The sequence below is a fragment of the Trichoplusia ni genome, chromosome 18 (genome assembly GCF_003590095.1).
Source record: "Trichoplusia ni isolate ovarian cell line Hi5 chromosome 18, tn1, whole genome shotgun sequence".
Lineage (NCBI taxonomy): Eukaryota > Metazoa > Arthropoda > Insecta > Lepidoptera > Noctuidae > Trichoplusia > Trichoplusia ni.
This window is the reverse complement of record NC_039495.1, coordinates 3,056,405-3,128,493: the sequence shown is the minus strand read 5'-3', so window position 1 is coordinate 3,128,493 and position 72,089 is coordinate 3,056,405. Positions and strand designations below refer to the sequence as shown.

General features: G+C 34.2%; 2 protein-coding genes and 1 non-coding gene across 3 annotated transcripts; 1 reads left to right on the top strand and 2 right to left on the bottom strand.

The window, feature by feature from the left end:
• Window positions 1-23,506: 23,506 nt before the first annotated feature.
• Window positions 23,507-61,411, bottom strand: LOC113503120 (facilitated trehalose transporter Tret1-like). Its single transcript, XM_026884938.1, has 5 exons — window positions 61,358-61,411; window positions 60,557-60,695; window positions 59,575-60,140; window positions 54,233-54,373; window positions 23,507-23,584 (listed from the first exon to the last, which is right to left on the bottom strand). The coding sequence occupies exons 1-5, from the start codon at window positions 61,409-61,411 to the stop codon at window positions 23,507-23,509; spliced, it is 978 nt and encodes a 325-aa protein (XP_026740739.1).
• Window positions 54,897-54,969, top strand: Trnam-cau. The gene has a single exon. It is a non-coding gene; the product is annotated as a tRNA-Met (tRNA).
• A 3,051-nt stretch (window positions 61,412-64,462) lies between the features above and the next one.
• LOC113502917 (facilitated trehalose transporter Tret1-like) lies at window positions 64,463-70,054 on the bottom strand. The gene is made up of 3 exons (XM_026884672.1): window positions 69,805-70,054; window positions 66,436-66,574; window positions 64,463-65,891 (listed from the first exon to the last, which is right to left on the bottom strand). Exons 1-3 carry the CDS (start codon window positions 69,874-69,876, stop codon window positions 64,609-64,611), a joined length of 1,494 nt encoding a protein of 497 aa, XP_026740473.1. The 5' UTR covers window positions 69,877-70,054; the 3' UTR covers window positions 64,463-64,608.
• Between the last annotated feature and the right edge of the window lie 2,035 nt (window positions 70,055-72,089).

Below are 72,089 nucleotides of genomic sequence, written 5' to 3'. Positions count from 1 at the left end.
ATAAACCATCACGCTGCGACTAATAGAAGCTAAGATACAATGGAAAATGTGAAAAAAACCGGGCAGGTATACCTAAATCATAACTTATATCTTCTACCCACGGGGACGAAGTCGCGGGCAACAGCTAGTACTAAATAATTTTGAACTAGTTTTAGTTTTATGGAAAAATACTTTAATATACTTAAAATTAAATGGTTTTACAGTACAGCAAATTGTAACTAAAGATTCAATTGTTTTATGAAACTGGCATTTTACTTAAAAGAAAACTGCACACAAACTTCAGAATCATTACAATTCGGCAAAAAAACACGTGCGAAATACTTTGAATACCCCTTACTCCCCTAAGAGGCATTACATCTTCAGGTACAGTTATTGTAAACATATTTCAAATATTACAGCTTCATATAGCCGTATTTGAAGGCATTTATATTCATTTCCCATATTTCAAGACGTAAGACTTTGGATTTTCGATTTTTATACTGCCATCTTTTCCCCTTTAAAGCGAGCAAATGTTGATATTCTAGTGAACTATTTTTCATAAGTGAAGTGACAGATGAGGAAAATGTTGACTGTTTTGGATTCTGATGTATCATTTGAATATGTGGTGACGTTTATAGAGAATTAGTGAATAGGTGTGTATGATGATACAGTTTATGCTGCTTAATATAACTAATGATGCTAACTTTTTCTGCATTAATGCTCCAATAACACGTACTTCATTATTTTTCTGAAAAAAAAGTCATAAAAACGTAACAAGGTATCCATAATTTAAATGAATACTTGTTGCAGAGATGTTGTCTTGAGATGTTCTCTATAGAGAACATTTCTATAGATCTCAATTTGTCCTATTTCCTCATTTAGACTTTCAGTCTAAGATCTTATTTATTTTTCTTCTGACTTCCATCCATAGTTTCTCCTCTCTCTCAATCTTTCTATTCTCCATGTAAATATACATGCAGCCGTCAAGTGGACTGCAATCCTTCACACCAGTTTCTTTGTGGCGCCCTCTTTGATATCAGGCGGGCAACTTGACAAATGGAACGACAGAGACATCGGCCCCGCTGCAATATCCGTTTCCGCGCCGGATAAAATATTCCAGACTTTGGAATGGAGCCTTCTAGGGTTGGTAGCGGTACTTGTCGAGAAATTTATGAAAAATTATAATTTTTCATTATAGGTGTCTTATCTTAGAATAATGTGTACTGAGGTCCTGGTAACGTATCTAAAAAACAATCCTTAATACAATATTAAAACGATAGATTTTTTTAAATAAATTAAATTCAGCTGGATACATCAAGCTCAAAATTTTATAAGCTGAACTAATATCTTATCTCAGTACCCATCATATGATAATACAAATCAATTAGCAATGATTGATTGATTCAAAACCTCCTAGTTATCACACCAATTGCCATCTCTACTTTAAATTTACTAACATTTAAAACAATCTCCCTTCCTACCCTATCCTCTCATTCACAATACAACGACTCAGTATGAACACGTACAGAGATACCTCGCATTTCATATCGACAACGCATTCAGCTCTTTATGAATATATTTTATTACTTTTACGACTTTTCCCATATTTCCCAACCGGTAATGGTGGGGTAGAATTTAAATTCGCCGATTTATATTATAATCGATGGTGTAAATGAGATTATGGGAGTTTTTGGAGTATGCGATATTATCATTTTTGAGGAGTACTGTTTGGTAAATGTTTGAATTGAAAAGAGGTGTATGGGAGATGAAAATTGAAATAAAGAATTACCGAGTTTCTACTACCACTTGCCACCATCTGAGCTTTTTTTTATTACTCCTGAATGAAAAAATGATGTGTTTTAAACATTATGTAATTTTAGCTAATCTTCATTACATTTTACAATTTTGACCGTTTGTTTTAAAGGACCTCCACTGTACTGCATTCAAAATTTCCAACTCTTCTGAAGGAAGAACCGAAGTGATCGAAGTTAAAATTGATTAAGCGTTGACCAAAGTAATAAGTACCATATTCAGTTGTAAAATGCTAAAAGTTAATTATATTGCAATATCAGGCATATCCTCAAGGCATAACTAGTATCAAACACTGTTCATACTTTCATAGTATTCACACGACAGACCCTTGGTACATACTTGACTTGAAATAGGGTTGTCACTTATCCCATACTTGTTCTCGAATACATTTTTTCCATAACATGAAAATATTTCTACCAAGTATGGTAGGTAATACTGTCCGCCGAGCAGAATTATTTGGACAAAGCAAAGATTTTCTTGTCAGGATACATAACAAAACGGCATTACAAATTTAACCGCTAGTCAATACGGTTCCACTGCCTCTAGCGTGTAGGTACTTTGCAAGTAATGTAATCGTTTAAAAGCAAAAATTCCTTTAACAAAATATATGTACATATGTATACCTCAAGGTTAATTTAATAGCTGCATTTTACCATCTTATTGTATTTTAAAAAAACAAAGTTATTTTACAGTGTGATAGTATGGAAAAAATACTTTACTGTCGATCACTCACCCTTTCTTGACAACCCTAGTCAAAGTAAAGTCAGGCGCGCACAATTACAAATTCATAAGTCATGAATACACATATCGGTGATTGAATACGACTGCCACTGATCGTCATTAGTAATCAGGAGATCAAAGGGTTCCCGTTAATTACGCGTATTGTCATCCAATAGAGTGTGGTGTGAGGCACGGAATGTTTTTGTACGAATTGTATTAAGGTGAAATTAAATTTAGGAGATAGTCTTTTGTTTACGAAAGCGCTACGAAATTAAATTGCAAAGAGGATTTATTGGAAAGATAGGTGATTGTATGATATGAAAATCGCGTATATCTAGTCCTAAAAAGTTCAGATAATAGCGAAAAAGGGGTAACGTCTCTACATCCAGCAGTTAACCTTGATTGCATTCTATAACTTATCGTAACCCTATAGTAAAAAAAAAAACCAATTGACTAAAACTGAGCCAAAAATCAATAACGATCAAAAAACATACTTAACTTGACAAAATGCATAGTGAAACTTGTTAATCATATTGAAAAATAATCACTAGTGGTTTCTTAGGTTTACGCGAATGTTAGACATTGAAATGAAACGACTTTTACGGATTTTATCGCGGTTTAATTTTTGGTTTTAGTTCCCGACGTTTCGACACCTTTGCAGGTATCATGGTCACGGGCAGTCTGCCCGTGACCATGAATTAAACCGCGATAAAATCCGTAAAAGTCGTTTCATTTCAAATAATCACTAATTTATTTGGATTATTTTTGACGCAATATATGACATTCAATTTTACAAACAACGAAATTCTTATATCAAAAATATAACAGCAATAACTAGGTATAAAGCTATGCTAGAATTGCGATGCGAGCCCGTCCCTCATTCATATTCCATGGGATGCAGCATGCATAAGCATGCATGCATCGTTGTCGGCTTCACCAATATTATTCTTTGATCTTCAAAATAGCTTTGAGTGGTACTATTGTGTATTGTTTGGTACCCTTTGATACATGATTAAAAAAGGGATGTTTGCTTAATTTTTGTAAGGGCTGTTGACAGTTTTTATGGCAAGTATAGGCAGTTATAGATGTATTTATGTAGTAAGGCAATCGGGGATTGAAGTTTAGATAATAATTGGTTATTTTAATAGTTATTTTGTTAGAATATCTTTGAGATATTTTTTTTTTTCGGTTGTGTATTTTGGACAAAAAAGTATCAGGCTATATTTTGGAGGATTAGTAGCCTAAGTCATTCCTTTTTGATTGGCCTACAGTGGCCGATTCAGTCAATCGGCCACTGTAGCCTCTAGTCAAAGGCAAAGGCTTCTTTCAAACTTCTTGATATTTTGTCAAAGACGTCCCTTAAATAGTTCGTGTGACGATCTTTTCGGATATTTGGGCCCACGTGGCCAGAAATAAGAAAAGATGCAATATCAGACAACAGTTTTAGTCCTATATCTGTACACTAAACTACTTGCTTCGGTCTAACGATGAATTCTAATATTACAAAAAATAAATAAACATAAATTAACAAAAAACAAACCATCAATTGGTCCTCGAAAAATATGAAAAAACCTCTTTAACAGACAACGCCGATATTTGTTACAATTTTAATTTAAAACTTTGTTAATCTAAGTACAAAGAGTAGACCGCAAAAGAGCGGATCAAAACGATGAAAAATTATTGAAAGGGGGTCCACAGAAGGAGGGGGTGGGGGCATCGAATGTTTGAAAAATACATCGATAAATTTACTGTCGGCACATAAAAAATAACCCTTAACACCCACAATTAAGGTTCGAAATCGTTTGATTCATCAATTTCTGTGTCAAAAGTACGTTTGAAATTCCGCGATGGGGTGGTCGTGTAATAATCGTGATTTTTTAATCAAATTTCATCTGTACAAGGGAAGTGGGGGCTATATTTTTTCATTATTTAATTTTCGGTAGGTCGCGGTTTTTTTTGTAAAGGATCCTATAAGCGACAGCGATGTTTGAACGCGGTTTCTGATGTTAGGATTTGGGATGATGTTACACCGTAATCGTGTGATTGAAGACGTTACACAATACTGGAATGATTCTTCTGCTAGGAATTTTCTAGAATAGTCGACGTCAGCTTCCAGTCTAACCGAATTCTGTAGAGTATTTTTTTCTTTTATTTCAGAACAATTTCTGCTCTAAGGTATTTAAGACATGACGCGGAGACTTTATAGTAAGATTTCTTATTATGATTAAATTTCACCTCATTAAACGTTCAGGATTTGTCTGTATATGGTACGACAGGTGTGAATGACAACGCGGACCTAATTCCGAACATTATAATTTTAATCATCATTTTAATATTACTTTTAGACATGCACGTAAGCAGCCAGATATTAGTAGTTTAGAATAAGAATCAAACAATATAAAAGTAGACAATGTATACATTTTTATCTCTTACCGATTTATCAATATGTATTTTTTATTAAATGATGTAACGGTTTACTCACGCGTATTTATCGGGGTAGCCCGACTAGTTTCGGACCCAACCGGAGTCCTTAGTCATGAGCAGACGCGGCGGGGTCTGCCGCGTCTGCTCAGGACTAGTCGGGCTACCCCGATAAATATGCGTGAGTAAACCGTGTAACGGCTTACTCACGCATTTAATAATGAATCAGTCTCACGATAGTTATTATAAAAATATGTATTTTCTTTATCTTCCCTTGCCTATTTTAAAAAAAGAAATCAGTTGCCTTAGCCTAACAGATGTATAACATTATTTTACGTATTAAAAAATTATAATTACAATCGTTATGTTACGCCACGGTGTGACAGGTCCCCAGCATTATTTCATCGTTCATTGGGATCGCTAAACATTATTAATATCGGTTTATTGTACTTGTGCTACAAAAGTAATTCCTGTTTTAATATAGGTGAGTGATTTCACAATATTTACAATGTTTTTGCAATGTTTAAAAAATGTACTTAGTTAAACGAGCTAATGTTATAACTATATATTTCAATAAGGCTCAAAGAGAATTTTCTAGGCTTTGCGATTAACCGAATATACCTAGATATTTGTATGCACTAGATTGTAGTTTCCTTACTTATGCAGGTATTAAATTTAAACTACTTTCTTCATTATTAAAAAACGACTCACGTACTAAACATTTTTAAGTTACAAAGACACCCAGACTCAGGACAAGTATCCGTGAATCACACGAACGCTTGTCCTCTGCGTTGATCGAAGACACAACACATCGCACTCGGTGGGTTTGCCTTCAACCACTCACCTGTGCGTGCAGTGAAAAGTCAGTCAGCAATATCTAAAAAGTGACAAATAATTGGTGAAGATTAAATTCCGAAAATTGCCTTCCAGAATATATTCTGAGATAGCTGAATCTATATGAGCAAGCAAAGTGATTTACTCACTCCTTGTCCATGCGTGAATTGCGAAAATTCCATTACAATAATTACAGGCCGGTGTCATGCAAAAAACAATATACAATACGTTGTCCATAAAATAATAAAACGTAAACTCTTTCCACCTAATTTCAATAAAAGCAAAATTTCAATCAGCGACGCATAGCGAAAACACCGACTCAATAACGAAATTCCACATCCTCTCAACCAAAACTCCATTTAAGTCAATAAAAGCTTAAACTAGCAGCCTTCCAATGAACCTGAAAAACCTTGCACAAAGCAATCAACTGAAATTGCAGCAAAAATCCTGCAAAGCGATTAAACCAAGTTCAAATGAACGGTGGTTAAAAATCATCTCAATTTAAAAGTAAAATCCCCAATATCAATTACCAGGCACCGAAGAGAATTTAAAATCACTTGTCGATATGCAAATGCGATCCCGGTGTTCAATGAAGTCCCGCGCGGGACATCCCTAGTCCCCGGACATCGATAGCTTCCGGGACGACCGAGGTATTCTTTTTTGCCGTTTTTTACAGGAATTTTCCGATGATGTAGTGATTGGGATGTTGCTCTACTTGAATTTAGGTAAATGCTGTGAAGTTAAGGAATGGAGTGACTGCGGCCTCTCTTACATCGGTCGAACTAAACGAAGCATAGGGACCCGCGTAAAAGAACACATAGCTGACGTCAAACACCGCCGCTCAACGAAGTCTGCAGTCGCCGAACATGCTGAAGGCTCCAGCCATTATATTAGATTTGATCAACCACAGATCCTCGCTAAAGAATCCAAATTCCTACCAAGGATGTTTCGCGAGGCTATTGAGATTAAAAAACACCCTAATTTCAATAGAGAAGATGGCTGGAAGATATCACCTACTTGGGACCCAATAATACAAAAACTCAAGGCTAAACCCAAGAGCAGCGCTGCAAGACATCACGACACAGTGAGCTCATACTGCGTAGGTCGGACCATAAATAATTAATTAAAAATATGAAGGTAGAACGAGCAACATCTTCTGTCAAGACGAACACCATCTCAGTCTGCCCGTGACCATGATACCTGCAAAGGTGTCGAAACGTCGGGAACTAAAACCAAAAATTAAACCGCGATAAAATCCGTAAAAGTCGTTTCATTTCAATGGAGTATTCATTTAAAGATAGATGCAATATTTTGTTACTCGAATGGAATAATAAGGATACTAAATATATGGAAATTTCATATGGAACAATTGCAGGTATGACTTCCATCAGTTACTTATTGGTAAATAATCTAGTTTTTAAATACTTAGTTTTTAGTTCTTAGCTGTCGTATTAGGAAAAGAGATCCTGTAAAGGTAGTTTAAGGTGTTTTTTTAAATAAATAAATAAATACAATTCGTCGGTAATAATCTGTTTTATTTTTGTGTTATGTTTTCCCTATACCAATAGTATATTACGTAGATCAGGCCTTAACTACCCTAGATCTAACCTAGATCTTATCGGTTTAGGCTGAATACCCAATCTATGTGACCTCTATATGAGCTGTATATTATTAGTCAGTATCAGAATGCCATAGAAATATCAATTGTCAAAATATTTGTAACTTAAGTTGAGTGGAGCATCTTTCCGTCCGTCACATCGACACCAAAGTTCGAACATATATTTATAGGTCCGCTGAAACCATCGGAACGTGTGGGCTCAAGTGGGCCCCTCACACTTGTGTCCCGTCTTGCTTGCACACGGGTCCGGTTGTATAGCTGCATCTCGTTTTTGCATCCCATTGAAGGGTATCGAATGTTCGGCGCAACAGGTTGATCGGCTTCAGGAATAGGGTTGCTAGTTTGATTGGTTTCAATAGATTTTAATTTTTTGGTTAGAAATTTTACTACTGGACCCTTTAATTCTTCAGTACATCTATTTAAGCTTGATTTATTGCGTTTAGTTTGTTTTTCACAGCATCTATTCTTTCTATTTTTTTTAAGCAAGCATATTAGAATTTATGCCAGCTTTGGTAGATAGATGTGACTAGCTTATTAGCTTATTCTAGATTTAAAAAATAAGACAACATTTTTGTATATTGTTTATATCTTTGTAATAGGTGTCTCAACCGCTTTCTCCAATAAGAAAGTATTCCTTTCTTATTAGATCCCAATATACTACATCCCAATCTTTAAGCATCTTTGAACCTCAAACCAAGAACATAATACGACATTGAAATTTCATTTTCTTTCTAATAGTAATAACGTGCCTTAAATTGTTCCTATACATATGAATATCCTGCACCACTAGCATTAAAGCGAATTCAACCTCACAACGTCCCATCCAAGCTTTCAGTAATTTTCAGTTCAGTGGCAGCCCTACACCGCCTTATCGTTTTTCAGCAGCATGACGGGGCGTTCGACGTCCCGTACCGGGATATCTGTTATTGATACGTTAACAGGTGCGAGCCGGGATCCGGGATCGGAGGCTTTGCGGGATATGAGGTGTTCGGGCTTTTATGGAGTTTTATACGTAAATTGAATCGACTTATTGGTGTTTTGTGGTGACCGATGGGTTTTGGTGATGGATATTTGTTGTGATGATAGGTAAACGGGTCCGAGCCAAGATTTGGGATGTGAAGGCTATTTGGGAGATGAGGTGGTCGGGTTGCTTTCAGACTTAGAAATTTTAGAGGTAAGATTTAGTGATGTTTTGTGTTTACCGATGGGTTTGTGAGCTTAGGTAGTGTGGTTATGTTGTAGATATTTTAGGTGGAGGCATGTAGGTGGACTTTGATAAATAATGTGAGGGCTGGTTTGTGGCAGCGCCAAATACATTGGCATGGGAAAAAATAGTGAAGGTCTTTGTCTTAGCTGTAGAATAGTATAAGCTGGGTAAATGGTTTTATAATACTTGTAAAATTGATTTGAAGATCTTTCTTGTTATTAATTTTTTTTCATAATACTTTGATTCGATTAACTGTTGCTACACCTCAATATTTTAGCTCTACAATTAGAGCAATAAGTCAGGTTTTGAAGAGTCATTTCGCACAAAAAACAAACCAGAATAAAGGATGGACACTATAACAAACGGCAAAGAGCATGAAAGTTCAGCTATCGATAACACGACACTAAAAATGCCATTACAAGTTTACCCACATATCCCAAACTACCATAAAACGCCTCTCACCAGTCCATCAGCACCTTCAATCCCCATCAAACATTTAACCCTTGAACCGATAAATTTACTTTCTCAACCCAAACTCGTCGATCACGCCCATCCCTTCAACCTTGACCTTACAGGTCGATCAGACCGCAACCGCTTCGATAAGTGACCTTTAAGTTGTAGTGAACTTTGGAGGGTTAGTTTTGTGAGTAGGTTAAGTGTGGTGTGTCGAGAAGGGTTATGTCGAGTGATCTTAGTATGTTAGGTACAATTAAGATTGATTTTATGAATAAAATTGGTTTGATGACGTAATTGGAGCCTTGCTATGACTTAGTGGTACTTCTATCCAAAAGATCGTAGGTTTAGGCTGAGTGAGAACAAATTTTGTATCTTTAATCACTCTTGGATGATCGGCAGGCAATATGACCTTCGCACAAAGAAAAAGTCGTAGAAATTTTGACAACAATTTCAGAACCAACTTAATAAAGTATAGGACTACTTCCGCATTTATTTATTGAAAATTTTTATCCCATGCTCTCCTCATAAACCTGACTAAAAATGACACTTGAACCAACTTTTGACGCAGGTTCACTACACGTCGTATAAGGCCTTAGGCCTTAGATTTGCCATGGTAATAACCCTATAATACATATATCGTGATTACAGGGTCCAGTACCATACCTGTGCCATCATCGATTGGCTATAGCGTATCAATTTTACAGTTATTTAATAAAATTGTTACTTGTACTTCATTTTCTTTGAAATCTATGGGATTAATATTATACACCTGATATTGCTTGAGGCGTCGAGAAATCAGTGGAGTATCTATTGGACTATTACCTGGTCGATGACACTAAGAGTGGTACGTTTTTAAGACTCTACCGAGATGATAAGCGAACATTGTGTTTGAGAAATTACGTGTTTATTAGAGCAGTTTGAAGATTCAACCCAAATATTTATTCCAGTGCAAAATGAGGAAAAACTATAAAAAAATCGGAAAACAAAAACCATGTGTTCAATTGCGCATTTATAATCAATTATCTTGAGAACCCTGGGATTGGTCACCATCTGACTCTACCTGGTACCATTCGTATATAAGTCCATATAAAAAAATTACAACATTATAAACATTTAAAAAATACACCAACTTCACACAGCATATCCACCATACAACTTATCAAAACTTAAAAAGCCGAACCCTTCAGCATCACTCGTACAGAAATCAAAATACACTTTGATCTCACACGTTAGAGATCTCAACTCGACTCGTATTAGTTGTAATAGACTGGCTATTGTTAAACTAAGCGCGAATAGATAACTTTCAGCGATGGTGCTGCCACGTATCGCCTTTGAGCAGACCTTTGCAGAGAAATATAGCCTCGGGGTGGGAATCGTAGAGCTGAGAAGAGTGTAGAGGTGGATGGGTTTTTTAAACTACCGATGTACCGTCACTGGGTATTTGTATACGTCTACGTTTAAATCTTAACTGTCTAAGTGCAACAATTCATAACCTTAGAAGTAACTGTAGAGATTATCATTTGCTAAGTGTAGAGTGTTTTGATTGATGAAAATAAAGGTAATTTTAAGCTTAGGTGTAGAGGTGAAGGCAGGATTCAAAAGCTGAAAAATAATATTTATTTTAAAACTTAAATCCATAAAAACAGTTCAAATAAACAACCTCAAAAACACAAAATTAAAATTATTGTAACTTATAGAGGTAAGGTCACGTACAGTTCCATTTTAAAAAGTCGTGTCCTATCTAAATGTTCTAAGGTCTATACTCGTTTGATCTCAGTATTATGCTAAGTGATGTGTGGCTAACTTCTTTGTGAGCGCGGACATTGGACGATAGCATAACTTTAACTATTACTGAAGTAATGATGCTGCATTAGACGCTCCTTCAATAATTACGAAGTGTTTGTAAGAAGATACATTCAATAATTTTAGGATCATTTTTGTTTTCTCTTGTAGGTTGTAAAATAGGTTAAAGAAAAGCAAATTGGTCGGGGAATAAAATTACCGAAGCAACTGTTTTCAAGCTCGAACTTTATTACTGTCTATTGCCTCTATAACAAAAAATGAAGTTGCGTCATCTCTGTGTAAATGGCAAATGTGTAGCTACTACAGTTTATGAGATGACGGTTGGACGAGGTACAGACAAACAGCGCGCCCTAAGTTTCAGAGAACATTTTTTAACCATTGGTTATTGAACAATAATATCAACGATTCCTGCAAAAAAAATTAATCCTTTAAATCAATAGAGAGTGGTTGTGGATCGAACTCTACGTTAATATATTTAGTATCAAATACAGTACCCGTAACTGTAATATACTAAAGTAACCTCTATTATCAAATACCTGGAAAGATTAGGTACCCCGCAGCGCATGTGTAAAACAAAGGTTAACTTCGTCAAAGGAATACTTGACCCAAACATGTGTCATTGTGTGAGGAATCAATGTTATATATAGGTTGATAGGTATGGTATGACTAGGTGTTGATTTTGGAAGCTTTGATGAATTTTGTTTAGAAGAAAAATAATTTTGAAAATTTTGACTTGTTTTTTTCAGTCGCTGTTAGTTAAATATTTTTTTTTATTTAACTTAAATCTGTACTCAGCTGATTTGAAATCGTTGAACTCGTTTGTGAAATTTTATCAAAATCAAAATTAATTCATTGAAATAAGGCTACTAAGTAGCACTTTTTGAAAGTCAGGTTACATTTGACAGCACCCAGTTTCGCCCACCCATCATTATACTCACCATATATTTTTGTCATATAACTCATTTTGAATACAAAATGAGTTATATGACAAAAATCAATAGATTTTGAAAGTAGTTTAGATATACCTCTAGATGAGTTTGATAAACTTAAACAACTTGTTTAGATTTTTGTAGGTACCTCTAAACGAGCCTGAGAAACACAAAAATGGGTACAAACATATTTGATTGACGCAGTGATCCTTAATGTTTTTAGAGATACCTTAATCATCGGCCTACCAATTAACCAGACACCTTTCTCCACTCCATTTATTCCCATCTTCATTTAATTTACAATCACACCAAAATACCCAAGGTACCGCACAGCATCACATAAAACCATGGACCCTGGTTAAGACAGGCGAATTTATCGATCTCTTGTAAGCCAGGGTAGAAATTAACGCGGCCAGGACCGCATTGCAGTTGCAGGGTACACGTGCAATTAGAGCTCTTTGTCCAATATTCAATAGTGAACGTCGAGTGCCAACCTGTAATAACCGCTCTGGTGTTTTGAATGCGACGGTAGGAGTAACGAGGATATGACAAGACTTTTGTGGATTATTTTAGCAATACATTTTAGTAATTTACCATTTTTACTATAAGATTTTTAATTTGCCTTGTATTTATGATCTATCAGAAGGTTTTCAATAACTTTGTATTTTGTATTATTGGTTCGACTGATTTGATTTTTGATAGTGTGTCTATGCTTAAACTTAACTTAACTTAATTAATAAATTATTTATTATTTGTAATTAATTAGCAGCTTCTTAGTACCTACGGAATAAAATTCAGTTAATAATTAACTGCACAGCTGGCAATTTTACCAGCCTTCTGGACGCGTTTCCGGACTTCGACTGAGTCGGAGTCTTTCTTCTGAAGGCTTTTTGAGAGTTTGTAAATAATAATATTATTTTGTATTAATATACGTATAACAATTATTTATAAACGCAGTCTTATACAGTTCTAAAATGTTTAATTATATAATTATTATTTTTTATCTTGTTTTATTTACGGGGTTTTTTCTTTATACAAAATGTCACCCCGATGATTTATACAAATATTTTTTGAAAATTAACACTTACATAATACTGGCCTGCCGGTAATATTATGGCCAGTTATAAGATTTCATAGATAAAAAAATATTTCCTGTCTTATCCACTCAACTCCAACGCCCGACAGCCCCAGATGGGCAGTGCCCACGGCTGCGAATCTAAGCTCTCGCACAATTTCCTATCGCACTGCACCTTTCTCGCAGCGCCGGGTGGCCTGTCGAACTACCTACCTACCTACCTACCCGGGTACCTACTACCTACCGTAGGATGTAGGATAATTGTAACAGCGTTACTGTTTAAGCCTCGAGGGTGTAATTGTTTTTAATAATAGTGTTTTATTGTGATGGGAAAGGACAGGGCTTAGTTGTGGTTTTAGTGTGAGATTTTGGTCTGAAAATGTACGTTAGGTAATGTTTTCTCGAAATATTTCTAGGAGCAGACATGTGTGATAATATATAAAATTATTAAAAATAAAAACAATATTGTTTCTTTCCTAGTCCTAGGCAGTGCCTATTTATCTCCTTTGATTGTTCTACTTATATATGTATGTTACTTTCATTTTACTTATTTTTATGATCTGCGCACAAGATCTTTATCCTTCAGATACTAAAAGATATTTTAACAAAAGTCACAGCAGGTAATTTGGTCATACTCAAAACTTTCATTAATTTCAAGTACTACCATGTTCTAACATTAAAAACTCTCTCACAATACGTAACTAAACAAACAGTATACATTTCGAACTCAAATCATCTTGAAAATGATATCAAAATAAGCGCGAACATAAAATATACACACATCGTGTGTGGCCATTAAAACCGCGTATCTGAGGCTCTTGGTGCGACGTAGCGATTTATTTTAACACATTTTGTTTATAAATGATATAATGCGATACTCGCGCGTTACGCCACAGAAAACCGTCTTTGTAACGGCGTTCGGTATTTGGGATTCGTTTGGAGTTGTTAATACCCCTTTTAGGATCTTTAATACTTACATTTTCTATTAGTATGGAATTATATATGGCGTTATTCTGGCTATGGTACGTAGATTTGAAAGCACGCTTATATGCTTTGAGGTAGATGCTATATGTAGCAACTATATGTAACACAGTCTGTGTTACAGTAAGTATCTTAAAGCAATTCAAACTACTCTTCGTACTTTACAATTATGGTTTGTCAATTATCAATTAACTATCAGTTTCAAAAAGAATAACAATGAATTACTTAATGGATTGGCCAGGAACATTGTATTGTGTTGTAGTGTAACACTTAACGAAACGGAAGAAGATAAATTATTTCTTTCCTTTTAGCATAATATGACGCGAACGTCCCATTTTGAAATGTAGAGATGGTCCCCACATAGTTTCTCAGTCCCACCAAAGTACAGATAAGAGTTCAGTTTTAAATAAAACAACCACGAACACGCAACCATTTCGCTCAAACATATTTTCCAGAAATCAAAACGTTGGTATCACCAGCTCTACAAACATCCCCGCACATGGTGTACTAAGAACGCTCACGTACATTTTCTAGCACTCCGGTTTATGTAGGGCATTTATTCTTAGAGCACCCCTGTCCCCGAGGGTGGAGGTGTTTTGTGTACTTTATCATCGTGTATTGATGTTTTATTTGCTATGTTTTTGCTTGTAATTGTGGTATTGTTCAGTAAGAGTTAGGTGAGTAGGTAGGTATGAAGGTTTGCAATGCATTGCCATACAACGATGCAAAAACGCGCATGACGAAGCACGGCGGTTTAGATTTTAGTCAGAATCTAAAACTAGTCTAGTCTGACACACAGAAGAAAAAGGTGGTGTCCATGGGGATAGAGAAAAAAATGAGGTATGACATGGTTGATTATTTTGAAGTTTTCAGGAGTCCATTTTTTATACCTTTCATTAATTTAATTAATTATTAAGTACAATTGTAATTTGGGGTAAGCTTAATTTTGTCAGAAATGAAAATTAAAATGATTTGTCTTGTGGTTTGTTTATATTGTTTAGTTGTATGTATATCTTGTGTCAAACACACGACGCAAAAAAGTACCTCTTTGATAGGATAAAGATTAAGAAAAATGGCCACTGCCCTGCGATACTTCACAACAGCATGTAATATTAAAATCTAACGCTGTCAACTGTTAGATTTTTCAAAATCGAAATGAAAAAATAATAATACAAAATTTCTTACACAATGTTTTGTAAGAAATATATTTCGTTATTATTATGGACCTGTCTGACTCTCAACCTTACAGATTCTAATAAATATTAAGAAATGAATGACGAAAATATCGAAGTCCTAGTTTCCACCACCACTAATTATTCTTAAAATACCACAATCTCCTAGCCTCCAAAACAAATGCTTAAATACACAATAACACACAAGCCTGTGCGTCAAAGATAAGAATTATGAAAGACGACAATTTTCTTCAATCATATCTATCTAATACTACAATATATTCCATACACACGCTTCCAGGGCAATTTTAACCCTTATAATGCGATGGGGGTACATTTGTACCCCTCGCGAGGTGGTGATTTATCAAAGTATTTCTCACCTAATAAATAACACACATATTCCTTTATATTTGTATGAAACAAGTAATATTTTAACTGGAGGCTTTGCTGTGATCGAGACTGTTTTGTTTGGGAATTGAATTTTTTATTTAGTTTAGGACTCGGTATTTTAAGATTAAATTAGAGAAATGTATTTGGCGCTACTAGAGTAGACCATGATTTGTCAAAATCAGAAAAAATCATTTTATAATGCAAAACTTAGATGAGATTCGAAGATTGTTCGAGAAGGAGATGTAGAACCAAAAAAATGGTTTCAAATTAGTTGTAAAGTACGAGTAAGGTATTAATAATTTATTTCGTATTTACACAATTTATGTTTGTAATGGGTATTTTTTGCGGCATTATTACAATCCCGTGAATCAAATTCATATTGGTTCATGATTCTGAAATGTTATTAAAAAAAATGTATTTCTCTGTCTCAAATTTCTATCTATCTTTCACAATCCAGCTGTCGTTAGGTCATCTTAGGTGCGGAGTTTCGATACGTTCCAAAGTTAGGATTTTAATAAATAGGAAAACTTAAGACATTATTTTGGACCTAAACTGTGATCTGAATTTTCTTGCACAACTTTTAGCGCTTGTAACCACTATACCAATGAAACAGTCAATTTAATACAACACTTATCCATGAACTAAAATAAACCAGTCTTTATAGAGCCATAAAACGAAACATTTCATTCTTTTACCCTTTTTTTTACACAAAAACCCAATAGCACTCCAGTGTATTAAGTCTATTGAAGATTTATATGAACAAAAACTGCTTCCCGCTATTTTAGTATTATAACGGAAGCGTATCTTTGCGACATTTTTGCATACCTTGGGGGAGAAAAATATTTATCTTGATATAAACCAGACAAAACAGACTCTAGAATTCATACTCCTGTACGTAAGACAGGGGTCTTTGTAAAATGGTCGCTGCAAATAGTCACATGCCATTCGGCATTATGTCATAAATCATAATATTGGAATTTTTTCGTGAGCTATATGAAGTTGGTACATTGTACCCTTATTGAAAGTTACTGTGACAAATGATGCGGCGTTTTAGGGTTTGTGCTTTTGGTTATTACATTTTTTTTTTAATATTGGATTTAATATTGGAAAGGTATAGGTTGGATGTGAAAATGATTGGAAAAGTCGCATGGTATTGTAATCTTGTTACAATTTACGGTGATTTAAAAAGCCCCTATAAAAGATATATTCAGTATAAAGAATGTAAGCCGCATTCCGCTTTGCAAAATATTATAAACTTTTCGATTTGTTAACAGTAACACATCAATTATTAAAGGATACATGTAATTAAGTGTAGATACAATAAGTAGGTGTCAAAAGGCAGAATTAAACTACATGATAAACTACAATAGATTTCGTTGAAAATCATAAGTATTTACCATTATTTTCATCCACAGTGTGACCTTATTATATTGTTTCAGACAAATACCTGATTATAATCACTACTTGTAAACCTAAACTCATGTCTTCCTCATCCAAACCACTTAGCATTGATTAAACAATCAATTCTACAATTGACCAGTCTTCAAACACCGCTAAATACTTAATCAGACAATTTAAAAAAGTCCAACCTCCCCTTAAGATAACAGACAAGCCAACAAGTTAACCATCGGTAAAAACATGAACCATTGTTAGAAAGACAAACGCTTGTAAATTCTGTGCGAGTGTTAAATCAGGCGTATAATTAACTCAAATATTTGGAAAACTGTTCGAACAAAGAAAACATTGGTAAGACCCGCGATTGTCTGCAAATCGGAGCGGTAAGATGGCGCTTTTTGTTGTCGGCCATTTTATTGAATGTTTGCTAAGATTGAGTAGAACTTGCTGAAGTGCGAGTCATAGTTATTTTCGACAGAATCTATTCATAATATATTATGTTACATTTATACGCTTTTCGAAAACCTGTCGTTAGTTGAGAGTACACAGAGCTCTTGCTCCTCTCTCCCACTTTTGTTACATGCTGTGCTCGACAGGGTCCATAATTGTTACTAAATTATATTTATACATAAAAACCTGCATACATTATGGTACGGAATAAAGAATTGAGAATTGCGTATTTAGGAGGAGGCACTACGTTAATCACTTGTTATTTTACGCTCTTGTGTAAAAAGTCCATTCGGGCATCGTTCTTTCCTTATTATCAAATAAAATAATCGCTTTTTGTAATCTCTTCGCCTAAAAACACTGAAAAAAATTTCAGTTCAAAGCGAGATAAACTTCAACATCATTATAAAAGCGCGATCTTAGCGGCCCAAACTAGAGGGGTGAACCGAAGATACCCCATGTTTGGCTCCCCGCTTGATCCCACCTTTAACAAGACGCCGTAATGTTTGACTAATCATTTGAAACTTAATACATGTGTCTACAAGATTTTTGTTTAAATTGACTAAGGAAGAAAACCGAATTGTAATTTACTTGTGGTTTTGAAAGTCTTATGTCTGCGTTTTAACTTATTTTTTAAAGACTGGCTTTGAGGCTTTGAGGAAGTTAGTTCTTGAGTTTTCTTAAATATTAAAGTCACATGCACAAGATACCCAGACTCAAGACAAGTATTCGTGGTTTACACAAATGCTTGTATTTTCGTTCTCAGGGGGTTTGGCGTGGTGATCTTAGACAGAGAGTCGTTTCTTATTATATAATACCGTGTGTTAACTTGGCTGATTCATTGAAAGCCTATCTTATTACAATTGTGTTCCTTGGTATAGATTTAATACACATTATTGAATTGAATAATCATTTGACTTATTCCATCATTTCATCTGTAGCTAAAATTTCATTATCTGCCTTTGAGCCCAAAGAAAAAGTCCGCAGCTGGACAAAAACCTAGTCAAAATTTATTTTAAAACTATAGCTAACATAACAAGAAAATCCTAGATCTAAAACCTATGAAGTGAATCAATCTCCCTGTTTATAAATCGACACGAAACAGTCAACAACAAAAACCTCAAAGACCGAAAATTTAGTTTCGAACAACAATCTAGTTTTGCATACAATTTCCACACGTAGTGATGTAGACAAACAGTCGATAGTTAATGCATAATATATGTGTTGTTGCTTCGTCGTCAAGGGCCCCGAGTAGCTCCGAAAGATTAAACATTTCGCGGGAGCACTATTAATCAGATCGCCGATTGCACTGACTAAACATCAGCTTAGAGATGTGTTGGTGTCGATATCGATAAATTTTTCGATAAGTTTCAATCAAAATACTATTGTTTAGATAGTAAAGTTGTAGTTTTGTGAAAATTACAATATGTAGTTTGTCAGTCTATCGGCTATAATAAAAATAATATAATAAATAATGATAAGTCAAAATTGCAGGTCATTGTTTATATAAGCAAGATAATCTACTAAATTTATATAGCGCAACTATAATTTAAAAAATATTAAAATCTACGTTTTTTTTACGTATTCCTTTCTCATAATTATCAACTACAAAATTAATAACGATGATAGTGACAACGGTATCAATAAATCACACGTATTAATCGACTGTTCAATAACATCGATATCAACACGTACATCCCTAGACCAACACCCAAAGGGATCACGAGAGCCGCCCGGTTAGTGTGAACTAAATGAATCATTAATAATGCAAAGTTAACGCGATCCTGACCGCAGACATCGATGCTATCCCCACACTAGCGTTTAGTGTTGTTCATAATTTATATACGTATCGGTTTGATGGGTGGTGTTAAAGCAACGTGTTAACGGTTAATGCAAAGTTAATGAGTTAAAGTAAATATTGTGTTTTCAAGGTAATGAAACTGGTAAGTTAAGCAACTGTTTAATGAGGTCGTTAAATTGATTGGTGTAAGAGTTAGTTCATTGAGATGTTGTTTGTTGATTTAAAATTGGGCTACACGAAACTCTTCTATGAATTAATGAAAATTAAGAGATTTTGCTTTTGTTTCACGCAGGACTCGAACTGGCACCACTTCACATCCTGAGTGAATATTATTTCATTCCGAAATCTATTAATCATCAGTGCTAGCAAACGAAGTTTATTCCAAAATTTGCTTGAAGTCTCATATCCAATAAGGATAGTCGACCCTCCATATCTTCCGGTCTTGTTCTAAGACTTGTTCTTTGTCATGAAAACAATCAAACATCTCAAAGACAAAATTCTAATCGAACAAAACAATCGAAACTCTACCTTTTTATCTTCAACACAAAGTTCAAATCACATAACCATACCAATCGTGAAGCAAGAAGCTCCTACAATTGCTAGTAAACACATAAGCATAATTAGTCACAAGACAAAATAAAAACAATGAAAACTTAACCTTTACCAGTCACCTTAAAGCTTAAATTCCAATATCACTCAATCAGTAGTAAGTAGCTACCCTACAATTTCTACTAAACACATAAGCATATCAATAAATAATATAATAACAAAGATACAATCCGTTACAGTGACCGCTACAGTGACAGCGACCATTTTGAAAAGGGCTCGGACATGACGCGCCGACATTCCAGGGCTGCCACTAAACGACAAATATTTATCGAGTAATTCGAAACGTTTTTTCGGGAAGGGAAAACGAATGGTTTTTTAAACTGTTTTCGGGTTGAGCGATTAGGTTGGTTTTTTGGATCGGTTGTTTTGGGTGGTGTGGGTTTGGGGAAGCTTGTGGTTTTGCTGAAAGGAGTAGAGTTTTATATAATCAATAATAGATAATTTAAATGAATCAGTTGGTTGCTGTACAGTATAATTAGATAAATTAATGAATTTACTAAATTAGTTAACTATTGAACTCATTATTTTATTAACTGCTTCTGAAACCCTGACAATTATAATGATTCAGTATTTAAAAAAAAATAACTTCGAATTTCATTTATAAAATTTGCTTTTTCTAATGTGTCTATCACAGGCAGTTATTACGTTTGCTCAGGTATTCAGCATTATTCTTGGATGGTGACACACATTAACATCAAAAATCATCATCTCCTCAAACGCACAACCCTACCAGTCATCAACAACTGACAATCGTTCAAAAACCGGACGTCTCCTCCTGTCGTGACGGCGTCCAATATCCAGCATCCCATTACAAGAGTGACATCTTATCTGATCACTGAATACATCGACAACCCCTCCTTGTAATGTACATATGACGAGGTTTTTCCCAAGAGGTTGTATAGTCTGAAGGTATGAAGCTAATTTGGGGTAAGTCAATGTCTAAATGTATGTGTAAGATTTGAGAAACCACTAGGAGCCTGAAAGATTTTGATCTGAAGGCCATTGATCAAATAAACAAGATTAGGTTGAGGAAAATCTACCTTGGTGGTAAAAATTATAAGTCTACAGAAAGGACCTATCTTTAGATCCTTAATACCACGTGTTCTTTAAGTAGGTTTAATCACATTCCTGTTCGGGGAGAGTGAAAATATCTCATTAAAGAAGCTTTCTACTTTTAAGACTGTTAAAAAATAAAGTAGTAACCCACTACAGAATACCTAGACCCAAAAATCCTAACAGATCATTCTCAACCCAAGAATTTCCCAAGACTATCCAACAACATCCTACCTACCATCCTTAAACAACACCAATATCTAAGGGCTCGCACATATCCAAAAAGCTTTGTCAATGACAAATAGTTTTCGTTTCATCCCGGTTGGCATTTTGACAATAAATAAGAGATATCTAGGAAGGAGTCGGGTGCGGATTTTCGAATAATAAATGACATGCGATGGCCAGTAGAAGGGGTAGGGGATTATATGTATGCGGTTGCTTTGATTGATAGTTGTTTGTATTTTTCGTTCGCCTAATTCTGTTGTGTTTTGTTTCTTCAAGTCGCCATGTTGTGATGAGTTTAATTTTCGGAGTTGTTAGGGTTGAGGGTAAATGAGGGGACGCCTCTGTCCAACAACGTAGGCTGAGTTGATTGATAGATTGATTGATGGCTGATTTAACGAATCAAATCACATATAATTCTTTCTCACATTAAATTATCGTATACTGCCTTCTGCAGAGTCTCACCCTATCGTATCTTTACCTATTTGACCCCATACGTCCGATTTATTTCTTTCCAAATTTTCGGAAAGAACGCACTAGTCTTTAAATTTATACATAACCTTTTTTGGGTCTTAGTAGATCCTTCCCAAATACATCCTAAATAAACCTCACTCAAATAATACAAGCCACATCTATCATAAACAAGGCGACACTTGAATCGACATGAATTCTGAATTCTCTAAAACATCATTGAAAATAGGGAATCCTCTGTAATAGGCAAAATTTCCTTTGACCATTATTCATATGTGACCCATTAAAGTATGGGGTGTTAATACTGGCTGACTTATTGGATCCATTGCTCATCTACACCCTACGTCCTTAATGCGGCCCTTTAGTGAGGAAAATGGCTGAATTTCTAACATTTTGTATCGGGACTTTAAGGGATTTGGGACATCTATTGACTGTTAAAATACTAAACGATTGTAGTAATTGTAAGTGCCTTTTGTGCTCTTGAATATTGATCTTTTAGAGGAATGACCGAAAGCGGAGAATAAGATCATGATATTCTCATGAGGTGTTGTTTTTATAAAATATTGTTGCATCGTAGAAATTTCAGGCCACTGGGCAGGAACTTTGATTTAAAATTATATTTCATGTGATCAATAACGAAATAAAAATACTTAAATGACAAAAGCTGAGTTAGTAACAGCCAGTCAGTAGTAGTATAGTAGATAGGCGAATTTCATATCAACCCACTGATATAAACAGACGATAAGCAGCGTTTAATATAATTATAACTAACGTAACACGTTTTAAATACGATTTTTTTATGAAAATCTCTGTCTCTTATCTCTCCAATCTCTTAAACATATTTTTACATCACAATAACAAAATAAACGCCTCCTTATTGACTGCCAACCAATCCTAACCCTATTTCACTCAATCTTCAAAGTATTTACCAATTGACGTTCATTTTTCTTCCTGGATCCCAAAAGTGACGGTGAAGCAAGGGTTGGTAATCGGGGGTGATAAATGACTAGCCGACTGGTGGACTTAAGGATGACCGGGTCACTACAGGTTGGAGATAGACCCGGATTGATGGTAGGTTCCGGGGGAGGTTGTTTTACTTTTTCCCGGTTATGTTTAAGAGTTTATGGTTAATTGTGTTTAAGAGTGTAGGGTTTGGGGGCTGGTTGGGATAAATGGAAAGTTAGTATTTTTTTGTGAAAATGGATAATTGTAAAGATGAAAGTCATCGTTGTTTGTAAGTTGATTTTCAATATAAGTTTTTGATACTTATTTGATTTGCCTAAACTATGTTTTCTCTGGCTTCTTTATAGTCAAGGTATTAAATAATTTTCTATTGGTATGGTATTCAAAGGTCATAAGACAAAGGAGTATCTATTTGTCTGTATTTTTGATGCTTGTTAAAAACCGATTTTGTTGATCAGTTTTTTTGTTTCGCCACGTGAAATAGCTGACATTAAAATTTGATCCAATAAAATTGCATCAAGTTTTTGCACCATCACCAACAGTTTTCCTTTTGTTTTGAAACTCGATTTAAATAATTTCAGTCAGAGAAGTTCAACTAATAATACTCAATCTTCTTCGATAGAACTCTCTCTTTTCTGAGTCCAACATCTTATTCTTCCTGCATTTTCTGACTCTCAGCTCATTTTCCTGACATCCTCTTGACTACCTGTACTCAACAGAATATTTCCACAAAATCCATAAATAACCCGCTTCGAAAGACGTGGGGTCACCCCAATTTGCATGTCCTTAGGGTTGTCACGCTAACAATAATTTATTTGCGTCAAATATCGGGGGATGGAATTACTATGTCGCATCCTTCGTATGTATGAGTGATGGACAACCCTTGTGCGATGGTCATTTGTTATGTGATTATGGAGTTGTGAGGGTGTGTTCTTTTTAATATTATTTAGTTTGAATTTATATTTTTGTGTAGTGAATGCATATAATCTAACAGATTTGTATTAGATTTTTTTAATCTCAAACCTTTGTAAGACTTATTTTAGGATGTATTATTCAGCTTTTAATTAATTGAACGACATTCCTATGAATATAGAAAATTCTAGACGATTGAACAAATATTAAGCTTAGGATAGGCGTATTTGACTAAATCACTTGCCGCGGGCGACCTCGGCGTTCTGGTCATGTGGCGCGAAGCAGCCTGCCTGGTGGGCAAAAATCGTCGCCCACTGGGAACCAGAGGATTTAAAAAATTCTGTTATAGAACAAAAAAAACTACGACTATACTTCAGTAAAAACCCAAAAAATCTTATAATTCAACTATGTAAGTACCTATAATTTGCTATAACTTCGCATATGGCTTGCACATATGGCCGACCCCATAAACCGTGTATCAGTATCGGTATGCCCAATAATACGCACGGCACATGCCGGATCCGGTCCGACGCGGAGTGCCGGACATCGGACGCCGGTCGACCGGACGATTGGCACTGCTGTAAAGGGCCTTACAGATGAATTGAGAAAATAGTTTTGTTTCTAATTTTGGTTCAGGAGGTATGTAAGATGATTCGGATATTTATCGGTATATGTGTTGCGAAAAATTTACTTCTTGTAATTGATTGTGTTTTTAACTTATTTGCTCCTATCGGTTTTTTTAAAGAAAGTGTAAGAATCAAGTAATGTTTATCGTGTTGCCCAAATAACTAGGTTGAGGTGGTCAGATAAGCAGTGGACTCGTTATAAAACACTTGTACTTAGTAGCTCCGGTTAGACTGGAATCCGAACCCAAAGCAGTTGTGAATGAATAATGATGATGTAAACCTGAAAATCAAATAAATTCGATGAAGTTTGTTTCAGGGCATATAATGTTAGCATGAAGGGTAATAATCAGGAAAAAGAAGGCTTTCAATGGAATTTCACTTTGTAGAAAAATACTGAAAAAGCAAAAAAAATCTCTCAGACATAAACATAACTTATGGAGTAACGGTTACGGTATTGAGTAGCAATATCAACAATATTTTTAAACACCTTTGATCAATATATTTTATTCATTTATTTCATAGTTTATGGACGCTCCAAGTAGTGAAAGAAAACCACATAAAAAGGATGTATGAGGATATAATACTATTTAGTTACCATCAAAACACAAGCATGTAAACCTCTTTACATTATTCGAAATTCGAATTCAAACCAATGAACGAGCAATGCAAGCTATCCAAATCTGTTCCTACTCCCATTTACACGAATAACGACCTTATGTGGTCGCTATAAGAGTGTTATAGAGTGCAAAATGTTTGGTTTTTGAGTACAGGATTGATATTGTGAGGTATTGGGCCGTGACGTCACATGTTGTTCGCATTAAACTACGATTGAGTGGCGTTGAGTTATTTGTGTGTATTGGAAGCCATTTTGTCTTTAAATTGTTTAATTATTGTTGAAATAACCTTATTGTAATTTCAGAGAGTTGTGAATGCAGTTATTTCTCCAATAATTCAGTCATAGCTATATTCAGGCTGCCTGCATAGCACTGTTATGATAAAACGAATTTCAAGAACAGATTTACATGTTTTTTTTCTTATTGTTTCTTTAGATTTATTACAAAGTAATCATTTAGGTCTATATAATTCTGCCGAAATTAATATTCTACTAAGAAATAAAATAGCTTTGAAATAGGAACTACTGAAATTGACTGAACACCAAGATCTTAAATTCTTTTCACTTACGTAATTATACTAATTTTCAATAACTTAAGAGTTCAAAAGAAAAATTTAACACTTCAGGTATTCAGTCAAGGAGTCATTAACTCCCATAACACTTACCAAACTAACAAAAATATAACCAAATACAACATGCCAACCAATTTCAATATCAAAACAAAATTGGCACTCAAACTCAAAAACTTTAAGTTAATTCCGTAATAAGAACAAAGAAACAGAACTACTGGAAGTGGTATAACTAGCGGAGTAATAGCTTGGCACGGCCGGAGCGCAGTCGATACGAAAGCAATAAATAATACGACTAAATACGTACAAAGAATTTGGCTGCTGTGTCCGGTGGCGTAGATGTGGGGGTACTGGATGTGGCTTTGCAGATTTTTTTGTATGGTTTTTGGTAGACATAATCAGGCGACGTTATTATGGAGACATATCACAAATTGTCATATGTCTCCGTTTAACAACATATGTAGATTAAAACAAAAAGCCCAGAATTTTTCCATAAAGATAATATTATAAGATAATGCAAGTTAGTTGCTGTCCTTCATCTTTGCACAGACTCACTCAATTTCATTTTAGAAAACTTTAATTACTTTTAATATTAATTAATCGCGCACAAAAACTTATCAACGTTTATAAAAACAATACATTAAGCATTCAATGACAGCTACCTAACTTCCTAAAAATCTGCTACGAACAAAAACCTTTATTTTCCACAAACCCCCTATTCACAACCACGCTCAGCTCTCCCCAACAAACATCCATACCGCTTCCATTCCCACTACATCCACGACAGTCCAGTTAGGACAAAACTTGTACAATAATCGCTAATGGACCGTTGCAGTGGTCACAACTCACGCGCCGTGCCCGTTGCCACATTTATTACTGGTAACTACGTCGATACTATATTATCTCTAATAATTATATTTTAGGGAGCTATTTTGGCGTGCTAGTTGATGTATAGATGAGGAAAAAGTGGGGAATGCTATGACTAATATGAGGGATCTATGGGTACTGTTTTAGGTATAGTACGTGTGAGGGATGCAATTGAGGACTTAAAAATCTGGAGGTTTTTTTTGTCAGTTGTGCGATATTTTCTATCGTTCATGTAATACAGCTTTGTGTATTAAAGGATATGAAAGAATGAGTTAATAGTCGTGTAGTGGCTAAGAGGGGTGTTTGATGCCGGATAGTTCAATAAAAAAATCTAGTCGAGAGCAAGTCGGGCTGAAGGCATTGAGGAAATAGGACAAAAGCAAAACCAATTGTTCACCCATCAAAATATTTCACTAAAACAATCGTTGCCTAAAGTCGATTGTTAAGTTTTAATTTATTTGTTGTTATATTGGCATCAGAAAACCATCATCTATGAATGTGAAAAATCACTATCATGGATCACGTGATACAGCGTAATGATAGACGTCGATACCTTATTAAACAGAGCTCCATTTAATCCTTTGGGTTCGAAAACCAAAATAAAACGAAACGAGAACTTAACAACAATAATGAACCTAAGTCAACTCTATTTCCTCACAATCTTTTGCAGATTTCCTCAGTATTTATGAATGCCGCGTAAAGTAACACCTAAGCCTATCCTCCTAAGTAACTCTAAACTGCAGTATTCAGTAAAGACGGTAACCGCAACTAACTAACGGTTCAAACAACAATATCATGCGTCTTTCTTACTTACCTCTAAGATGGGAAGCTGTAATGTGTTCGTTTAGGCCATTGATGCTGCATCGTTCATAATGAGGGACCATACAAAATTATTTTTATAATTTTTCATTAGCTTGCTTTGATTTCAGTATGGAGTAATTTAGCTGTATTATTATGGAAAGTGGATTCATGAGTATTTATGTAATTTAAAGCTCTATATTCGAGTCGTAACAGCTTTGCGTGCTCATGATTTTAGGAATCCGGGCTAGTCCGAAACTAGTCGGATTCCGATAAATACGCGTGTGTAGCGTTATTAAAAATGTCGTTTATTCGAAAGTTTCGAAAGATTATATACCACAGACAAGTAAATCAATCAGAAGCAGTAAATACAATTGGAAAAACCATTTTATTGCATTCACAGCAAGTAAGCGACGAAGAAAAAATCTCAACAGAAAATAGATTTGAAGCACAAAAAAATTGAGGTTTTTTTCATATACTAGCCAACCAGTGTCTGAATACGAGCATGAGAGGCATACAGGTAGACGCAGGTCTAGTGAGTGCGGTGATGCAATCCACGGCGGCCATCTTACACCATACTTTATCTGCACTCACAATTAGTTGCCGCGAGATGGCAGGTAAAACTATACGACATGGAAAGGTATGGAGATGGCAAGCCAGAGAAAAGTTGACGTTTATGAATTTGTTTTGAATTTGAACATGTCATTGGTTTTAGTGTTTGCAAACTCGTTATATTAAAAAACTTTAAGAAATTTATGTTTGCTTTCATAATATTTTCCTATTTTTGATGTGAAGCTTAGGTAATTAGGCTAATTAGGTAATTAGGTCTCCTATAAGTGAATTCCAAAAATCAATCTGAAAAATATCGGAATTATTTTTCAACATAGCTTTATTGAGTTCCCAATCAGAAACGCACAAATTTATCATTGCCTAACTGATCTGAAATATTTATTTATCGTGATTTCAAATCCGCACTACACATTTTTTCACCCCGGCCATCTCCATACCACCTGTAGCCCTCATCTTGTCTTCAGAACACAAGTCGTTAGTAACAAACTCCACACATTTGTGTCACCGGATACACAATCCTATTATAATTTTAAATTTTAAGCTCATTTATTTGCGTTTGCGCCCGATGGCGTTGCGAAATCTTTGATGCCTTTTTGATACTGTTTTTAGCTAATCTTTTTTCTTTTTAGTTCATACTTAAGTGAGATTGTTCTAACTTTTTTACTTTTTGTGACGTTTAAAAGGTACTTTAGTTACATAACTGTAAGCGTAGTTATGTATGTCTTTGGTAGAAGATATCACTGTACAAAAGGTTCTTCTTGCTAGCGTCCTCAATCATATGGCTACGAAAATTTCATTCAGAACTTTTATATATGCATATCAGTAGACAACCAGTCTGAATAATTGGTTGTTAATAATTTTACCCATCTATTTATAACACGTATAATTATAATCAGTACTTTAATTTCATCAATATGTATAGAAATTAAGGTTTAAATGTGTACAGGTCAGCAAATAAAGGCTTTTGATTAAATTATTATTATTTTAACATTTATTAAATGATTTCGACGGTTTACTCACGATTGAATTGATCGGTTTGTCCGAATCTAGTCGGGCAATCGAGATAAACACGCGTGTGTAAACTTTTGCATCATTTAATAATCATTCTCACGACATTCAGTATAATAATCTAAACATAAAAAATCCAACGCATGCAAATAACATACATTTAATTGGCCAATTTTTACACCTTACCGCGGAAGCGCGAGCGTCCTCAATCACACCGCGGTGTAACATGAAATAAAAACATCATTAGCTTCCTGTCCGCTCTCCAAATTATGAAATAATACGGGCGCAGGTCACACCTGCGCGTATTGTACTTTTTCTCATATTTTTAGGGTTGCGCAGTAAAGTTTTATAGACTTAGGTAAATTGTGTTACTAGGTATGAACCAGTTGTTGAAATAAATTTGGATGTTTTTCATGAAAAACAGGCAGAAGAGAATAAATATCTATCACCAGCAATTATCATCACAGACGCCTTACCTGATTTCGTACAATATTACTGTTGTGTTCCGAAACGTTGCAAGCATAGTGCGTGTTTTGTTTAAAATATATACCGGCTAATAAGGTGTGATCTGAGAGTTGATCAATGAACCCTTATGATCATTGGATGATTTTCTCAAAAAACAAATACTTAGTCTGTTTTGAAAAAAAAAATATATCCCATACAAGTTTCACTTGCTTTTAAACAATTCTATATGGCCAGGGCCATACAAAATAGAGTTGCTTTTTTAGATTTGAATTAGAATGGTGGGTATTTGACTTATATGTATGATTATATGTATAATTAGATGTTATAAATAATCACCGAAGTCGTTTCAATTTTGATTCACAAACCTGCGACGGAACCCTCCTCTTCCTAATAAAACACACACGCCCGTTGCAGTGTTTATTTGTAAATTTTCACATTATTTTACATTTTTCTAAAGTTACACGTACGATTCTGTTCCTCTTTCGGGAATTTCATTTGGTTCACAAATAATAGCCGGTGACTCGCTGCATGCATATCTTCATTTACTTGTGTTTAATTTATAACGAGGTAGGGTTTAGATTTTATTATTTCAATGTTTGTAAAAATTTTCCGTTTTGTAAAATTTATGCACACTCATTTTCGTAATTTTCTTGGTAATATTGAGCTGAAACCACTTTCAAATAAACCTTGAAAGATAACTTTGTATGGAGTTTAAACCATTTGTATTAATTATAAAACTATTAAGGTGGGAAATTACTTTGAGATTTTTTGTGTCCCGGTAGAAATCGCCATGGAATTCCACCGGGATCCCCATGGTGCTGGACTCATACCAGCTTAAACCAATGGAATGCTTTTCTGGTTCTTATAATCCTTGGCTATACGGGAATGCTCTCGTAAATCATTTGAAATCAAACAATTTCCGTTGTGGAATCAACAGTAAGAGTGCAAGAACGTGTTAAGAAGTGTTTTGCTATCATAACTGCAAAATTATTTATTTAAAGCTGTTTGGTAGTCAATGGCTGAAATCATCATCTCATTTAAAAGCTACACACGTAATTTTAAAACACCATCTATCCCAAGCAACATTACAACATAAAATCCAAGAAAGCATTATAATAATACAAATTAATTAATTCTAAAAATGTGAACAACCAAAGCCGAATCCGCGATACACCTGGGCTTAGAGGAGAGAGGGGACGAATGGCACAGAAACACTAATTAAATATAACTGGAAATATTTTAATAAGTTTACGTGGGCGGCGGGCTCTGTTTAAAACAAATATTATGTCCGCTTGCACTGTACGTTAAGTGTGGACACGAGAGCAGCGGGTTTCTGAATCTAAGACTTCAAGAAAGAAACATTTATTTGTTAGAATGTAGTAGTTACAATAGGTGTTTTATGGCTAGTAGAGTATCGAATCGGTGTACAAATATTAACTTATTATCTAGGTACTTATAATAATTATTATAATTATACTGCACTATATCTACTATACAGCAATGTTCTTGTCATCAAGAAATTCCTTAGTACAATAGTAGCATTTCTTTAAAAGAAAATCAAATAATTTCTTTCTGAAAGAATTTATATTAAGATCCTTTAGATCATTTGGTAACTTATTATAGATTCTGATAGCCATACAGAATGATTTTTTATTATATAATGTTGTACGTTGGCTTGGTACAGATAATTTATTGGGGAATCTATGTAGGTACAATATAGCATTTTCTTCTGAAAGGATTAATATAATTTAAATGTTATCAGATATCTCTATTAGAGACCGTTTTCAAAAATGTTATGTTACACGACGGTTTAAATTAAAATATCAATTTTGTTACGTTTTGCTTCCATTAATTCCTGTATTTTTTTCTAACTAACATGTTATAGTATTAAACATTAAAATTTTCTACATTCTTACAAAACACTCATACCACTCGTTAAAGAAAAGGTACGATTTTTGTAAACGACAATTATTAATAACTAGCTGTTGCCCGCGACTTCGTCCCCGTGGGTGGAAGATATAAGTTATAATTTATACCTGCCCTGTTTTTTTCACATTTTCCATTGTATCTTTGCTCCTATTAGTCGCAACGTGATGGTTTATAGCCTATAGCCTTCCTCGATGAATGGTCTATTCAACACAAAAAGAATTTTTCAATTTGGACCAGTAGTTCCTGAGATTAGCGCGTTCAAACAAACAAACAAAAAAACAATCAAACAAACTCTTCAACTTTATATATTAGTATAGATATAGATTTTATTGTTTAGACTTCCCATTACAATTTGTATACTCTACTTCTTCATACCTATTTTCTCACTATTGACATTTCTTTGAACAATATATTTTTATTACGTTCTGAAAGAACCGATAAATCTCGCGATTCCTTCACGCCCGCTACCGTTGTCGCCAAACTGTTGGCCCCAGCGCTAGCGTTGAATTTTAATATCATTACTTGTGCTGCGTTTTTAATTTTATAAAAGCCGAGATTTTCTTTTGTTAAACTTACTTGTATTTGTTTGGGCACCTGTTTACGTTACCTGTTTCATTTTGTGCTCAATGTAGATTCGATTTATTAGATTAGGAATATCTACAACTCTCCTTCTGTAAGTAGGGATCGATAAGAAGATAGATAGGAATATTTCATTTAATTCCTGAAACAAGACTGTCTCGAAAATAGTCATTACTCCATTAAATTTGGTAAAAACTTTACCACTGGTACGGTCCCCTTAAATTCCCCTATCATTAATTACCTCTTTCAGACAGGCGTCCCTATTGGAGACATTAGCAATTTTTCCCAATAAACCCAAAGTCTCGTCCAAATAGTCGTTCCTCACTCAATCAACATCTTAACATCTCCAGTGGTTTACGACTTCCGTGCTTGTCTCAGCTTGCGCTTCAAGCGAATTTATTCCTATGTCCCGTCTAACTTTATTAAAAAGGGCTCCAATATCGCAGCGCTTTAAAGTCACGAGCATTCCATTCGAGTCGGAATCAAAAATTTAAATTGCTAGCATTCTTCACTTGTTCGCTCTTTATTGGTGTTCTGATGCGCTCATTGGAATTGTGGTTCTTAATTTTATACGTGACTCCTCTTGGACTGATTAAAGTCTTTTTATTTTGGGGAGGTTTTAGTTATTGTTATTTGACACATGGCGAAATTTAGCTGTTTTAACACCTAAATTTTCCGTGAAAATTTGTGACAGTGGTGTCGTCATTACTTTCGTAGTGGTAAAGATATTATTCAAATTCGTTCGTGGAGAAAAAAATTACTAATTTTTATATTATTTATTTTAATAAGCTAAAAAAACATTATCTACAACTTTTTCTATTAAGTGATTAACAATAATCAAATTTCGCAAAAGCATTTTAAACACCGAAAGCAAACCACATAAATTGAATCCACCTGAACTTTCCTTAAAATACCTAAATAAGCCCAATTCTTAATTTAACCATGTTCACAAATCAAGGAAGACTTCCCAAAACTTTTAATTTAGAGCAACAATTCTTTTTCGGATATCGGGGGTAAAAAATACATTTGTTCGTTTGTTGCGAGAGGGTTAAACGAATTTCCCTATTACTATTGAGACAGATTTACACAATGCCCAGGGCAAATAGGCTTCTCAAAGCATACTTCAGTATCTTTATTGGGATCTTGCAATATAATAAAATATGTTTGTGAAAAATAGTGGCAATTTGAATGTCAAGTCAGAGGGCTGAGGAATGAGATTATGGGAAGCAATATGACGGAAAAGATAGTAGCACTATTAAAGTACGATATTTATGATCCGTTTTCTGCTTCCCTATGAAATATGTCAATGGATAAAGAACAAAGAAATGTGCTAGCATTGTGTTCTTTTTATTTGACAGGTTATTGATATTGTGTTTATGCAGGATTCAGGATTTCTGACAGGAAACAACGATTTTACGGATGGCAAGCAAAATTTTCTATAAAATGGCTCTATGTATCAACACTTGTATCTTTTTTGACTGTAAATTGTAATTTAACAAAACCTTACCCAATCGATTATCTCATTTGAACCTTATTCTGTTCTTGTGCCAAACAGTGTGTAATAATAAGCTGCTTATATAAGAATCAAATCAAATATCAACATACTTGGAACACAACAAGATACAATCTGTTTCCCAAATACTCTACATGGAAAATTACACTCACAGTTATCTTTTCTAACTCCTCAAACATCTTCAAAAGAAGCAAAACCCTCTCTATCCAAACTTGCCTCCAATTGTCGATAAAGCAAATAAATAAGGACACCCCATTGAGTATCCGCAAAATAGAATGGACAGAGCAAAAAAATATCCGACCGCTAACAGACCAACTTCCGAACTCGGATATTTATGGACAGAAGGGGTGTTTTATTGCGCCGTGTTCCATTTTAACCCACTTGCCCCTGGCCCTCGGCACTCAATAGTGAGACCGACGAGTAGCCGATTCTGTTTTGTTATTTGATGGTTGCGTTTGAGGTAGATGAGGTGTGTTATAGTTTGTTTCCTGTGAAGAAGGATAGATTTTATTAAAATAATATATGCCTTTTAGATCGATATGAATTGTAATCTAGGTTCGAGAGAGAGAAAATGCTAAAAGAACAAAAAAGGGAGTAGAAACCAGTCAAAACCTTTTGATATACTCGTGTGCAAATCGTATATATTCGATTCAGTTTCTGTTACAATATGATATCAATCAACATGCAAGCAACTATGGCCAAATGAACACACAGAGGTTGTATCTTAGAATTATTTTACCTCCTGTAAAATACACATTAGTGTCAGCCGCAATACGTATTTTCCTATTACCGAAAATAAATCTCGAAAAACGAATTCTTTCCTTATCAGACAATATCACCAAAACTCCCTATAAAAATGAACTATTTCAGCAAAAAACTTCTTAGATTATGTTCACTACGGTGTAAAAGACGTCATTTTTTATTCGACGTTTGGAAAAATAAGTTTATTTTTATCATTGTATTTATGTGTCATAGTTTCTGTGCCCTCGGGGTTGTAGCTAGTGATTCTCAGATATGGACATTATATAGGCACTTATAAACCGTTTCTGTCTGACAGATCATCCAGTTTTATAGGAATTATTGTGATTTGTTAAAATGAATCACATGGGCATTTTAAGGACTAGTTAGTTTCGGCACTGAATTTCAATATGTGTACTATGCTAGGGGGTATGACTATCTTTTAAAATAAGATTGTGCAGGTGAAGTGGTAGTACTCTTTCATCTCATGCCAGTGGAATTGGGTAGATGTTACATTCAAACAAACAACCCTGCCTATCGCCACGAACTGCTTGCTGGACAGGCCTCCCCCACATTGATCCACAACACCAGGTTCTCAGTTTTCTGCATCTAATCCAAGACAGCTACCAGTTTAACGTCATTTGTCCAATGGAAGATAGGAAATAATTAAAAAAATAATAGAAGTTGGAAACTTCATCAATATAAAAAAAAAATCCGTGAAACATTAGATAAAATTAAAATTTTACAAAAAGCACTATCTCTGTAGTGTTAAAAAGTAAGACTATACAAAAATCCCAATGAATTATTCGCGTCTGCACTTAACAAGCTACTCTTACAAAATAAAACCACGGACACACATTTATCTTACGGATACATCGACGCTAATACAGAAAAATAAATCTACCCTCAATCCCGAAGGGGTTGATAACATTTGGACGTCAATAGCCAACGATTTGCAACCCCTGGTTGTCTGGATTGAGAAGACGTGGGGTGATAACAAATATCTTCGAATTATATGGATATTGTTTTTTTCTATGGTTGCTATGGACGTATATGAGTGTAATTTTTTAATTTTTGATTTTTTGGATTTATTTGGTTTCGATTTTATTTTTATCATTTTTATAAGAAGTATGACAGACAGTTCCTTTCAATTATATTCATGCCTCTGAGTTAATATTTTTACCTTAAAACATACCTTCATCATTCTTCAGGATTCCTCAATATAAGTTTCAAGAGGTGTTTCACCACCATCTAAAACAGTGTAAAATTGAACACTACCAACTCTAAACAAATAAAAATCTAACTCAACAATTCACCAACCACATTACATCATTGCCGAACACTCAAAAAAAATCAATCGTCTTAAAAAATTACCCTGTTTGGTTGCACCAATTTATCTGGACAGGGTACCGCCGGCTTATAAGTTCCTTCGGCTAATGTTTGTTAGTCTGACCACGGATCTCCCACGGGCGAGATTTAGCTATAAATTGGGTAACTTAAGTGATTTCCCCTTTCAATCTTTCAATGCCTCCGTGGGTATTTTTTATTCTGCCCCTTGGCTTCATAATTCAGTAGGTTGGGATCAATTCTATTTGATGTTGGCGTGTTGAATTTTTAAATGGAAGATGTTCTTTGGTCGGTTGGTTAGTGACCTCTTTATATCTAGGCTAGGTTGAGATTGATAACTACTTTTACTTCAGTCTTGTCTGATCGTTCTGTGACAGAGTATTATTTGGAAAAAGTATTAAAAGAGAAAACATTAACTCATAAAAATTCATGATGTTTTTACAAGTCAAAGTTATTAAAAGAAAGAAAAATAATAATTTCGATCTAACGTCGATGAAGCAATCTGGGAAAACTTCATCTAAGCAAATGAAATCGCAGAACTCTGATAACTTTAACATAATTTTTTTAAAATCCCTCGGGCACGAAACAATTCAGGCGATCCCGATACACATGTGAAAGTAATATAAAAACATCAATCACATCTAACTTAAGCTTAACAAAACGTCCACAACGGTTCAAGTAAAGTCCTGAGCAATTATAGAGATAGTGCGGTAAATTTTTCATATTATGCGGTTCTGCAGTGACCTTTACGTCAGTATGGTAATGAGTGCAGGAAACGAGTGCTATCAGCTCTTGACAGCCGGAACTGGGTATCATACGTAGGCTGTGCTATATTTAGATATAGACTTTATGAAGGAAGAATGTTCAGGCATGTTCGGAATGGATTAGGTGTTAGTAGTTAGTTAATTGTGACTGATGAGTAGAATTTTAGGTGCTGGAATTTATTTTATGTTGGCAGTTTTCGAATTTAGGAGGTAAGAAAATTGATATTGCTGAAAATAGTAAGGTTAAAAAAAGGCTTCCAATTTATTTCGAAAGCCGTAACTTAAAGAAGTGTAGTATGCAATGCAAAAATACTGTTAAGTTGTTATTTTTAAGTTTTCTGTAGCAAACTGTAACAAGTCAGCCCTGTTGATGAGGTTTCGCTGTCTCTACGGCTGTGTCTTATGTACCGTGATAGCTAGGTTTTTTCTTCAGCCTTTTCCTATCAACAGTATCATCAACACTGATGGTCACTTGACAGTTTTTTTTTTTTTCAGGAAAAATCTTTACTTTGCCTGCGTTGAGACCGAACCTGTACCTTGTGCCTACAAATACTACACGACACTTTCACGTAGCAACATTTTACTGAATTACACTTTATTAGTAAGTTTCCTATTAACCAAATAAATGACCAGGTAACCCGAACCTATCAGAAATCTCTTGAAAGATAACACAACTTCATAGGGTCTATTATTTTATTCCCTGGCCAGTGACCCACATAATAGTTGAAACCCAATAGCGGCAGGTATTGTCCTGGGTCCATACAAATCTGAATACGTTTAGCGATGTATGACCGATGCGGACTACGACTTGTTCTTGTATTGAATGGACGCGTAGATTGCTGGTACCTGTTTTGTGTATAGGTTGTTGTTTTTTAGGATGTTTTTTTGGTGTAGAGGATTTTTTTTGGTGAAATTACCAGGAGTGTTATGAGCAAACTCTGGAAATATTGAAATATTGGGATGGTACCTACTCCCTTTTTTATTTTTATATCAAGCTGGTGTGTCGCTATAATTCTTTGACGATATAAAGATGAGCTATGTTGATGGACTAGGCCCAAGCAAAATAAATAATGCCGGTGACGATAGGTCTGTAACTCTCCGTGTCGTATTGATTGTGTGTTTGTATACAATGAGAGTTAATAATTAAATAAATTAAGCATTCCATAAAAGTTTTTTCAAAGCAATAAAAAAATAATATCAGTGGTAATTATTAATCATTTATACAATTCAACAAAAATACCTATTTTATCACTTTTGCAATTATACGCCAATTCTATCACTATAATAGAAAAAACAACAACCTGTACATATCCAGGTCACGTCACTGTATCTGTCACTCGACACGCGAGCATTGTCCAAGCCGCCATTGTGGCATATGGACGCGCTTGGCCGCCCGCCGTCCGACGTCCGACGTCCAACGTCCGTACATTGAGACGTCGCATCACTGCGGTTGTCGGTTGCGGATTACAATCGATTTTTAATTACTCGTTTGTAACGAGATGAATGTTTTGTTTAGCGACGTACTTGTAGATTGATATTATATTTTTTATGTGTAGAGTCTACTTTACAACTTCGGTTTTTACACGCTTCGATACATGTTTTAGTCTCAATTGACCCTTATCAAATAGTACTTACTAAAAGATCACATGAAGGCTGCTTTTCTTTGCTGCCTCGATCGGAAATGGCCTATAAAGCTAAATTTGATAAAAACTAGTCTTACTATTATACTAGCAGTAGCAAAGTTGTTTTTTCAGTCGGTAGCATGAAACATATGAGAAAGACTGAATGTTAACTAAATCTAAACTAAAGAAAACACATATTTGCAACAAAATTTCTGCATCAAATCGAGGACCGTAATATTTGTTACCTCGATGTTAATTAATATAAAGTATTTGTTGTTATAACAGTCTGGGTATCACGGTTTATATGAAACTGTCAGGTTGCAGACGGATGGACGGACAGAGCAACCTCCATTAATAGGGTTCTGTTTTTACCCTTTAGGTACGGGATGCTAAAATGAAAGACTAAATTTTTTTCAAAAACCCGACATAAAAGATACAGACACACAAACAAAGTCGACATTAAAATCGACTCCCAAGAACGACTAACCTTAAAATATCAAAGCAAAACAATATCATCCCTAATAAAAAAATCATGGCTGCCAGGGGATTAAAAAGAGAAAAATTAACATTAAATACTGGCAGTCGTTCGACTTGCGATCTTGCAAACGTCTATCAATAATTAATCAGCCATCTCGTCTCGAAATTAGCCACCATTTGAGGGTTAAACAGAGTCTTGTGTAAAGAAAAAAATGTATTTTTTGAGAGAGAAAACCCTGAGGGAAATTTTATATAGGAACTCGGTACTGGCTGGGGACACAAGGATGTTGGAGATGCTGGAAGTGTGTTTATAAGGAATGTCTTACAGGTAGAAAAGGAAATGTTGTTTTGAAAACTTGGAGATTTGAATGAGCAGATTTCTGGTGGAAAAACTAGAAGGTTAGACATCTTATCCCTAAACGAGTAGGTACAGGTAGAATTGAAAGTGTCTTAATTTTTCTCGATTTTCCAATATTTTCAGTGACTGTCTTTTTTTGAATTACCCGAATGCATAAGATACGTTGGCTTGGTTCTCGAATTTATTACAAAAAACTTAAACCCGTTTTTTACAGAAACTTTAGTGAGGATGATTCTATGTTAAATGGTGCAACGGTTTAAGTACGCGTATTCATCGGGATATCCCGATAAAAAGTTCGTCAACTTGATTAAGGGTTCCGGTTGGGCCTGAAACTAGTCGGGCGATCCCGATATACATATATGCTTGAGGAAACCGTTGCATCATTTAATAAAGTACCTACCTGTCAGTTAATTGTCTGCATTGAATGTTTTGAACCTTACCACATCTAGTAACGAGACCGTCACAAAACGACCCCTCGCGATGAATTAATGAAAAATGAAATCGACTTGGCAAATTTAATTTTTTTTTCCAACGTGGACTTTGAGGGCAATTTGAGTCTGATCAAACCGGCGTAACGATACGATTTCAATGCTCTTTAATATTGATTGCTTGTTTGATGTCAGCTAATTTGATTAGGTATGCTAATCTCAAAGATAATTTGACTTCGCTTGGTCCGGTGGAAATTGAAAATGAGGAGTGATTTTTTGGGTTTATGATTTTTGATGAAGGATTATTAAAGGAAAATATAGACTTTGATAATTAGTGATATAAGTGCAATCTTTATTAGAACTCTATTTTGCACCGTTTTTGTCAGCCGATAGGTCATTACTGAAGTGTTTACTTTTCTATAATAATATTATATTCATGTAGATTAAGGGTTAAATAATGCTATCTATCATCAAAAAATTGTAGTCTTCATTGGAGGCCGATTTTTTCCATTAAAACTAAAGAAACTCACTATAAAAGGGACAATGTATTTGTATTCAATTAATTTATGACTAAAATTAATTGAAAGGTTCCAAGCATTCATTCTTGTTGAAAAAGACAAGCAAGTTAGTATGAAACTGACCTTACTAAATAAATCATCAACACCAGTTTTCTCTATTATGAAAATTAACCTCTACGAAGCAACTCTTCTACATTAGCGAAATAATTAAAATGGATAGATATAAATTTATATGACAGGCAAAAAAAGCGATCCCAAATGCTATAGAACAAAAAAACTAGGGAGCATCACTACACCCTGAGGCGAAAAACACCGCCAATCTGTTGATTAGCAACTTTTTATATTTTCGGGGGCGACATTAAACACAGATTAATCGCCCCCATTCCCATTGGGAGGGGGTAGGGGGCGAATATTTTACTTTGAATTAATGACAGCTTAAAAATGTTTAGTTCGCTTCGGGCAACCATGCGTTTGTAGCCATTTTATTGTGACCTTCGTATGTTTGTGTATTTCTTTGGAAATGCAATCGTCATTAAGAAAATTGTTAATTTGCAAATTAAAACTTTAAACTTTCTCATAAACAATCAAATCCCTATTAAACGTTGTAACGGTTTATTCACGCGTATTTATCGACTCGCGACCCCGACGCATCAGTTCATGATTAAAGACTCCGGTTAGGTCCGAAACTAGGCACTACCGATAAATACGCGTGAGTAATCCGTTTCATCATTTAATAATGAATCAGTCTCACGATAATTACTATAGAAATCAAATCCTCGTTAATAAGAAGAACTACAGATATTAAACACGATTGTATTCGTCCCAATTTTCTCTCAAGAAAATCAAATATGGTTAAATTAAACGTAAACATAAATCAGTCTTATTGACGGCTCTTGCAAAACTGGTCGGCACCAAAATCGAATATTAGCCGAAATGAATTCGTATCGAGGCAAAAACTTTCGAATACGAATTTCGACCCACCCTGTCCCCAGTGCCTTGTTTTTTAAGAATTTTTATTTATGCAAGTATTTTTTAAATGTTAATATCGCAATGGATTTTATAGGGTGGGTCTGAGATTTAAAAAGAAATTTTGTATTTATTTTGAATACTTTTCAAAAGGCCGTTGTGATTGCCAGTTCGAGATGCGATCCCAGTTGTTTTATTTAAGCTGAGAGCTATTTCTTTTGGGATCAAGTATTGTTTGAATTTGATGTTTCGTATTTTTTTTTTGATAAATGTAAAGGCAATATTAAATATTTTGTTGTTTTGGAGTATTTTCTAGACTTGTTACAAAACTGAATGCTTAAAGTGAGGGCTTAGCTAACTAGCTATGAATTTATTAGCTAAATTACTTTTCAAACATTCTTTCACTTTGTATTATCTTAATTAATAAACAATTACAAATTAACTTGCGTTACATTACTATCCTATAAAATCGGATAAAGGTGTTGCTGTAATAATGTTACTACTCAAATACACTTACAACTAGCTGTTGCCCACTTAGATAAACAACCCATTAATCTCGAATTTATCCAAAAACAAACTAATTAATTAAAAATTAAATCTAATTAAGAGACATCGTTAATTTTTATCGACAATTCAAGACAGTATCAATCCGGAAAGAGAATTAAGCCTAAACGTTTTTTTCCTACTTAGCATTAATCTCGAAACGAACGGACGAACGGAATAAATCGAGCATGAAAAAGAACATAAAAATTAACGAAAAAAACAATAGAATTAACATAGAAAACATCTGTGACGGAATTACTACCGTGGGGCATACTATGGGTATGATAACTCGAAGCATTTCTCGTGATAATTTTGTGAGAACTAAAATAGTGAAGTTACGTAGTATTGTAAATGATATAATACAGTAATTCATAGTCCTATTATACATGTAGTGGGTAGAGATGTATAATAGATCAAATTTAAAGATGAAGTTCTAGTGTAAAAAGACATGGTATTTTGTCATGACCTAGTACGACAATGAACAGTAAAATAACTCGTGAAGCAACTTAAGTGCAATTTATTTAAACTGATATCTTTGAGCTGATAAGGTAAGAGTTAGAATATATCTTTTTTAAAAACTTTTTCCTTAATTATATACATTTTAAATACTAATATCTTACCAACTTTATTTAATTTAATACTGTCAAAACTCACAATTAATTCACTTCTCATCTCTCGAACCAATGGTACCCATCCTTAGGCCTACCGCATTGATTCCTCAGATCTCGCCCCCTTGGGATGTTATCTCGTGGGCAATGACCATTAAAAGTAAAATGGCGGTTCCCCCTACTGTCACACTAAAATTACTGAGGTGATGGACTGTGGCTGTATTTGGATAGCACGTTTTGTTTCAAAACTTGAGGCGTCATTAATGTATAGTCCTAAATTGTCCATTTGTAGGTCCAAATTGAGGTTTAAGGATCTTATTAGCTAGGTCAATGTTAACTACTTCAGCGTTACACCAAACAAACCCTAATTTTGAAGAGTATATTGCACAGTATGAAATAATATCAATAATGTCTTATGTTAAGTTAACACTAGAGTCTATGTTGAACCTGTATTTCCTCGGGATCTTATCCTACACATACAAACTAGACAGTGCGCTTGCCAGCATGCTTCTAATCCGTTATTCGTAATTTATAACATTTTTTCTACACAATCTCTGGTCTCTTAGAGTAATTAAACAATGCATGAAATAATTGAAACTTAATGAAACATTATAACCATAGAATAGAAGCCAAAAATACTTTAAATTCACTTTCGTTCTTAGTAATTCTACCAGTTCATAAAATTCAACAGCGTGCCCTGATGAATGCTTTCTCCACATGGCAACATATTGAACAATTAAAGACGAGCGATCGAGAAGAAAATTGTTCCAAGGGTGTCTTTTAATTAGGACTGACTGATATAAGGCATAGCGAGTAACGATGGAATTAATGGATTTTTCCCGACTTGTCGGTAGCTAATTGCGCGTTTTACGATCGCTCATAAGAATTTATTCGTTTTCGGCATTTATGAGATTGATTATTTTTTTCGAGTGTTTTTGATAGGATCGCCGATTGTTTGCGTTCCATTATTTTCTTGGAGGACGTAGATTTATTCACCATGATTGAAAATTATAACATTTTTCTTAAATAGGAAGAAGCTAATCTCTGCAAAAAAAAACATCAACAGATATACCTATAGGTATATAATATATGAAAATATTTTCTTGGACATTGAAATTTAAATCAAGTGTCTATTGTTTTACCGGCAACCGAAGAACTTCATCTATAAAAATGTCAACTCTTGGACGCTTCATGACAGCCTGGTGTTAGACGGACAGGCGGATAGCGGAATCTCAATAATAGGTTTCCAATTCTGACAAGTACGAAACTCTAAAAATCAGCCTCTCCAAGTTTGAAATCCTCTTCACTGTATTTCCTATCCCAAACTTTCATCAAAATCGACCAAAACAGTAGCATCCACAAGGCCTCAAACCTCAGGGGGAAACGCCAATATTTTCCAATAACATACAATCGACCGCGTGTCATTACTGTCGGCGCAAACATAAATTAATACGAGTCTTGCCCTTGCGTAGGGCGGTTAATAAGGGATTCTGTGTTACTTCGATTATTGGTGTTTCCCTGTTCGTGTAATATTAGTTTCATTACTTCAGTCTTGTGTTTTGTTTTTAATTTTGTTTTCTGTTTCGGAGATGCTTGTGGTAAGATTGTTTTGTAATCATTGAATAATTTTCGATGTTTTCCAATTGCTTTATTCTTGGTAGGAATAGAAAGAAAATTGGTAACCCTCATCATTAGTAGTCAGGACTAATATGAAGTGGAGAGAGATCATTAAAAAAATGGTTGTATATTTTAAGCTCTCAACAATTTAATGGCTAATAAGTATAGTGTTCTAACGAACGAACATGATGCGTCTTTAATAGACAGGAATTTAATACAATCTTACCTGAATACTGGAAATACCATCTACATGCACCTAATACGGAAGTATTTTTATAAGAAAGACACAATTATAATTTAACTAACACAAACTGCAAAACCACAAGAAAAATAGTCACAGTAAAACGCCAACCAAATTTTAATAATAAATAGTCATGAACAATATCAACTAACAAAAGATTATAATCCGAGAATAATTATTACCGAAATAACATCACATATCCCATAGAATGGCATCGATGGTAAAGAAATACCATTAGCAAGGAGTGTTGTGCAAAGATAGTACGTCATAATAGAAGCCGACAATGTTTCGGATGGAGTTAGCAAAACTGGAAGTGGCAAGGAAGGAATAATATTACAGTAGGTGCGCTTTTGAAAGGTAAGTAGGTACTATGGGTTAAATGTGGAAATGGCTGAGAAAATAGGCAGGAGGTAGATGAAATATTGGAATTATTGGGTATATTTTTTATGATCGACTCCTGCATTTAAAAGTTTAATCTTTGTGTAGCAGGGAGTTTCTCAAACACTCATGTGATATGGTCCGGACAAGCTTTCGTGGATCATATAAATGCTTGTTCTGCTCGGAGATTGAACTCGCACCACGTCAGGCACGTTTGGCGTGATGACCTCAACCGCTCGAATATCCGTGCAATAATAAATATAGTAGGAAGCAAATGAATCTACCCATACGTTCTTTGTTAGTGCTATTTTACGGCCCTGATTATTAATTCCAAAATAAAAAGAGGCAGTCAGTTAAAACATTTACTAAAAGTGTCATTAAAAAACACAAGAAAACTGAAATCACAAATTCAAACCAAAATTCTAAAATCGCTCCAATACAAAGCACATCCAGTAAATCTGATCCCGTATAAGTAATAACAACAGCATGCTACATAAACTGCTGAATATGTACATCGGAATATCGTTCGCATCGCTTCCATCCCTCCATCCAATACGGTCTATAATCGCTTGTACGATACAGCAGTAATTTCTAATAAGATAATAGGGCTTCTTTCCGATAGGTGTAATGATCTGGGCTATGAGAATTGATGGGGTATAGTATTCTCGGGTATTTTTTGCCACATTTCCCCAAGTGAGGGAAAATGTGGGAAGTTTGTAATATCTGTGCATTCCTGTTAATGTACTCGTAAAATAAGAGTGTTACTCTGCTTATACGCCCTTTTTGTCTTTTTTCTTTTTGCTAATGATAATTATTGTGAATTACTTGGAAATAGTGTTTAGATGATCAAACTAAAAATACTATGACAATTTTATTTACTTGATATTTAGATATTGTCCTGCCTACAAATAGAAACAGATTATAAAGTACACTATTCTTTTTTAAAAGCAAAGAGGAGACACATGTCAAAATTTTCAAATCTTATGGCAATATAGAACCTTTGTTCTTTGTTCATGCGTATCACTGGCCATAAATAAATAGGTAGATAAAGACCTGAAAATATGTCCCCCATCCTACCAAAGACGCTTAGAAGAAGACTGTGACATTGTGGATACAATGTATTAATTATATATAATAGACCATGACTAGAGTATTGTATAAAAAACTACAACATTATAATATGGGTAAAGTTCCTAGCAACCCGCAACCTTAAAAACAATTACACAACCAGACAGATATTTTAATTACACATAATTAAACAAGAGAAACAAAAATATTTACTCAAACATAATAACTGTACGTAAATACGGATAAATTCAATTAAAAGCTGTATTTCCAAAGAGGAATGGTCGGGCTTGGCTCGTATAGAGAAAATCCCTGTACGGATTGCGCTTCAGAAATCTGTTAATGTGTATATAGAAGGATTAGTGTTTGGTTTTAGATCCGGCGGAGGGTACAACGGCGAGGTCCATGTTGTCTTACTAGTTTCCTAGTAATTCATCGGCCTAGCCTAGGAATTGTGTTATGAACTGGTGAAGTAGTCAAGGTCACTGCATAAATTAGTTCCAGAAATGGGAATGGCTGTCAAGAGTACCTTTAAGTATTTGATACAGATTAGGCACTGTTGCCAGTTTCTTATAAAAAAGTATATTATATATTTAGATCAAATCAAAGATTGAACCTAATTTACTAATCTAATCGTTTATAGTGTAGACCAACCCAGGCTTGCAGCTGTTTACTGATGAATGGAAGACAATAATGATGGAATACTTACGATATTATGAAGGTAGTAAGTGACAGGATTTGTGTGTCTATTTGCTTGTCAATTTTTTACAAACAGAACATAAATCTCGGTTCCATCTACAACACAAGCTCCATATAATCAAGTTATGTAATTGACTTTAAATAAAACCTTTCTCCTAATAAATGATTAGGAGTTTTTCTCCGTCCTGCACCATGCCTTACAACATTTTGTTCCGCGTCCACTCTTGAATACGAGAACATTTTTCGTCTGAGGCTTATGGCTTTTAGATTATTCGCTCGCAATGTTTCCTAAATATAAATTATTTGTGCCACTACGTTATTAAAACTGTATTTGTCTGGAATTATTTTTATGTATGTACTTTATTTGAGTTAAATATCAGTCGAGAGAATGTGAATTATAGTTTTTTTGTAAGTTATATTATAAATAAACATTTTTAAGGCAAGTTTTCTAAGGAAGAATCATAATCATTCGACTAGCGGTTGCGTCATCGAATCGTCGGCTCATGATAAAATAATTCTAATAAATTCAAAGCAAGTTGTCTTGAAAAAAAATGTGTTGGCTAGTTTATTAGAGTACGGCAAATATTAGTATAATGGAGAACCTTTTAATTAGAAGTAGAAATTTGTGAATAGTGGATCAGTAATCTTATGCATTGTGAATTTATGTTTTGTAGCTAAAAGCTTTCTTTGGAGGCGACTAAAAAATTTTTACTTGAAATTATTCGTTTTTAGGTTCAATAATCGTTTTTTAACTTTGTCATAGAACCTACAAAATTAGATCAGAATTTGATAAAGTAAAGTAAATCATATCTGGTCGATATGATCCACATGGGACAAACAGGATCAAATCCACATAAACTTCCATTTGATATCCCATAACCGAGAACACCATTAAATAAGTCAAGAACTAAGTAACACCATTACTGAAAACCCATAAGAAAACGAGGAATAACGTGTAACCGGACATAATCTTATTTATTGTGGGGAGAGTCGCCTAAATGGGATTCGATGAGCAAAAGGAGCACTTAACGCTTTGATGTCCACCCGGGTACATCCTCCCCTTTATTTTTTTGGACACGGTCTGTGTGGTAGATGGTAGCGAGTGCGGTTATAAGGTTGGTTGTTTATAGTTCTCACTGATAACAGTACATACATGGGGTAAGTCAAAAAATAATTACGGATTTTTCCAGACAATATTTTATTGACATGACAGTATCTATCAAAAACGGGCTATATTAGAGGATAACTCTTAAACGGTATGAATAAAGAGCGGGGTATAGTAATACTTTCGTGAAACCCTGGTAATATTTGAACATTATTTAAACATAATTACAGGTAACACAATACATAGATATACAGCTTAAGATATTTTTATTGGGTACTGTTTTGCATATAAGTGATTCCGCATTATGTACCAAGAAATTGCTTGCTACCGTAATCCGCTACCGCTTATGCACTAAAGCCCCTACCTTATGATCACGTGTGGCTAGCCAGAAATTTCTTTCTTTGATTATAAGTCCCGCATTAGTCTCATTTTGCCGCTAATATATGATTTAGGGGTAGGCAGAGGTCTGGCTTAGTGGACTATAGTTTATTAACGTGGCGTTGTTTTTCTCATAAAGCTGTTGGTAGAAGGTAAACAGATGTCTGTAATATAATAATCTGTAGGCCGGAAAACTGGAGTGTTTTCTTTTGGTATCATGAGATATTATTGATTTGAATAAATATGCAACTGGTAAGTATAATACTAGCCTTAATAAGTGTCATAGATGGACTTTAAAAAAAAAATTGCCCAGCCATGTGACATCTGTAGGTTAGTGGGCACTTGTCAGTTGCCTCTTCGTATAAAAAGAAAGTTTGAGCATTTGATCTCATTATTACGCTCAATGCGGATTGATGATTTCAGATTTAAATTTTCAAGTTTCTGTTTGTCATGATTTTGATGTTAGATACATATAAATTTTGTAGCTCTGTAGTTACATTTTTACTTCATAGTTATAGCAATTTGTTTTTATTGTTTACTGTTGCTTACTTTATGTAGTACTATATTCCTACATGCGGCTTCGCCCGCCTGGATATCTGTTAGACCTGCAATATCATTACTCCCAATTAGCCCAGTCGGATAAAATATGTGTAATTCCATGTGTCACCTACTTTTGTACCAAACTTCATCGAAATCAATTTGCCGTTTCAGCTTGAAGAGTTACACACTCAATAACTCATTGATAATATTAATCTGATTAGCGCCATGTACATATATTGCCGCTACCGATGTTTTTCATAGATAGTCTAGTCTACAGTCTACATGTCTGTCTCTTCTCAAAAACCCTCCAATCACTCAATATCACAACAACATCCAGAATCAAGTCAGTCAATTGCTTGATTTCAATATTCTAATCTAAATAACAAACTACACGGACCCCAATCACGACTTAACGAGAATTCCGATCGGGGGTAGGCAGGAGTCCAAGTGACGGGAATCGATGCCAGTGTTTAATTAAATACAAATCAAATTATATCGCAAGATGCTTGTCTTCTACGTGAATGGCTAGAGGGGATGATACCACGTATTTTATTTAAATCATTATTTATGAAATTCTTTTAAAGTTGATCTGTACGTGTCTATGAGTGAAGTTTATAGTCTTTTCGTTTACCCCCGCTGTAAGGAATTAAATCCTTGTGTCGCGAGAGGTTATATAAACATTCAAGTCACATGCACAGAGATACCCAGACTCAGACCAACCATTCTTACATTAAACAAATGTTTGCCCTACGAGGTAACCGAACCCGCTACACATAGCATTATATCCAGTGCTCACGATCATAATAAATTGTTATCACTTATTTAGACTCGAGGTTTCTGATCAAAACCTGTATCAAACATTATCGGGAATTTAGTCAGGGCAAAATTGGTACTTAATATTTTTACGCCATGCGTTGCAAACAAGAAATCATTCATATTTTTATGAACAATCTCAGAAATTCCTATTTTACCACATTATTATATGTATGTTTAATGTAGTTTCGTAAAAAGACGTATTATCCCCTCTATATAAGTAGTTCGTCTAGCTTCACTACTTCTCCAATGTAGCACGATGACTTCAATCAACCGCGAGTCGCTCTGACACCCACTGAACCATCCCGGATCTTCGATTAACACCGCGGAACCCTAAATTATGGTAATTTCATATAAGTTTCGTTACCTAAGGCTTAAGACAATATTAATTAGAAATATGTGTAATTTACCAAACGTTGCACTGTGTAATATTTTAAAGAATTAAATAGATTTCAATTTTTCTTTTTATAAATTGAAATACTGCTAGATTTGTTCCGGAACAAATTTAGGACAACGTTTCGGAAATAACAGAAAAAATATAATTATTAGTAGAAATCTATCTTGCTTCGCAGATCTTTTGATATCTATTTTCTATTTCTATCTTTCAGTCTTATGGAGGTATATCTCCTTTACCTTTCGGAAAGGCGCAACTAAAGTAATTTTTGTGACATTTTAAAAGTGCCTGAAGAATGGCTTACTTGAAATGGAAACTTTTTTACATTGCTTTAGCAGAAACTTCTCAGCGCGAGATACAGTGTATACAATTGTTTTAGTCAAATATTTATTTTATTCAGTTACTACACAATCAAAACATAACCGAATCCCACAAATATGAACCACAACCTTCCAAACTCATAATAAACTCGCATCGTATATGCAGGTCTGGCGTATTGAGAACGCAAAACGGCTCGCAAGAAATTAATTGAGGCAAAGAGACGTTTTCAAAGAAATACCGTCTCAGACCAACTTAAATTGCCAGACAATTCTAAACCTTAATCTTTCAGCCTTAAGGTTGATCAAACAAGTACATGTATACGGATTTTCAAGTTTCGGTACTACGTACGGTAAAGAACGTTTGAATTTCGTTTTTTCGGTGAAAATTGTATGCCTCAATTATGTTTAAGTTTTCAGTCTGGTCTTAGATGCAGCTTTGCTAAGACTTTGTGGTTTTCGTATGCTTTCATACTTATTCGTCTGATGTATGTATTACCTATTTATTAGTATCCCATCTCTTCGTATTTTTTTTGTTAGAAGAATTCATGATTCGATGACATTCGGTAGAAAGTAAGAGACTACAAACTATAAAAACCTATTGTACTACATTCTTACAAATACATGTTTCTTTTTTTCTTTAATCGGAAGCCTGCAAACTTTACCTAGCATAAACAACGGTCATATAAAGTATCACTTATCATATAGGACAGTATCACTATACATTTCTTAACTGACTCTTATTTTAATCTCATTAACACATTTGATTGGATTAGTTGAGAAGTTTGCTGAAAAGTTTGTTTGTTTTTCAAACGCGATGATCTCAGCAGAGTTATATAGTGCATTTGTTGAGAAAGGCTATAAGACCTTATATGATTAATGGGAGCATTTAAAAGTAGTCATGAAATATTTTTATTGGCCTAGCCTTTTCCCAACTATGTTGGGGTCGGCTACCAGTCTAACCGGTTTCAGCTAAGTACCAGTGTTTTACAAGGAGCGACTGCATATCTGACCTCCTCAACCCAGTTACCTGGGCGATACGCTACTCCTTGGTTAGACTGGTTGTCAGACTTTTCAAGCTTCTGACTACCTGTAACGACTGTCAAAGATGTAAGAATAACAGCCGGGACCCACAATTTAACGTGCCGTCCGAAACACGGAGGAACACCTTATGACAAAGATGGTCACCCATTTACGGACCAACCGCGTCATAGCTTAGCCTGTGATCGTTTCACTTCTGCATATGCAAATATGTTAAAAAAATAAACCAATTTTTAAAATCCTTACTCCTCATATCACAGAAGAAGTCAAAACAAATTACTAAAAGCTCTGTTTCAAAGCAACCGTTTACATAAACACACAAACATTTAACTAAAGATGGTACTACATCGATAGATATTACAGTATATTCTGAAATAGATGTAGAACCGCATTAAGGAGTTAGCCTGGGGCAGTGCTTCTTTTTAAATGAAGAGGAAAATTTTAATTTCCTATCGCGTACCAAGTTTAGTGATGTGGTTGAGGACTGTCGAGTTATCGATGGAAATTGTCGTTGTTGCATTACGAGATTTAAAAATAAGTATGATTTGATTTTTTAATAAGATTTTCTAAATATTTTAAAGAAATTGTTGAGTTCACCCAAATATTTTTACGGCTCCTTCTCTTCCTCAGGAATATAATCCTTGTGTCGAGGAGAGTTTTCAAAAACATTCAAGTCACATGCGCAACGTGGCGATCAAACCTTCGATAAGTCATATCAAGACACGTCCCAATTTACACGACACACGTCATAACTGTCTATCCGTGCAGTCATTTGAGTCCTCAGCAAATCATAGTTACAAACAATGGTCTTTATTGATATTTTTTTATTAATTATACTGCGTTTTATAACTGCACTGAGGTTGTCTGTTGTAGATACCTAAAGACACATCAATGATACATGCATTGATACCACTCATTCAAAAACAATTTCACGTGCTAAGTAATAGCCGCCATTTAACAGCGGACTAATTCCAAATTTATCGCGACGTGTCCGCGACCAATCAATTTGACATCAATATAAAATAATTGAATCACAACACAAATGTTTACATCGCATGATGTCATCTCGAATTGATCGGCTGCCGTATTACTTATCTGACAATAGCAAAGCGATCACAAAAATTTTGCAATGACACTGATAAACTGATGTTATACAAAGATAAAATTATTGCTCTCGTTTGACGATTGTTGGTACACTGCTGTTTTAAGTTACGTAATGAAGCCGATAGTATCGCACGCATCAATTTGTATGCATTTAGTATATAGTGTCATCGTTTTATTGGCATTTATTGCTTTTTAATTGTATGGCGCCGGATGACGGAATGTTGCCAGGTTAATTGGATGAGTGAATGAATGCTCGATGCAGTCATCGAGTAACGTGACTTTCGTATTGGCGATTGTTTTCAATGAGGTTTATTGGTAAAGACATGAATGTTTGCGAATCTACGGTGACATGATTTAAATTATTATATGGATAACAATTACACGTAGGTTTTATGTGTGTTTTACTTTGCTTAGAAGAGATATTACGTGCTTAGGACAAGCATTTGGGTGATCATTGAATGCTTTTTTGAATGACAATATCTTGTGCATACGAAATCTTCCGCGACACAAGGATTAAATTACGTAGTTCGGGAGTTGTTTTTTTTATAATTTAATAAAAAAATATAGTTTTAGTTATATTGAAGTGTTATGTTAAGGATTATTACTTCAAGTCGTAATATTTTATTTTAAATGGTTCATTTGGGTAGTACTAAAACGCCTATAACTGACTGAAAAAAATATATTTTCAACCATAAATTTTAAAACATCGATAGTTAGTTGACTACATCACTACACCTAACCTCCGTCGTTAAAAATATTGCTGTTTGAACGCGGAGTTCGCTTAGCGTTTTAATAAATTTGGAAAATTAAAGATTCATATCTGATTCCCTTCACTAGCTGAGGTCCAGACTTCTCCCGACATGTTCAAATATATACTTGATTACTTGTAAATATTGTTTATGAGTATTTTAATCAAAGGTATGCAAATATTCAATGACTGAGATATTTTATCGATAAATTACTATGTAAGTACATTCAAGTCAATTTACAAAATTATTTGTGAAACTAAGGTATTGGATAAATGTACAATATACAAAGTAAAGTCAATGACTTAAATTATGTGTCACGTTGTTTGCACGCTATGGACTCCTAAACTACCGAACCGATTTGAAACAAATTTTCACCTCGTGTGTCATAAAATGACTGAACATCTGACGTGACATGCACGAGGGCTTTAGAAATCACTATGTAACGCTCATTCAAACTTCCAATCTATAATTTTAAATGATTAAAACCGTGCCCCTAAATTACTTTTTACCGACACGAAAAAAAGGTGATCACCTCCATAAATACTTCAGTATCAACTCTGTTTACAGATGAAAATTAAGATAAAAATACAGAATTTCAATCCACCCTAAGTTCGTTAGTATTCTTAATGAAAAATCGATTTCAAAATGGCGACTCGCCTTAGGTGCGATTTTAATTTTAGGGTTCTCGAAAGATAAGAAATGTTTTTTTTATCTTAGCAATAATGTAATGGTTCAAAATTGTCTTGTTGTCATACATTTGGAATGGTGTGTAACTTTGAACAGTTTGCGAAGAAATAATAAAAACAATGATGATGTTCTGTTGTTTTGTCACATAAAGGATGTGGTATGTACAAAATTTCAAGCGAAAAAATTACAAAATGTGGTGCAAATTGTCGCATAAGATTTAATAAAGTCAGTCTAAATCCGTCATTTTTATTTTAAGTTTCCTACATTTAATTTAAATTCAAACACATTTCTTCAAAGGCATTGTTTGCATGCCATACATGTTACAAACATTCAATATTATACTTAAAGTAGATTCAGCGGCCTTTTCAGATTTCATTCCAATCAAACAATAAAAAAAAATCCAATACGGAACCCAATACCATTGAACAAACTTTACCTACCACTTCTCATTTACGAGGGAATCGAACTCCCATCCTCTTGATTACGTCTTCATTTGATATTTATTTTTAATTAAGAAAAAAGGCAACGGTAAGCGTCATAGCTAATTATTTTGTTGGTTATCTTAGCAAATGATTTATTCATAGCCAGTCCTTGGCGAGAGTTTTTTATTCGTTTCGCAGATATCCCCGGGGTTGCCATGATTAATTAAATTATAAATTATTTTTGAACGGTAACGGAAAAATATTGACCAAGTTTTTGAATTTAATGGGAAGTGTTTTAGCGGTTTGATGTATGTGTTTGTTGGTTTGATATTAAGTAGATTAGATGTTGAAATTATGCTTGATCATTTCATTATATGACTTAATATTTGCTTTTTAAGCCAGTAAACTCGATAATTTCATGAGAGATTAAATCTGAATATTATTTAAATGCAGTCCCTATGAGCTATCTTCTGGTCGCACCCGTAATCGGAAAACATCGAATTACTGTTACAGCAAATAACTCCATCAAAGTGTAACCATTTTTGGCAATAATAACAATAAATCGATTTCATTAATTTTTCCAACATTAAAAAAAATCGAAAGCTACGCCAAATGTTGCACACCCAGCAAAAAATCAACCCCTGCATACAAAACTACAATAGTTATAATAACAGTGTATTTACAGTAACACCCTCTATAGCGTTAGGCATTAATTAAAACGACAAAACAAAATAACCGTTCACTTCAGTTGCAGTCAGAATTCACACTATTCCAATGCGAGAATTAATTAAATACTGCCTGTGTTGCTATTGTGAATACTGGATGTGGCAACATTTTATATTGGTCACAATCAATTTTGATTCACATAGGTATCAAAAACTTTTTTGTTGATCCAATAACTACTGTGAGTTAATAAGTGTGTTTATGTTAAATAATATATTTAAAAACAATAACATACTGCTACAAATAAAAACTACTGAGCCAAGATTGGTTAATTTTTTATGGGATCAAATGACTACTATTTACTGACATGTAAAAAAATAAAAATAAACTGTGCATGATTCGTCGTGGGTTCGATTTCCGCGTAGGTATGGCTAACTATTTGTCTGAAACGATGGTTTTGGCTCTTTGTAATAGTGACTTGAATAAGAAACCCGAATAAGTCAATAAGTATGGCATTTATTAACAAAAGACAGTACAACTTTATTTTTTTTAATAATATCCTAAGTTATTTTCAATCTACAGATTTTCCGAACAAATATGTATTAATCAGTGGCCTCTATCATCTATGACAGATGATTGAAAGAGCAGCCGTGTTAGTTTTTCTGATTTTGGCACTTGCGCTGACGACTAACAAGGCCTATACGGGAGCGACAACTCCGGTCGCAATGTCATGGCAGACAACTTGCGTTCCCGGTGACGTTGCCGCGTTGGAGGTTGTGACATTCGTTGGTGACGTAAGTCGCTCTATTGAGAGTGCAGTATTTCCATTAATTACCTACTTACTTTTCGTACATTTCCCATGCCGTTTCCAGTATCACTACAGCTCCCAGTTTCCCCGCTAGACAGTATGGCCATAAATTGAGGTGTGCTGTCAATTGCACCCGTCCGCCAATAGTTGCGGTTCGACGCCGGCTCGTGCATGCTCTGTGCGGTTAGCTTTTACAAATTTTACATGACATTTTAGCGTTTTTTGTGGACGACATTTTGATAATTTGTTGTTGATTTTTGTGTTTTTCTTTGTATTGTAAAATAAGGTATTTGGTAAAAATATGTAGGTTAGTTATTAATATGGGAAATTTCCTTGTTTTCTCATTTATATGAGAGAACCATTTAACTAAAATATTAAACGGATTATTTTTACAGATACAGTTATTTATTATCTATTAATATACAGATACATTATTATCTCTATGTTACACAAAATAAAAAAGACAAAGAGACATAATACTATCGATTTTATATTTTGGCGCCAGTTAATAAAACTATTTGCAAAATAACAAATAGGTCGGAATTTATTTGATAAAAGAAAGAAAACTCGAAGTAGAAGTCATTCCCGAATATCTAGCAATAGCCAACCAGTAATTTAGATATTTTTATTTAGGTGGGTATTTTTAGAAATTAGAAATCTAATTCAAACTGCAGACAATTTTCGCACTAGGCATTCAGAGCCTCGGTAGCGCAGTAGGCAGCGCGTAAGTCTCATAATCTTAAGGTCGTGAGTTCGATCCTCACCCGGGGCATAGCTTTTTGCATTTTATCTCTATGGATTATGAGATAAGCTGAAATTCATTGTTATCTCTTAAGTTTTGTTTTATATTTACTGATATGAAACGACTACTATTAAACATTTTAAACATACAGTGAGCTTTAAAAATCGCTCAAATCAGATAGTTTTAAGACCTAAACACCTTTATTAACATTCAAAAGGGAATTATTTTTAAATGTCGTGTTCTGAGGGTTGCGTACAAAGAGGGCTAAAGATAAACAAATTAGAGATAGATAATTTAATTAATATATTTTCAATTAAACATACCAACAAATGTATGATTGTAACAACTGTTGCTTAACGTCGATCTTCATTTTCAGTCTGATTTTCACCTGTAGAAGTTCAACTGCCTACCTATCACGGTTCATGAGATACAGCCTGGTGACGGACGGGCGGAGACTCAGCCGACCCGCATTACCGATTAGCCGCTGTAAATCGATCTGACCTTTCCTTTTTAACCCTTTAGGTACAGAATTCTCGAAACGACATATAATTCAAGATTTTCTTTTTAATTGTTTATTCATGTGTATTTATTGAACCCATACCTATATGACCCTGAAACTCGAAGATAACTTTTAAATATCGCGGGAAAAATCTCTTCAAGAGTCCTTGAACTGCCTCAAAATTCCCATACATAGTTTTATCATCAATAGAAGTAAGTAATCAATTGATATGAGTCATCATTGTCTTCATGTCTTGCCTATTAATTGCTGTGTGAACATCCAGAATTTTTATTATGTGACCCATTTACGAATTAGTTTTATAATCGCCAATGATATTTGTTGCTAGGTCTCAAATAAAATGGTGTTAGACAATTAGATTAGTTAATTGATATAATTGGAGTTAAACATGGCGAAAAATGTATTTCTAGATATAATCTGTTTTTGAGATGGATATAGATGAACTGTTCAAAAAAGGTGTTAATGACTATTGAAGAAAGAATACCTGGTCAAATACGAGTCTTAGCTTCGACGTTGAGGGGTCCGTGCTAGAAGGCTAAAGAAAAATAAATTTGCAACAGAAATACTTCGGCTGTAAAAATTTTGCTTCTCCACCTTTCATGGTTCATGAAATGCGACCTGGTGACAGGTGGAGAAGCAGACAGACACTATAGTGTCAAGGAGTCGTTTTTCTTTGGGTATGAAATCTAAAAAGATAAAATTTATAAATATGCGTTTAAAATGGTTTAACAAGTAACAATTCATAACTACCTATGTAACATACAACGTCTAACATGGTGAAAATTTGTATTTTTCAAATAGGGTTTACAATATAATAATGTGTGTCTATCTATCTATTCGTTGAGAATAATCAGGACACTTAAACATTTACGAGCTAAAGATATAAAAAACGTATCAAGAATATAACATTTCTAAATATAAAGTTTTATAATAATTAAAGCAAAAAGGTTATGATGTTGGTAACGGAAATGATTTAAAATATAAACGGGAAAGAGAAAGTTTTAAGGGACCGAAACCAGCATCAGATTTTCAGTTCACTTTTTAAAGAACCGAAGACCATTAGTTGGCTCGAAAATTTATGTTATACCCATTGATTGTACTGTAGGTTTCTAATTGACCTAAACACAAATAAACGAATAACGGCTTTCTTTCAAAATACTTCGATTGACCAGGCACAGTAAGAGGTTAATTACGTAATGTTTGTAAAAAAACTTTTATTTCTGCCAATCCTATCTGAGTTACCTATGAGTAGTATCTAAAATGACATTAACACCTCTTATTTAAAAACATGTCAGTGCCTTCATAATCACTTAAGTTTCTATAACAAACAACATAAACTTAATATATAATCAGGCGTTTTAATAAAAACACACGTGCTTTTCACAAGCCCAAACCTTTACCAAGGCAAGGTTACTGACTTACAGCAAATCTATCAAAATACCATCAACAACTCTCAAACCTACTCATATGACCTAATTACTCTCCTAACAATATGACACCATAAATCTAAAGGCAAACCGAGTCACAACCTTATTTAGAAGCAATCGATTCATTGAATAATATTCGTTGCGATCACCGCTATTTATAGAATCGGTCAATATCTCGTTGATTCCTCATGATCAACACGATCTAATAATAGAAAATGCATCAGGAACACGGACGGACCGCGTGATAGTTTTATTGATAGTGGGCTTTAAGGTATGGTCCCCAATCGGGAGTTTGTTATTGGGGAAAGTTCAGAAAGAAATGACATTTAAGTTTCTCAGTGAGTTAAAAAAGTAAATTTGACCATAGACAACTTGCTGCAATTGCTTCTTAAAAATCTTAATACTTACGTAACAGAATCATATTTTTCAAATTGCATGCATCAATAAAACCACGATATTTGTAGAATATGTTTATCTACTCCATCTTCTTTTTTCCTGGTTCCTTTTATTGTTGTCGGACTTTTTTGTCTATTATAAGTATAGATAGAAAAAGTATTATTTGAAATGCAAGAGCATCATCATCTGCACATCACCCACACAAAGAACAACTAATACATGATATCACAATGAGAGTCTTATCACTAAGCTATGCTCTAAAGTTTTTTTAAGCTCTTTTATAGACAATCATTGGATGGACTTCATCTTGAAGAAAGCAGTAGCATTTTTCATATAAATTCTCCTTTAGAATGCCTAAACTTTTAATTCAAACATATTGCTATACAATAGAAAAGGCCTTTCCCCAACAAACATTTAACTTGACAGGAACAAACCATATGAAATCGATAGCGATCAACATTAGAGCCGCGACAATGAAGGCACGCATCAAATCGTAACTAACCTTCGGGCAATTAACAAACCTCCCGTATTTTATGCGATACCAATTGTCATGTGACTCCAGTTTGTAAACTGTGGCTTTGGCTGCATTTTACATAGTGTTCAATGGAGTAAATAGTTCCATGTTTAAGGTGATGTTGGCTCAAAATTTTATTTGAATACTGTTTTTCTACAGAGCATGAAAGTCCAGTCGAATATATAAGAAGTATAGTTTGGAAGTAGTCACATTTACTTTCAATTAGAATTTTGTTAAACTGGGTGATTTCATAGTCCAAATAAAAAAAGGTTATTCAAATTGTGTAAGTTTGGCCTATATTTTCGATTTGAATTGTGTGAATACTTATCAGTGCTTCTCATGATGGACACACAAGAAGAGACTTATTCCAAATTAAAATATGTTCAGTGAAATATTCAAAAGCTCTAACAGAAATCTCCACTGGACTCGTCATAACGATAAAACCCACCCCTCAGTCATATCCCTAATTCTAACTTCATAATTAGTTAACCACGTAATCTTCGCGAAAATACTTATGGATAAAAACTGCGCTTTTTCATTTCTTAATTTCCGCTGAAATCTAATTAATAAACGGAAAAGGAACACTTCGCTTTGAAAGATAACCCGGGCATTGAACTGGCGACCAAAGCGGAGATATGCCCGCGGGCTATAAATTAGACTTTTTTTATATCTTCAGACATTTTTTGGACCAGGACAATGAATGGGCGAAAGTAATTTGTAATGTTAGTATTTGTGTCGGCAACTCTTTTTGGTAGAAATAAAAAAATGTAATTGGTATAATTTTATTTTTTCCTGGTGCGTGTTTCCTTTTCTAGTAATAATTGGGAGATAGTGTGAAAAATATACATGCCTATTATAAATTTAAATTAAATAATTAAAATCTATACTAAAAAAGAGTGTTACATATGTACTTTTTGACCGATAATGTCAAAATTAAATATACAAAAACTTTATGCAACAAAAACTCTGGGCAGAAAACGTAAAATCAATCATATGACTATTTTTAAATTTAAAATAAGAAACATGTGACTAATACTATATTTAAAAATAATTATCTAAAAATCGCTTCTTGCATTCTTAGGAACTATGGTAATATTCTTTCCAATTTGCAAAAGTTCTTTCGACTCATCCACATTTTTAACACCTTTAATACAATCAGAAATCTCTTGTAACGTCTTGTCTTTCGTCTCAGGTAAATAAAAATATATCAGAACTAAACAAGTAGACGATAACACAGCAAAAGTCAAGAAAGCCCCGTGAGTATCAAAATACTCAAAAAAATATGGAGATACCTTTATAAATGTTCCTTGAGTAAACTTAAAGAATAAAGCTATTAAACACATAGAAAAACTCCTTGATTGCAAAGGTATTAATTCTCCAGTTATAGATGTAGACAAGATCATAGGACCACTGCCTATGGCAACAGAATAACCAACTAATAAAGATATAGATAAATGTTTTTCTTCAGTAATTATTGATAGTTTAACCAAATAAGTGTATAGTGACAAGACCAACATAAAAAACACAGCTATAGTAGAAGATACAAGTAATAACGTTCTTCTCTTTAGTGTTCTTGATAAAGCACATCCTATATACATCGTGCATACTGTAACAGCATCTAATATTAACATTCCAATGTAAGCTGTTGATTCACTTTTAGTAATTTTCTTAATTATGTCTATAGCATACAAGGTACAAACTAATTTTCCTGAAAAAGTATATAATGATAGCACTAATAAAGATAATAATAGAGGCTTGAAAAACTCAATCTTATTTACTACCTTAATCGATTCCAATACATCAGTTCTTATAGATGTCTTTTTATAAATTTTTTGATTGTTAGCAATAATTTTATCAAGCTCTCTTTCTGCATCTATGTCGAATCCTTTTAACCAACGATGAGCTTTTGAACATTCATCAAAACGCCTTTTCTTTGCCAACCAGAGCGGTGATTCTGGCCATAATAAAATTGTAAGTAAACTATATGATGAACAAATTATACCTAACACAGCTATATTTCTCCAATGGAAGAAGGTTCCAATTGTATTGGAAATTAGAACGCCCCAGAAAAATGTTGCAGATTTAAGTGTGAGGAATATTCCTCGATACTGTGATGAAGTGTATTCGGTAATGACTATAACTGAAATTGTTAAGAATGATGCGAAAAGGGCACCTTGAAATATTTCACTGATTAGGATTAGGTAAACGCTGGAGCTGGTATAGAGAATGATGAAACCTATAAGACTGCAGACGCAGACAATTGTTTGGGTGATCCTCCTTCCAACTGCCGCGATGAGGATGGGAATGATGATAGACCAAGGGATGCCGCTGTAGCTGAATGCAGAAGCTGAAAATAAACACAATTTGAGAAATTAGTCAAAGAACTTGAAATTAATTAATTAATTAATTTAATTGTACTCTTTATCACTAAAATGGAAGTGGCGACGTCACTATTATGATAGCAACATATCAAGTGCATATTTTACTTAACAAATGTATCAGAGATCTTTTCACTTTGAATGCTATTTTTATACATTTAAGCGATATCTACCAACTATTTTAAAAATAGCATCGATATCAGTTTCACTGCATTAATTTATTATAGAGATCGAACGAAAGACTTTAAATATAACGGAATGCTGTTTCGTTCACTTGTCTTTGACTCGTCATTTTAATATATTCAATTGTTAGCGTTTGGAGAAATGCAACTTGTATACAGACAAAATAAAAGTAGAGATTCAAGGACATTACAAAAATACTCACACAACCAAGAAGCCATTTCTTTGCTGACGGCATCAGTGGAGTTTGCTTCTCTTCTTAATTGAGGGATGATGATGGTTGGAGACCCAACGCACAGCCCCAAGAAGAACAGACAAGACCATATCCCACTGCAGATGAAAAGCTGAAATACAAATTGTCTTATGTATGTCTAGGTGATTCTTAATCAACCCTTAGTTTTTAACGTTGGTTTAAACAATGTTGAGGAAATCGCTTACTCGTTGAGAATAGAAACTACCGGATAAAAGCGCCGTACATTTTGAATAGATACAATGAATTTAAATTTTGAAATAAACCCAAAACTCAAATTTTTATTTCAAATTTAATAAAACCGTTGGGTATTTTGGACATATAGCAGCAATGGATCCGCGTCCATTGCCGTTGTGGTTTGAAATCCGAAAGATTTCCGACGTTCTGCTATATGTGTGTATGGTTCTTCTCTTTCAAATTTATTTGCTTCTATCATGACTTTATTACGTTTATTTGTGAATAAAATTGATATATTTTCACACAAAAATTTGTTAAATATTCGGCTAATGAAAATCCAAAACCATTATATTATAGTATAATTGTGGATTTAAAACAGTTCATTAATATTGCAAAATAATTTAAAAAATATTTCATTGACCGAATATTCCAAATTGATTTCAAATCTTTAAAAAAATGTTACAAAACTTAAAGCTTTTACAGTTATTCGTAGATATGCGCATTCTCTAAAGATAAAAACATATTAACGGTCCATTTATTACCAATAACCCAATAGAAAACATCAAAAAATCAACTCACCTGTCTAAAAAAGTAAATCCATGGTAAAGAACGCTTATCTTCCAAACCACTCATTATTAAAACATTAAAAATCCAACAAAAACATCAGAAACATCATAGTTGACTATACGAAACCAAGCGATATTTCCTACTAATTAAACTACTGGTTTCGTCATATTTGATCAGGAAGAAACAAAACTCACTTTGAATTAAAATTTAAAATTTATAAATGAAATAGACAAAGAACTAATTAGTTCAGAATATAGATTGCATAACTGCAGGTTCTTTGAATTAAGTACCGTGCATGTGCATGTACGATGGTAACTATGTCGAAAAGCCTTAAAATAATATTTAAAACACCTTCGTTATGACTTGTTATTTTATCAGTATACTCCAACTTTCCGTGAAAACCTGTTCTTGATTTAATTGGGCACGATTTATTAGAACCCAATTCAAGATGTCAAACCAGTGTGGTAATATCAAGAATTATTATGGATGCTTCTTTCGGTATTATAATATTTGTAGTCGTTTAATAATATAATGTAATACCAGCCTATAAAGGTCACTCTTGCTGGGCTTAGGCCTATTTTGACATTGTTAGTTTGAGCATTGATCACCACGCGAGATCATTACGGCTTGGTAATTTCAGATCCCAACATTTGGAATCCAAGATTGCTCAAGATGTGAGTCTAAGATAATAAAGTACATTAAACTTTGAAAAATGTAATTGGTACCTGATTGCGTTACGATCGATCCTGCATCTTCATGTATGCAAATGCAAATCCATCCATGGAATAACTAGGACACCGCTCATTTTTGTCATGACGTAATAAACAATATCCTAAAAAATATAACTGGGGTAATGACCCAATGATAGTTCCTTGAGAAACGCCTTTATTTAATTACTATTTTTGTAACCTATAGTGTAACGATACCAGACGAAGGCTTCACTAAAATCTTTTCGCGATTTCCGTAATTAAAATTTTACAGTAAAATTGACTTATTTCTGTAAAAAAATTAAATACATGTACAATCTTTGTTCAGATTTAATGTCACGATGTATCTACGTTAGGATTTTTGGATTCTTAAAGTCCCTCATTTTTTGGCGTTCCTTACTTACAGAGTAAAAACACAACCCTGTTACAGAGGCACCGCTATCTGCCAGACAACTGAAATATTCACTTGTTAGTTGTGTTTAATTTGCTAGATGACAAATAAATTGTTAAGTTCTTTCTAATAATTTGTACGGAACCCTCAGTGTCTAGAGTCGGTATTAGCAGTTTACTGGTTTTTTCATTCTTATTTTCAATGCAGTTTTATAATTTACTATCAGTGTTTTTAATTTATTATCTGTCTAGTTTTTGTTCAAGTATTTTAAGGTTCAATACTAAGGTTGTATAAAACGGACACTTTATCAAATCCGACATTTTTTTTATAGACAAAATGTTGATATTGATTTTTTACTTTTAAAATGAGAAATATAAACACAAAAAAAAATATCTGTCACAAAGCAGTTGAACGAAAATCTAATTAAGGTACAAAATATTCAGTTATCTTTTTTTAGATAAGAATATTTGCAACCGCAAATATAACTCAAACAAAAGCAATGAAAAACAAAGTTAACTACGGAACCCTTCACGGGCGAGTCCAACTCGCACTTGACCACTGTTTTTATCTTTTGTCCAAATTCTTGTTTATAATCGATTGCTATATCTTTCGGAGACTGGCTTTACCAGTAAGCTAAAAATAGAAACCAAAACTTGTCATTAATATTTATGTCACGAATAAGTTAAAAATATTAAATACGTTTATTTAGAAAAAAATACAAAGGTACTCGACGAGTGTAGACCTTATGGAGAATCTCGTACCTACGCTATAACTGCACATTTTGATCGATCACAGGTTAAGTTTCAGGATCGCTTGATAAGGTCGGTCCGAGGATGGGTGACCATGCCATTTTATAATGAGATCGTCCGTGTTCCGGAAGGTACGGTTAAATTATGGGTCCCGGCTATTATTCACACAGTCGTGGAGCCTAGTAAGAACCTAGAAAGTCTGACAACCAATCTAAGTAGTATCATGTTGTCCTTTTAACATGGTTTTGGAGGTGAGATCGGTAGTAGGTCCTTATAAAACACTGGTACTTACCTGCATCCAGATAGACTGGATGCCGACCTAACATAGTTAAGAAAGATCTCAGAATGATGATGATACGACAAGTGGATACTTTAACATCTGCCGCCTCTAACATCTATGAAAGATGATTGAAAAAACAACCGTGTTAGCTTTAATGGCTAAAACGGCAAGACAGCGATGGTCGCAATGTCTGCAAACAAATTATTTTCCCGATGACATTGAGGGTTGTGCTATTCCTTAGAGACGAACGTCGCGGTTTTGAGAGAGCAGGTCGAAATGAATTAATATTACTGAATCGGTGACACGACGTAGGCAAATAACTTTGATGATAGCACCAAGTGAAGAACGACAAGGATTATTTATGAAAGCGCCATCTATTGTTGATATGGTGAAACTCTATCGATTCACATCGTCTAATTGGACATTAGGACGTCCGATGGTATTTTTTGCTACAAGCACGCCATCTAGAGCTCAATGCAGAAACTCATTGGAAATTCAGTTCGTAGTTTTGAGGTTTTATTGTTGTAAGGTAAAGCAAGAAGTCCTGCTGCCTGATAATTTACTTTTTTATGTTACGTCAGTGCTGTTGTGCCTTGACGCGGGATTAAGATTGGAATTAGTGGCTCCTTCTGATATTTTAAGTCCCCTTTGCCACTTGCCAGGACCACTGCCAATTTCCCAAAACGTGCTCGTGAAAACTGGTTAGTGTTCCTTTAGACTGGTGTTTCTCTTGACGATCACATGAGTACTGTGAAAACGTCCTCTTGTGTGTTCACTTAGGGTAAATAAAAATACGCAAATAAAATACAACATTTAATTACTCTTTTTTTCTAGCATGCAAGGCCATCTCTTATGTAAAATAATATTAATAAGTTTCCTAAAAGTTATAGTACATTACTATTTTTGTCTGATTAAACTTAAGCTCTATACTTTCTTTCTATACATCTACTGGACTAGCTCAACATCATTCTTAATTAATTCCCATTCATCTTCATTGTTAATTTTACTAGTAGTCCGCCGGCATGGGCTTGGAATGTCACCTAGTATATTCCAGCTTATACTGTTTCATAGAAACAAAATTTAATACATTTTTCTATTTGAATTCTTAACTATATGTACTTAAATTTGTTAAAAACCTATGCTTTAGCGTCTGGTATAAATAGTGCTGCTTCATGTGACACAGCATCTTGTTTCTTACCAACCATCGTCTCAGCTATTTCTTGTAAAGTTTTATCTTTAGTTTCAGGCAAAAATTTGTACAAAAGACTTAAAAATATTGAAGTAGACGCCCCATAAAACAAGAACGCACCGTGAGTACCTGCTACCCTAAAAATGAATGGTGATATTTTAACTACAGTGCCTAAAAGAGTTTTAGTAGACACATCTATACAACATGACGCAAGTCCTCTATTTTCTATAGGCACCAACTCCCCAACAATAGTCTGTGTTAATATTACAGGTCCTAAGCAAATTGAAATCGAATAACCAATCAGCATTGTCAATGCTAAATAATTATTCTCTTCCATAACTTTTAATTTAATTAGAAATGCATAGACCGACATCGATAAAAGGAACGATATTCCAGCCATGCAGGTGCTTATTAATAATTTCCTTCTTGTAACTAATTTGACAATTCCACATCCTATGTACATACATAATACTGAAACAGCGTCTAATATTAACATGGCCGTATAAGGCGACATTTTATGACCAGCAGTTATTTTACTTATTATGTCAATAGCGTATACACTAAACACAACTTTACCGGAAAATACATACAAACACTGCACGCAAAAACTTAAAATGTATGGCTTATAAAAAGGTTTTGAGGACACTACATTCAAGTAATAAGCTAAAAATGCTTTCAATTTGAAATCTTTTGGTTTCGTATTCGAATGCACAGCCATTTGATAGTTTATCAATTTTTCTAAAGCTATTTCTGCCTCCTTGTCTTTTCCCAAGATAAATCGATGGGATATCGCACACTGTTCATAACGTTGTTTAGAGGCTAGCCAAAATGGGGATTCAGGCATTATGAACGCTATGAGGAGACTGTAGATACTGACGACCAGTCCAACCAGTCCTATATTTCTCCAATGGAAAAATGTTCCAACCGCATTTGATAGGAGGATTCCCCAAAAAAGCGTAGCAGATTTCATTGTTAGGAAGAATCCTCTATTCTTCGGTGATGCGTATTCAGTTATGATCATTACTGAAACCGTGAAGTGTGATCCAGTATTAATGCCATTAATCAGTTCACTGACGATGATATGATTAACAGACGTACTGAAGTAAAAGAGTATGAAAGTGACTACATTGCTGAGGCAGACGAAACCAAAGGAGTATTTCCGCCCGATGTACTTCATGAGGATTGGAAATATGAAGGACCAGGGCAGCCCTGCGTATACGATGATGGCCGCTGAAAAGATAAAATGGATAATATTTAACATAAGATCGAAAGGAATCGAGCTTTTAAATTAGTATCGATGATATAGATTGCGGAACCCAAAAGTTTTGGTATAAATAAAATAATACATCAGGCGTGCCAGTATATTTATTGTGCAAGATATGCTCATGTAATTAATTAAACATCCTAATTAATTTTATAATTCTTAACAAGTTTTCCGTCGGCAAATAAGAGCAAATTTCTTAGAATTAATATCAAGACACAGGTACGATAACGATCTGAATTTTTAAAATTATATCATTAGTAAAAACATTTTGTTGTATTTTTAATTCTAAGAATGATTTAAATTCTTTAAACAAACACTAATAGTCAATGTCAATATTATTGAGGTAACTACAAAGATTACTGATTAAGATGGACTTGATTCCAAATTAGGGGGCTCTTCTTCTAGATCTTCATATTCTACTCTCCTTAAGTGCTTCTTTTCTTTGAAATCTTAATGATAAATTTCGGCTACCAGTTGAGGTAAAGAGTAAATTGATTAAACATCACTTACGTATCCAAGATGCAGTTTCTTCACTGATAGCTGTTGCAGAATTAGCCTCGTTCCTGAGCTGAGGTATGAACACTGTGGGAGCTCCGAATGAGATACCCATGATGAAGTAGGTCGACCATCCTCCACTGCTGATCAGGATCTGAAAACAGATCATACAATTGTAAGAAATGAGTCTGAAGATTTTGAAGAGGCATTTTGAGGACTTGGGTACAATGATAGCGAACTTGTGGACGATGAAGAATGAAAATACAAATCCTATGGAAGTTATTTCTTAATGATATGGTGGACTTTTAAACCAGGTAATAATATTATATTCCATTATAAATGGGCTCTATGACAACATTATTTACAAAAAATCTCCTAAACATAAGGTCCATTATGCGTTTCTTAAAGATACTTTCTAGAGTTAGATACCACCTTATATATGAATACTTAATCATGGCTAACACGGCATGACCTTGAGAGACTCATTAGTTTAGCGAGACTTGTTTTAGTCTAACTAGTTAGGGCTGCACAGGTAAAAAAAAGGTCAAGGTATCTAATATTTAATAGGTCAGTTGCTTGTCAAACTTTTTTTTTACTTATTTGCATAAAAATGTAAGTAAATTACACTAAGTTTTAATTACACTCATGTTCTTTGTTACACGTGTAACTACTAATAATCTATTTGTAAATAAGAACGTTATAATTGTAATTATATTTGTTCATATGATCCTTCTGCTGATATAAGCCATCGTTACCCGTTTAACCACCAAACAAAGCTCTCTTCATCAATGTATTCCTGGTATAAGTTTGCGTCAAATTAATTTGAGCTCTTGTTCTCCTGGCATAGTCCAAGGTATGGTTTTTTGCTAGTGTTTTCAGCTCTTCACCCAAGCATCTCCAATCTCCATTTCTACAATCGTTAATGTCAGTAGAAAACGCTTAAATGCATAGAAATGACATTCAATTATAATATTCAGACACGTGATTTTTTAGAAGTATCACTTGCTCAGTGGGGCTAATCTAAGCCTTAACATAACCACATATATTATTATACACTTAACATAGTAGAATAGCAGAAAATTATTCACTATTCCTATAATGACACGTTCTTCTAGAAATCAATTTTGCAGGACAACCAAAAAGACAGCATGACACTCAAGGATGACTCATGTAAAGTTCTTGACAGCCATAAGTAGTGCAGTTCAAGATGAGATTCGTACGACCTCAAATTTGAACCAGTAACCTCGTCTAGACAATCCAGTTATCATCTCAAGCTTATAAAATCATTGTTATAGCCGCGATATCAGCATTTTATTGGCAGTTTGTCGATAATGTTAATGAAATAAGATAAGATTAAGATGGAAGGTGACAGATGGTAGGTGCGATGACCTGGTTGGAAAACAAGGGCATAAATGTGCAGATTTCTTTGTGAGGATTTCCCAGGTAGGGGCACAATTATGCGGGATGGTGGATAACTATGCATAAGAGTAAATATTTTCCTTAATCGTGTAATGTTTTGGTTCAAAATTTACAAAACGGATTTGAGGCTACATCTATTCAAATTTAACACTATGATCATCATCTGAGTTCCTCTTCTTTTTTCCATTCAAAATTTGAGTGTTTCCATTAGAATATTTCAAGATATCCCTTTAGTCATCTCTTCTTACCAGCCTACTGTTACTTCTTCTGACGGTCGTGCAAAGATAATTGTTTCCTTGGTACACTTCATGTCTTGATATAGTATTTTATAATTATACTCAATTCTCAATCATTTATTGCATATCATATGTCTTACTCAGGTGGTACAAAAAAATAACAGCTACAGATCAATATGGACCCTGTTGGACACGCAAAAATTTAGGAGAGAGGATGTAAATGATAGCTATCGCTCTTACAGCAAATGGTCAAAAGATTACCACTCTTACGAAAACGTGTCTTCTTCATGAGCACATGTTTATAGCCTCATCATCAAAATTTCATTTGAAATCAGCTTCATTGAATAGCTATAAAAATAATAAAGTTTGTTGACTTTGTTCAATAACCACTAAATGCAGAACAGGATTTTTATGTATTCTAGCCGTATCTAATCTATTAAACATTTGATTTGAGCATTGGAAATACGGAAGGATAAAGTATTGCAAAAACCCGTTTACGTTGGAATTATCTATACTAATATATAAAGCTGAAGAGTTTGTTTGTTTGTTTGAACGCACTAATCTCAGGAACTACTGGTTCGAATTGAAAAATTCTTTTTGTGTTGTATAGACCATTTATCAAGGAAGGTTATAGGCTATATAACATCACGCTGCGACTAATAGGAGCGAAGATACAATCGATCACGTGGACGAAGTCGCGGGCAACAGCTAGTCTAATATATAAAGCTGAAGAGTTTGTTTGAACGCGCTAATCTCAGAAACTACTGGTCCAAATTGAAAAATTATTTTTGTGTTGAATAGACCATTCATCGAGGAAGGCTTTAGGCTATAAACCATCACGCTGCGACTAATAGGAGCGAAGATACAATGGAAAATGTGAAAAAAACAGGGCAGGTTTAAATCCTAACTTATATCTTCTACCCACGGGGACGAAGTCGCGGGCAACAGCTAGTCTGACAATAATCTGTGTATTGTATGTATGCACTGTGATTGGTAAAAAGGAAAACCCTTCAATGTATGAAGACGTTTTCTTTTATTCAAAAATTTCCAATGTCTTTGGAGCCATTTTGATCATGCTATCCTCATATTCTTCTACTTATTTTAACGTACGATCACGATTAAGGCTTCTTTTTTTTAATTTTTCCTACAGCTGACTTGGCTACTATGTCACCGAAGGTTTAACCAAATATACCACTGAAATTTAACCCGTTTATTTTTTTTAAGTATATTTTCCTACAAATTCGCACCAAGATTCTTTCTTCTTCTTTTTAAAGAAATTTACCCAGTGGAATACCTTCCACTTAAGTAATTATAGAAATCAATAGTCTTATTATGATTTACCTTAAATATTACAGTGCTACATCTACTTTGGAGTGTTCATGTCTGTTTTCCCAGAAAACTGGGATGAAACCTGGTAGATGCTACACCACAATATAGGTTAACACAGTAACAAAGATTCTGCGAGTGTACCCTATCCCTGTCTACTCATAAGCCTCTTAAAAGAGTTATGTCTAGTCTTCTCCTTGAAATTATCCTGTGACTTTAAAAAATGTCGAAAACCAATTCATCGTTGCCAAGGGTAGGCCTCGATTTGTAGAGTAATCTTTTTTATTATTTTTGCTAATCTTTGGCCTTATTTAAAAAAAAAAACAGTCTGTGATTCTGAAACCCTATTTTTTCAGATTCCATATAAATCATTTTTTTGTCATTAATTTAAAATATTACCAACCTGTCTCAAGAAATGTTTTCTTTCGTTCCATTTCGCCTTTTTTTCTTGACTGCAGTTGTCAACCGTTTCCATGATGCAGAAAAACTAAATTCACAGCACAATCAGAAATAAACTAATTTCTACCAATCCTATTAAATGTAATTTAGATTTTATCTTTCATAATTTATATGATAACTTTCAAATTTGTCGATATATTTTATTGGAAAATATAATAATAGAATAATACTTTTCTGAGTGATTAACGCCCGGCGTAAGTGATAGGACTGAGTTAAAAATGTTGATAGTTCTTAGAGGTGTGGGGAAACTGATTAGGATAACCACACGTTGGGTGTTAATGAGACTGTCTCAAAAAATGCATACTGCACACGAACATAATTTTAACACCCCTCTTCAAAAATAATTAAATTGGGACAAACACGTCATTTAATTTCACTACTCATTAAAATTTTCTTCCTCCAATCATTTTAATAATTTTTCTTCTCTTATTTGAAGGTAAATTTAAGAGGTGTATATCAATCTTTCAAAAAAGTTCAATTAAACTAAAATATTCGTGTAATTTACTAAGTAAATAGACTGTTTATTTTCTTACTAAATTATCATCATAGCCTTTTCTCAAATATGTTGTAGTTGGCTTCCATTCTGCCGGATGCAGCTAAGTACCAGTGTTTTAAAAGGAGCGACTGCCTATCTGACCTGCTCAACTCTAAGACTGTCTAGCTTAACAGCTGTCAAAGATGTAGGAATAACAGCTGAGACCAACAATTTAACGTGCCATCTCAAAAACGGAGACACTAATTATGACGTAGATAGTCACCCATCCAAGGGCCGACCTTATCAAGCGTAGCTTGACCACGAGCTTAACACGCGCTCAATTTGTTGCTATGTCTATTGCGTGAACTGCAAACACGATTAAGAAGGTGGGGCTTCTAATCATAATTATGAGTATATAAATATCTATATTCTATATTAAATAAATAGACTTATAAACTAACGTCATTGATCATTTATTGATAACTGTATCTTAATAGATAATCTATTAATTAATTGCGCTAATGGAGTCTTATCATCTGCGAAGGGGAATCATTTATTTTAATGATATATAAGTAAGTATAATCATACGAAAAAGTATTTTTTCTGTATGTTTTAAATATTTAAAAAAAACTTAAAAGTTTTTTCCTGTTTACATATCCTACGTATTATTTGACTCCTAATTCTTTTTACAACATGACTTCAATTAAAAAAATGTCGATAAAAACTAAAAATATATATTTCAAAAAGAAAACTAGATAGGTACTTGAAAATGTGTTTGTTTACCAATATAACGATTTGATTTGAAGATTTTGATTATCAAGGTAAAATTTTAGAAACGCGGTTGGTATTTGTAGTTCAGTACACTTATTTACTTTTTTACGTTAGTCCATTGGCCCATAGTATTTAGAATAAAAAAATATAAAAATCGAATCATATATTTTTTTAGATAGAAAATAAAACAGGCGTGTTTTCTTTGACGTCTCTGTCTGTGTTTGTTTGTAGCATCCCAGCTTGCAAACCGATAGTGCCGATCGATTTTAATTTTTTTTTGCATTTTAAGTTTAATTATTTGCGTGTTCTAAGACATGCTCGATACAAATCGGTTCAGCCGTTTATAAGCTTTTGGGATGAAAATGGTGAACTATAACCAAATGTCTCAATATTTGCGATCAATTCTTCTAAAGATGATTTGCCGTGTGGGTTATAGTCGGCGGGTGTTCAATGTTTATTTTGCACAGTGTAATAAATACCACATTTTTTCATTTACTTAGTAAAAATAAATAAATAGGTAGTAGGTACATATTTTTCTTTTAACAAAAAGAAATAAAATTTTAATTATAACAAAACGTTTTTAGAGAACACTAAGGAACTCCAATGCAGGAATCGTTTAAAACATGAATCTATTATTCGGACCCATTGAATAATGTTGTGCAATTTTTGAATTGAAACTATAAGTTGTTTGGCTAGATAACAACTATCGGGCTGTTTTGCATACTAGCTTGTTTTCATTTCTTAAATTTTGATATACATTTTTTTGGGTTCCGTATCCCAGGGGAAAATGAGAAGCCATTGTTTAAACTCCACTATCTGTGGAAGAGGTAGAAAATATCAGAGTTCTATTCCTTCTCCGAATCCTTTGTTTGGAATGGACTAAATTGATCTCAATTTAGTCCATTCCCAACTTTATTGGCGTCGTCTTCCAGTCTATCCAGTTTCAGTGAAGTACCTGTGTTTTACAAGGAGCGACTGCCTAT

Bases quoted from the DNA above. Each gene is read 5' to 3' on its own strand.
- LOC113502917 (XM_026884672.1), bottom strand. From the start codon at position 69,876: ATGGAAACGGTTGACAACTGCAGTCAAGAAAAAAAGGCGAAATGGAAC. The intron at 66,575-69,804 runs GTTGGTAATATT...ATCTGTTTTCAG, and splicing joins GAAAACATTTCTTGAGACAG to ATCCTGATCAGCAGTGGAGG. The intron at 65,892-66,435 runs GTAAGTGATGTT...TTATCTTTTCAG, and splicing joins AGAAACTGCATCTTGGATAC to CGGCCATCATCGTATACGCA.
- LOC113503120 (XM_026884938.1), bottom strand. From the start codon at position 61,411: ATGAGTGGTTTGGAAGATAAGCGTTCTTTACCATGGATTTACTTTTTT. The intron at 60,696-61,357 runs GTGAGTTGATTT...TTTGTATTTCAG, and splicing joins GGATTTACTTTTTTAGACAG to CTTTTCATCTGCAGTGGGAT. The intron at 54,374-59,574 runs GTAGTAAATAAG...CTAACCGCACAG, and splicing joins ATGTATTGGAATCGATTAAG to AGCATGCACGAGCCGGCGTC.